Source organism: Dermacentor silvarum, chromosome 2, assembly GCF_013339745.2.
Source record: "Dermacentor silvarum isolate Dsil-2018 chromosome 2, BIME_Dsil_1.4, whole genome shotgun sequence".
In the NCBI taxonomy this organism is placed as follows: Eukaryota; Metazoa; Arthropoda; class Arachnida; order Ixodida; family Ixodidae; genus Dermacentor; species Dermacentor silvarum.
The window spans coordinates 205,842,311-205,914,399 of NC_051155.1; the positions used below are offsets into that span (position 1 = coordinate 205,842,311).

A 72,089-nucleotide genomic window follows, 5' to 3' on the forward strand; every position below is an offset into this window, starting at 1 on the left:
TCGAAGAGTGGCACGTATGTACACATTGCCACATACTCTGTGGTCCAAGTTGGTCTGATGGTTGGTTTCGAACCCTGTTACCACAGCACAGCAGCCTGATGCACTACCCATTCCACCGCAGACTATACATACCCAGTGAACCAGGTAGGTGGGAAAATGGTTAGATATAAACATGCATAGATAGATACCCCCCAGAAAGTGCATGGAGTACCCAAAAAAATGCTTAACGCATTGAAAAAGCGAAATCCGACTATCAACTACAGTCCCCCGTCTGCCAATCGCTGTTTTAAAAGAGGCCCCTCACGCCGCCGATCGCTCATATCGTGCAGCTCGTCTCAACTAAAGCCCCCTCCATCCACGCGCCACCACCGCTGCTTTTTTTTTTTTTTTTTTTTTTTTTTTTTTTAAAGCCTCAGCTATAGTATGATGCGACGGCGCTCATATTCGAAAATCAGCATGTCTTGCAAAATTTTGTCGTTATTACAGGTCAGCGCTGGCGCGGTTTACACGGTGCTTGAAGCGAACCACCAACTGTGGCCGTACGTGCCGGTGCAAATTAACAAATGCACCGCTCGGATAAATCGGTATTCAAACGCAGAAAATTGCGCGCACTCTGCTTTTCTTTGCCTCTAATATGCTAAATGTCTTGTGAGAATGAGTACAAAAATAAAAGCAAGCAGCTCGTGTAGAAATCGGCAAAAGGTCGCCGACGCGGTGAGCCGTTGTCTCGTTGCAGTGTGGCAACAAAATCGTCTGACTTGCCTGCTGATGACTCCACTCCTGCCGACACGTCCGTCGGTACGCAGGAAGTTGACAAACTCGGCGTCGTATCGGCCTAGTGCGATCGGGCCTAATCCCATCCAAACTATATTGTGTAACCACCAATGCAAGCCGACGACATCGCGATCGCAGCCTCATCTGCAGTGGCTACCCAATCAGCAGCTAGAAAAGTATAAAAGGACTTCGTTATTATACTATATTACCAATTCCATGGATGCATGCGTACGTCATGGTAGGGCCTGCTGCATGGTGATCGGCGTACAATTGAAGTCTGACATCATCGGAAGGCAGCTAGAATTTGGCAGCCATAATGATATAATACTATTATTAGTCGCGCGGTATTAGCAGAAGAAAACGTCCGAAACAGCCTAACATCGCTAAAAGGCGTAGTACTAACATGCGAAAATATTCTCTTTATACACTCTTGAATTAACGAAAGGTGTTGCGCGGGTGTTTTTATCGTAGATCGCGCACTAGAAAAACATGAAATTAAGGGTGTGTCAAGGTCGTTTTACACCAGTTTACCCGCAGGTTTGTAAATTGCTTTACATTGTATGAATAATGCAGCCGCTTCACTCTTCACACCAAATTTGAATTCTTGCGCCTGCAGGAGTTAGCGCCCCCCTCCCGATAGCTCTCCACTTTAGAGAACACACTAACCCTTCACGAAGTCCTATACTGCTCGTTTCCTGACCAACAAGTGGCAGATTTATGTCCACCAAAAGCAGAGACGTCGTGCCAAGCTATATAGCTACGCCTTGACTACAGCAAATGTAGAGTTACAGAAAGCTACACATGCATGCACGCCTCTGTAGGCGCTTCCTTTCTTTTTCCTCTTTACGAATAAGAGTAAAAACGAACGATGCGCTGTGATAGATATACCACGATCCGTTTTCCATAGCAGTGGTATACGCTATCAACGTATGTATATTTTTATCATTCCATATATGTAGTTGCAGCCAAAAGCCGGGCCCACAATGCTGTCTTGGACTCTCTAGGCTCGACAGAGAACACACTTGGTCCACGCTGCTTGCTCACAGGGGGACTTTTCGGAGCCTGACGACACGTAACACGCAACGCTTTATAGTCGTAACGGTGAACCACCGTACGACATCGAGGATACGATGTAGCAGCCGTCGTGTTTCATGTGCCGTAATTTTGTCCCTCCGCTTCATTAGTTGCAGGCGTTAGTATGGCGTCGTCTTCCCGCGAAGCGACCGACGCGTCGGGAACGACAATGCTCACGTTCACTTCCTGTGCCGCAGTAGGGGATACACCACTCGCAGGTTCCAAATGCGTGATGAAAATGGTCAAGCCGAAGCACATCAGAAGGATGAAAGCCAGCAAGGCCGCCTTCACCGCGGTGTTGAGTTCTTCGTCCTTGACGACGTCGTTGGGCAGCGTGATAGGCCCCTCCGCCGAGTCTTTGGGCGGCGCGATCGTTATCGCGCTGCTGTCGCTTCCCTGCCGGGAACTGTGTCGTCCACTCGACCGCTCTCCGCGTCTTCGGTCTGTCCAGTCACCTTCTGAGCTGTGCTTGCTTGTGTTCGACTTGGAGGAGCTTCTTGCTCGCTCCACCGAAGAGCTTGTGCTTGCAGGAAAAGCCTTCTTATCGACAGAGCTTGTGCTTCCAGGAAAATCCTTCTTATCGTCAGAGCTTGCACTTCTAGGGAAAACCTTCTTATCGTCAGAGCTTGGCGCTCGGCCCGCTGGCGCCTCTGAGGGTGCCACGTGGTCATCTTTAGACGGAGCTAGGCCCATAGCCTCTTAATTAACTTTGCAAGGGCCTTACGCAAGCGGAGACGCTCCCCGGGGCTCCTGGTTCCCGGGCGGCCGAGTGAGCTGGTCGACCAGCCCAGCCACTGCTGCTTCGTTTTCGTCGACGTCATGCATACTGCGAACGTTCTTGTTCCCAAGCAATAACGCTTATTCACTACGGTATAAATGGGACAAAACTCGGGCTGTCTTGAAGTTGTTTTAAAGCGTGAGCTTTTTATTTCATTTCTTTTATTGTTTTTATTGGAAAAGTGGCCCTTTTAGGCTCAATACAATTTATGACAGAAATACGAAATGGCGCTCGTTGCTCAGTCTTGCGCCGTTGGCACAAAGTGGTGCCACAGTGGTGGGCCGATCCTGGAGTGCAGTCTATACAGTTCCTGCGGGTATGTGCCACAGCGTGTGCACGTGTCACAGCTAGGGTCTGTGCCATTCTTCAATGAACCGTTTGGGTATTTGCCACATGGTATGTGCTAATGGATATGTGCCCCAGGGGCCACTGGGTGTGTACCGCTCTTCATTGAACATCAATGGCACCAACTCATAGAATAAAGACCAACTTGGGTTAGTCTACTTGGGTCACGCCTGGGTACGCTGCGGACTTCGCGTCGGAGCCTCTACATGTCGCCGCGTGTCCAGGGGTAAGCGCGAGAGAGGCGCGCCCGGCCACAGAACACCTGGCCCGGCTGCAGTGCATGTACGGCCATGGAGTTTTTGTCCTTCCTCCATGTTGTGTACGGCGGTCGGGTAGTTCCACCCGACCCGCTTGAACTTGTGACTTGAGGGGGGGGGGGGGGGGGGGGATGTAGCGGTCGTCATATGTCGGTTGAACAGTGGTGCCCTCTGGGCATGAGCAAGGGGGCGCGTGCGAAATAAAATACTTGGTGTTTGGTTCTGAAGGAGTGTGATTGTCGTTTCGCATGCTACGCTCCGTCGTGGCTTGCCAGCCCGGCCTGACAGGAACGCCACGCGACAATTTACAGACGACGCGTTTCGGCTATTCGCATACCCGCAGTATCGTGGAAGTTTTGACGCATGGCGTCGGCTTAGTCCTGGCGGGATCCGAAGGCGGAGCATACAGCTGGGAGAAAGACATGATGCTAGTGGCGACTGGGACGAATGATTCTGCCACAGGGAAGCCGCGGTTGCTGCGCACAGGCACCAGTTGCTGAGCAGACACATGGAGCATTAGCTGACCTCTGCTCAGACATTCCCAGTCATTCAATTATAGATGCCTCGGTTTTAGACGTCAGCTTAGGAATTTGTTTTTTTTTTTTCGATTTCGGCAAAACAATTTATTATTTGGACAACCTCACCATTTTCGCATGCCTTTCAAGCGAGGTGCGGTACGTGCTGTTACATTTTGCTCCTTCAACGAACACAGCACTTCATATATGCATTTGGTGTCGCGTTGTTCCTTTGTACGTTTCACAAATGTCCTCAGTAGCATAGAAGCAGCCAACATTGTTGGTACTGCACGAAGTCCGCAGTGACCGCTTAAAATAATACCAATTGATATATCTGTGTCAATACACTGATGGATCAGTCATGCGCTCTAGTTCGGCAGCCGCAGTGTTCGTCCCGGCTAAATCTTTTGAAATAATATTCAAGGCATTACATAGACGGCGGCTGAACTAGCAGCTGTGCGTGCAGCGCATCAATTCATTAATCAGTAAACGCCCGAGAAATGGTCCATTCGATCCTGATCGAGACAGCCTTCCAAAGTTTACTCTCTCAATTACGACGTGGACTCAGCGAAACACTTTTCGCGCGCATAAAAGAAATTTACCACCTCGCAGTTAAGAAAGGACATGACATCGTCTTTAATGCCGCGTCGTTGAGGTGTCGTTTGAAATGGCCAAGCAGATGCGACCACTCAATTATGGTGATGATGATGATGATGCAGCCGCTGCATATGACACTGCCGATTGCGTTGTTATCGCAATGTTAAGAGTGGATTTGGCGCGGGAAACCTCTGCGCGCTTGCACGATGGGAGGTAACTCTCATTTGTCGTCTATGGTTTAGAGTAGCATTCACTAATGCCTATACTTCTTTCTCATCGGAATGGCCTGAACCCAGAATGTCAAGTTCGTGGGTGCAAAAAGACGATTGCGCACCTTCTTTGCGATTGTCCTCGTTTCAGTGCACAAAGATAAGTGCTATGCACTACGCTCGATAAGGTTTACAACCATCTCCTTACGGAAAACATAATTCTTGGACCGTGTCCCCAGCTATCCGACGTCAGCACCAGTCGTTCGAAAAGCGCTAATTAATTTTTCCAGGAATCGTAACTGACTGAAAAACTATCGTCGTTAGCAGTTTCCTTCATGGTGTTTGAGCGGACAGATTCTCTTCACATCTTCCCTACCCTTACCCCAATCCCCAGTGCAGAATAGCCAACCGGACAGTTAATCTAGTTAAGCTCTCCGCATTTCATCTATTATTTTCTCTCTCTTGTCATTGTGCACCAGATACAATCCATTTTCAGTCGTTTCTCATTAACAAGCTCCTCATTTGACCGGATGTCCTGTTGTGAACGGCGTTGCACGTATCAAATAATGCATATATATATAGTAACTGGATAGGTTTATTTACCCAACAGTTTCGGTCGATGAACCGACCTTTTTCAAGGGTAATATATATATATATATATATATATATATATATATATGAGAGAGAGAGAGAAACGAGAAGGGAAAGGTAGGGAGGTTAACCAAGGGCGTGCCCGGTTGGCTACCCTACGCTTGGGGAGAGGGAAGGGGGAAGAATAGATAAAAAAAATTAAATTATGGGGTTTTACGTGCCAAAACCACTTTCTGATTATGAGGCACGCCGTAGTGGGGGACTCCGGAAATTTTGACCACCTGGGGTTCTTTAACGTGCACCTAAGAATAGATAATGAGCGAGAATATAAGAATAGATAAGGAGCGAGAATATAAAGAGTCATTCACACAGTCAGTCGCAGAGGAAGGTCCGCTGTCACAAGCGTTCACACAGTCCAGTGTCTTTCAAGAAGTGAAGAAGAGCTTTTGTGGCCTTTCGCATGCAAGAATGCGTAGGCCATGGTGCCAGAATCTTTTCCTCTGACAGCACTCTGCAATCTAACATGCTGAGTTGAGCTTGAAGAATCCGTCGTTGGGCTTCAAAAGCTGAGCAATGACACAGAAGGTGCTCTAGCGTCTCATCGCACCCGCACGAATTGCATGCCGCACTGTTAGCCATTCCTATTAGGAATGAATAGGAATTTGTAAACGTGACGCCCAACCACATGCGACACAGTAAAGTTGCTTCGCTACGGGAGAGTCCAGGTAGCAGGCGAAGTCGCAATTTAGGGTCGAGAGAATACAAGCGTGAGTTGCTGAAACCTGGTGAATTCCATCTTAGAAGTGTAATGTGGTTAGCAAGTGATTGAAGTTGCCGCGCAGCGTCCGTCCTTGAGAGTGGTATAGGCACTCGCTGATGTTTTTGATGAGCCGAGCGAGCAGCTTCATCGGCGCTGTCGTTGCCAACAATTCCGCAGTGGCTCGGCAACCACTGAAATACGATGTCGTGTCCTTTCTCGATCGCGTGGTGATGAGCTTGCCTTATTTCGTACACTAGCTGTTCGTGTAACTCGTGACGTAGGGAAAACTGCAAAATTTGTAGGCTGCTTTCAAATCGCAGAAAATGGCCCAACGATTTGGTGGTTGGAGCACGTAATGTATTGCACCTTGAAGAGCCGCAAGTTCTGCTGCTGTCGACGTGGTGATGTGAGAGTATTTAAATTGCAAAGAGATGGCGTCCGATGGAACAACCACTGCTCCGGTAGAGCTGTTGGAATTGGTGGAACCGTCCGTGTAAATATGTATTCGGTCAAGATAAGACTCGTGTAGACAAAGCAGGGACAACTGCTTCTGGGCTAAGGGTGACAGGTCTGATTTCTTAGCAATCCTAGGAACTGAGAGGAACTGTATATATGAGAAATTTCAGTATTCAATACGATTTCAGATTCTTCTCGAATACCCGCCGTGGTGGCTCAGTTAGCTAAGTCGGTGCGCTACTGAGCACGAGGTCGTGGGATCGAATACCGGTCGTGGCGGGCGCATTTTGATGGAGGCGAAATGCGAAAACGCCGTTGTGCTTGCCTTGTAGTACACGTTAAAGAACCCCAGGCGGTCAAAATTCATCCAGAGCCTTCCACTACGGCGTGCCTCATAATCAGAACTGGTTTTGGCACGTAAAACAAAATCCAGCAAGAGATTCTTCTCGAATATTCGCATTCGATACGATTTCAATATTTCACGATTCGAACACCTCTAGTGAATATCTTTGTGAAATTAAAACTTGAGATATTAAAACTTAGGCTATGCACAGAATGAGACGTAAGAAACTACAAGCATTAGATAAACTTTAACTTAGTTACTTTTAGCTATACTTCTCAAAATAAAAGAAGCCGCATTGTGCTACGTTTCGCCTTATATTTTACCCTTTGAAAGAGCCCTTTATTCTTGGTTAATCTTTTCTTTGAAATACCTGTATTTCAAACTCTTCCATGCAGTCACTGAATATGAACTACGCGTGCAGTGTCATTATTTTAGGTTTTTACAAGGAAGAAGGCGGTTCAAGTAGAAATTCAGCTTTTTTTGTGTGTGCGCGTGAGCACACCATGGACAGAATTCGGGGGTCGGAGAGCAAAATGATTAAATTGTAGTTGGAAACAGTGCTTTAGTTTATATCTTGCATTATTAAACGTGAAAAATACAACTCTTCAGGGCTCATATTTCTAGTTCAGCGTATGCTCAATGTATACCTGACTGATAGTCGCGTTGAAACTTATATTCAGATAATCCTGAAATCGTTATCGTTTGCGGTAGGCAATACCTGCCATCGCTTTTCTCGTATAGTTTTTACCTAAGCAAGGCGGCAGATCTACGGCCATAATTGTAATTAAGGTGTCGACATGCAGCCTGGTGTCGCCACTACTGCCGCCCTCCGTTAACCACACCGTCAAAGATTTCAAAATGGATGTTTAGCTGTACGACAAAGCCTGCTTACGGAATACTGCATGTCTAAAAAATTCACGTACGGCTATACGGCGGGGCCGAGTTCTTAACCTGATGGTGAGCCGCTTATTCATTATTGTCATCTGTCTTTTTTCAAGTGTTTTCTTTTTTTCCGTTGATAATCAACTTTGTCAATAACCGTAACGACGCCCTTTTGTCAAGCAGCACTCCATGATGAACAGTCCATGAAACGCCCATGAACAGTTCTGCATGCTTACCGATCGTCAACATCCGTTATTATGAAGCCTTTTCATATGTAAAAGAAAAGTAGTCTTGACATTGATTGAGCGCGCAATTTCAAAATAAATGTATTTTCACTAATAAACAGATGTTGCTTTAGTGGCTGATGTCAATCTTGTGGGCACGACGTCCGCTGTACCTGGAAACGAGAAGTGCAAAGTTGACTTATCGAAGTATGTATACATGCGGCGTTTCATTCAAAATACTGGAACCTTTCTCCATTATATGTATATTCTGCCCGAGGGCTGCTCTTTCGTATACACCGTAAGAGAGAAGGCTGCGGGAGTGAACAAGTAAGAGTTGCTCTTCATACGATACGACATCACAGGTTATTCCTCGCCTGTTCCAAGCCCTAGATACAGACTCAGGTGGCCAGAGCGCGTACACTGGTGTGACATTCAACGTGGCCCTGCGCGCAGACTCGATACATCCGCCGAGCCGCGATTAGGGGGCTATAGTGCGACAGCCTGCTTCCACCATATTAACTTTCACGACAGTCGTGGTTGCTCAAGTTGCTTCAGCGATTTCCGGAAACGTTTTCTCGAAATGTTGAGAAATACGGTGAAGCTTTAGCACCGACAGAGCATCTCTTCTTGCGCGCACACTTCTCGTCCGAGTTCTGCTTATATACAGACAACCGAAAACAATATATTCGAAACGCGAAATGTCATCGCGCAGTTTTCAAGACATAATTATGGCGATGGTAGCATTGCGGGTCATGGTAGCTAGAACGTATGCCCGATTCACTGTAAAAGGTGTCATAAGCAGTAGGTTGTGGCAATGCCTCCTAAGGACGCGTTGGTCGTGGTCATATAAGTACGCACCCGCGTCCTATAACATATGCATGGCGTTGTGGACGTTACGCCCGTGCGGATGCCGTGGGTAATCTCGGCAGCTGCCGCTCTACGGATCCGGCAGTTGACCCGTTGTGGCCAACAGTCGCTGGAATCTCCGACTCCTCGGTTAGACTGGAGTTGAGGTCCACGGTCCATTCCCGTTCCTCCAGCTTGTCGAGCCAGGCCACCTGCGCGCTCGCGTTTCGGCGTCGTGCTGCGTCCGCGTCGGCGCCCACAGCCCGCTCGCGCGCATCCGTCGCTGTTCCATCCGTGCCGCTGTTAGCACCGCGTTTCTTTTGGCTGCCGGTGACCACAGGAGGCGCGATCGCGGGCGCCTGTAGCATGAGGCCTGCGGCAGCCGCGGTTGCGCCCGGATCGGAATCATTTCCTGCGACCAGCCGCCGGCTCGTGGCGAGCACGGCAGACACGATGAGTCCGATGAAAACGCACAGCGCAAGCGTGACCAGCACCGATGTTAGGCCTTCCTTGCTGCCCCGCTGCAAGCGCTCCAGAAGGACCGTACTTGAGGCAGCGAGGTGTAGCTGATCTTCGTAATCGCGAGCGCTCCCGGTCGATCGCGACGGCGACTGCGGAGGTGGCACGCAGAACGGACGACGTGGCGGTCCGGCCGCGGCGTGGTGATAGACGCCGAGGGCGAAGCACGTCTGCTCGACCCGAGGCGGAGCCTCCAGCTGATGGAGGTTCGGCGGCGCCTCCGTAGGCGACGGCAGACCGTCGGGCCGACGAAACTGGCTGAGGGCGCCGAGACCCGCCTCGTTTCGACCATGGCTCATCATCTTCTTCTTCTCCAGGAAAAGAGCACGCGGGCAGCACGGGAAATCGGACGATGGTTGCATATATACGATTGCGATGCAGCGCGTGCGCTTGAAATTATGTCACTTCGTGCTTTCGACGCAGAAGTGCTCAGATAAAGCACGAATCTTTACAGCTACGGTGTTTGATTATTTTACCTGATGTATATAGCGTATAAATCCAAATTATATAAACAAAAAAGTGTTTTAAAACAATAAAAACAATATCATGCACCAAGATTTTAAAATATGCAAAAGCCACGTAGCTGGACAGAACCAAGGTAATGTTGTTTGCCGTCGCTTGGAGATACTCGGATGATCTTTTGCATTCCGCCTAATTACATAATTAGGCTTAATTAATAAATCAACTTCTCAAATATTACAATTAGATGGAAAGTGTCGATGAGATCATTGTAGAGCAACATGAAAAGCTCCCGATACAGCTTTCTGTTGCTCAACACGGGCTACATAAAACTGTTTTCCCGAGCGTGAAAGAAGCCCGCCAATACATCCAAAGTGTAGACTAGCCGGGTGCGCGACGAGTTCGCGTCCTCGCCGGACCTCTAATAAAGGTTATTTCACTCACTTACATCCAAAGTGCCTCGAGCGACCACTCGCGCGGCGAGTGCTGACGGCTTCGTCTGCTCTGTGTTCTCGCCGTGTATAGATCGCGTTGAAGCGAGAGGCAGCACGAAGGTGAATTCGCTCGCTGCGGCGGGCGCTATCTTGAAAGCGATAGTGAAAAGTTTGATGTGGTCTATAGCTTAGCTCACTTATGATGTTATATTAATATTTGCAAAGAATGCGCGCAGCGTTCCGCTATGCAGTACAAATGCTTCATGGCTTCGGACTCTCACATGGAAATGGTTATGCATTTCAACCACAATGGCAAGTGGAAGTCCTCAGTATCGTTGTACATTAAACCACCAACTTAGCCTTCTTTTTCTTTTTTTTCAGAACAATCTAGCAGTCGAACCGCTTGTCAGCAATTGTGCTTGTAATTCCCTGTAACGACGAGTTTTATCTTTCTTTAAAAATGATTGACTTTACATAACTATAATGTATCAATGCTGCAATTTATGTATGCTCAGCAAAGTTTAGCAGCTCTACACTTCTCTGTTCCTGTGTTGTTCTTTTTCCCTATTTTTCAATAGTACGAAGTTGATCTTTCCCGCCAATGCCAACTTCGCATTCCGACTGTTTCTGTTCTGACTGTTTTGATCCGCTGAGAAATGAACGCGTGCATCGATCATGCTTCTGTGTGTGCCACATGCGAATGATCGGTTGGCGCGCTCAAGGTTTGCGCATTCCGAGTGGTTATGCGCCGTGGTTGCTTAGTGGCTTTTGCGTTACACTGCTAACCACGAGGTTGCGGGATCGCATCCAGGCCGCGGCGGCCGCATTTCGATGGGGGCGAATTGGCGACCCCAATCTTTGACTTAGGTGTCTCTTAGTGGCACTCGCACCTCGGCGTTAATTCTAATTAATTATAATTATTCCATGCACTTCAGTAACTCAACTTGTTACTAACCTTATGCTCTGATATCATATCTATAAAGAAACCCATGAATTTTGTGCTGTACTATTTTTTTTCTATATTTTCTGATTTTTATTGAATTTCGTCCCCGGTCGTCTCAGTAGGTGAACCGGAACTTAAGTACTTCTAATTATCACAGACAATTCAGTAACTCAATCTGCAAGTAAACGTGTGCTATAATATCATATCTATAATGAAACCCATGAATTTTGTACTCTATATGTACTATTTTTTTTCCTGATTTATTTTGAATTTCGTCCCCGGTAATCAGTGATTTCTAATAAATTCTAATCATTCCAGACACTTCAGTAACTGAACTTGTAACTAAACTTATGCTCTGATATCATATCTATAATGAAACCCATGAATTTTCTACTGTACAATTGTTTCTCTATTTTTTTTTATTTACTTTGAATTTTGTCCCCGGCCGTCTCAGGAGGTGAACCGGAAATGCTGCGCAAAAAGCAAGAGTGTCACTCGATGCTCGGGCCACTAAAGACGCTCTTGTACCGTGCATTGGGTACACGTAGAAGACCATTGGGTGGTCAGAATTAATTCGGAGTCCCCCACTAACGGCGTGCCTCATAATCAGATCGTGATTTTAGCACGTAAAACCCCAGAAATTATTGTTATATTATTCAGTGGTTGTTCTTCTGTAAGTTCGTACGTTTTCGATTGACTTTTTTTTTTCTTTTCGATGGCTATTCTTTTATCGTCCGCAACTTGTGTTATGTGAAAACTTGTACTGTTTCGCAACAAATCTTACCCGCAACACATGGACACGCTTCTTGGCCGATCCCCCGTTGTGGGGAATCGATAAAATAAGATAATTAGTTTAAAACTTAATCAATATTTTTTCTTTATTAGTCTATTATGCATTAAAATTTTTGTGCAAGTAATGTCCGCCTCTTCGAGTAGACCAGCTCATGAACTAGAATTGTGCTATGTGCCACAGGCAATTTCTTTTAAAAATTTGTCGCACATTCACCCGAAAGTGAAGCATCAATTGCGATAGCAAATTAGTAGAGAGCTATACGGAGTAAGGATAGTAGTTTTATCATCTGTATAAACTTGGACATGCAGCAGCACCAGCAACACGCAGAACTGTTGTCTACGCCGTCGGCGTTTTGCCCGCGTTCGCACCGAACGCGCGCGGCGTTGGTGACTGTTGCCGGTGCCTCTGGGGGCGGCTCGGAGGTTTTCGACGCGATCAGAATGGGACCAACGCCTCTTTTTAGGAGGCGTTGATGGGACACTCGTCGAGCAGCGTCGGAAATCTTACCCACCTTCTCGCCTCGCAACGTTTTTATATAAATATGCATTTGGTGCCGCAGCTAAACGTCGCCTCCCCCTCCCTCCCTCCCGTCCCCCACGGCCTTTTGCGCGAAGGAAGAAGTCGCGTTTGCTCTCTATATATGGTAATTGTAAAGGAGGAAAAAGACGCTTAATTCTGCAGCCCTTCAGGGAGCACGGCGCAGAACGCGCGTTTGCTCTCCGACGTGCGTTCGCTCCCCCTGAAAGCGCGCGCGTCCCTCGCGCCCTTTCACACACACAGCGTCCGGAACGCGGCGACGATTTCATCGCCGTTGACGTCATACGGAACCTCACGGCGACGGCGACGACGACGCCGACGGCAGAAATCCGCTTTGGAGGGTCCATATAATTGCTATTGCAATAAAGAATTAAAGTGTTCGCTGAAACACCCGGTATATAACGGCCGCTTCTTGGCCAATCCCCCGTCAAACGCGGACTGTACAAATCATGGCAACGCCAACTACGGTACCAATCTAGCCACCGTAACGCCAACTATAACGCTTTAACTATAACACTTTGAGATGATAGCGGCTGAGCACGAGGTCGCGGGAGTGAATCCCGGCCACGGCGGCTGCATTTCGATGGGGGCGAAATGCGAAAACACCCGTGTACTTAGATTTAGGTGCACGTTAAAGAACCCCAGGTGGTCGAAATTTCCGGAGTCCCCCACTACGGCGTGCCTGATAATCAGAACTGGTTTTGGCACGTAAAACCCCATAATTTAATTTTATTACGATAGCAATTATATGGACACTCCAAAGCAGATTTCTGCCATCAGCGTCGCCGTCGCCGTCGCCGTGAGGTTCCGTATGACGTCAACGGCGATGAAATCGTCGCCGCGCTCCGGACGCTGTATGTGCAAGTGAAAGGGCGCGAAGGACGCGCGCTTTCACGGGGAGCGAACGCACGTCGGAGAGCAAACGCGCGTTCTGCGCCGTGCTCCCTGAAGGGCTGCAGAATTAAGCGTCTCTTTCCTCATTTCCATATTTAGAGAGCAAACGCAACTTTTTCCGTCGCGCGGAAGGCTGTGGGGGACGGGAGGGAGGGAGGGAGGGGAGGCGACGTTTAGCTGCGGCACCAAATACGTATTTATATAAAAATGCCGCGCTCGTTCGGTGCGAACGCGGGCAAAACGCCGAGTTCTGCGCGTTGCTGGTGCTGCTGCATGTCTGCTGCATACAGCTTATAAAACTACTATCCTTACTCCGTATAGCTCTCTACTAATTTGCTATCGCAATTGGTGCTTCGCCTTTCCGATGAAACTGCGATTTTTTTTTTTAGATGATAGCGGCCGCTACAGCCTGGTCAAGTAGCCTGCCACAGAATATATATAACCAGAATCCTTCCTTCCAGCATGGACGGACTCTGCTATAACGTTGTACACAGTTTGGCAGTTTGGCATACGTGATTCAATTCACTCTGTCCGGTTTTACCTTTAAAGTGGCCGAACCGTTAGGATAAATAAATGAATAAAATCAATGAATAATGAAAAGATCTGGGTGAAATATTCAGTCTACGCGTAGGTATACCAATCGACCATGTCTTAGCGCTGCTTTGTCACGTATAATAATCTTTTCGCATCTGGTTGCATGGCATGGTCGTGCTTTCTTGTTCAGCTTTATAACTCGATTTTACGACACTCGTCTTTACACACCGCCAGGTATTCCCTGTCGGTCCCTACGTGGGAGACGCCCGCTACGCGCTAAGCGCGTCCTGCAGGACCTAAATAAAGTTTTTCCAGTCCAGTCTTTAGCTTTAACTTCCACTTTAATTTTCCACCCCAGCTGCGATCCCTTGGACACAAAGGGACGCGTAATTTGCTTTGCTATATATTTCCGCAGAAGAGTCGCACGTGCGGCGGTGTGCTGGCTGAACGAGAAAACATGGAGAAGAAGACAAAGTCTGCTACGTAAAGGCGCGCGGTCACGTAACGGTTTGGCGCGAGGGCGGGTGACAGCAGAAGAAGAATAGCCAGCGGTCGCAACGGTCGTCAGAGCTGAGACAGGTAAGCGCCCGCCGGCACCGCTAAGCCTTACGCTGCCTTCGCCCGGTCATGTTGCCCTTTTGACACCGGCATCATTAGGCCATAGAGCGTCGTCCTATTTCTCTAGTTAGTCGCATTTCACTTCAGAAACCAGCGTGTTCCAACTATTTGTTTTGGTGCAATTGTTTCGCAGTTGCAATGGCGCCGCCGCAAGACGGAATCTCCCTCCAAGACGCGGACGCGAAATACAAGGTCGCACGCGAGCGCCTTTCCGTCGGAGTGAGTGCTGCGCAGTTTTTGCATATATTCCTTCATCTAATTTGGCTTAACTTTATTTCTTCCGTGCATGTCACCTGTATCCACACTGTAGTGCTTTGAAGAGTTAACATGGTGCTTATGACGAAGCGCACAGCGGTGTATCACTTTAAGAAGGAGGAAAGGGGGTATTGAATTAAGTTACCCTTGTAGGGGAGGAACTGATTTGCCACAACCATTCCTCCCTTTAAGGGGTAAGTGAGAGGGGATGAACTGTTACTCACTATATGCGGTTACTCCTTCGCGGACTACTGGCGCTGAGCCGTGCTCCCTCAAGGGCTGCAGAAGATAGCGCCAACCTTTCCCTTTCCCTCAAGAACCACTTATCATCATCGGACTAAGAGTTGCTCTTTTCCGATTCTCCTCAATGGAGTAACGGTTATTCTTTCCCATGCTCCTCGAAGATGGAATTAATGAAATTAGCCCTTTATACACTGATAAAAAAATGGCTGGGCTGAAAAAAAAAAACGCGCCCGCAAGTAGGATTCCAACTCACGTCCTCTCGCTCACAAGTCGGGTACCCTAACCACTTCATGGCAGCTCGGTTGACAAGTCAGGTTACCGAGATGAGGTTAACCACCTTCACGCAGGTGCGGCGATTAGGAAGACTCGGCATTTGGTGAATGCTATGCTGGGAGAGTCTAACGTTGCGCATACTTACAAATATAAGCGACTACATAAAGAAAGCTGCCCGATTATTCTTACGGTAATTTAAACTGAGACATGGCGTGATCTTTCTGTAGCGAGCGCAAACGGGGCACGCAAGACGACAGAGAAGGACAACTTCTCTATCGCTTATTAGCTTGCCCCTTTTGAGCTACACATCGCTTCAGTTAAGTTTATAATCTCCTTGGAACGAAAGGAACTCCTTAGGTACTATTGGCCAAGAAAATCTGGCAATCCATTTATGACTTGCGCGCTTAATGTATATCGTTCACTTATTGTGTGCACGCACACGAAGTGCACGGCTCTTCAGATACCACCTTTTAAATTTCAGGCAATTTTCTCACGAAGATGCAAAGTGCTGCTTTACATCGAGTTCAGTAGACAGTACACAACTATTCATGATATATAGACAATACTGCGTTCGCCGCATCACTCCACGAGGCGGACGAAAACAGCAGAGTGCATGGGGAGTAACTGTTGCAGTTCGTCCTCGCCGTTGCTTTCTTTCGGACCAGGGATCATACACTTACTCTCCAAAATTTTCACACGCCACGCGTACTCATGCAGTTACTCCCTTGAGGGACGAAAGTGCCCTTTTTTGGACTAACTGTGCAGTTACTCCCGTTTTCCCCAGCGTACCTCTTAGAGTGTATATTCGTGTAATCGTTCGTAACGCCAGATGTACGCTACGTAATTGATGCACAGCCTCCTTAGAAAAGATACGCCAAGAGGAATGCCTCGGTGCCATGTTGATACGATTGCGTATGGCTCAGTGAATGTGAACCATGTTGGCCCGCGAAGCGCAGCCACCGAACAAACAAGCCAAGCACGCCTAGTAGTTGGCCCGTTAAGCGCAGCCCCACTGAAGGAAATCCAACCCAATACCTACCAACCCTATACCACACTACGTGGGAGTGCACGCTACACAACATAGAACACCATGACACGAACACCACGAGGGAGCAATGGGAGGCACTGCTGTCCAGCTCGGCTCTCGACGACCAGCTCAAGCTGATCCAGAGAGCAGAGAAGATGGCAAGAGCCAATGGAGCCCTGGACTAGGGGCCCCGACCATTAGCCATGCCCCATTGGGGCAAGACAAAACTATCTTTGGATTAAAGTTTATCTATCTAGCCACTCAAGGAACAGGTCAAGCACGCCTAGTCTTGATGACTCACATGTTTATTGCGTCTGAACGCCGACTACCGCGGCCACTTATCACTTGCCCGCTAGGCATGGCGCAGCAGCAACACAAAAAGGCAGCGCTGCTTGGGGGCGCTGCATTCCGGCAACTTAAACATTGTATCACATGTGCTGACATCAGATGCGTGGTAGTAAATGCGCAGATATTGTTGACATTTTCGTCGCAGTTTTCACTGAATCAGTTCGAATTATTGATGCGAAAGGGTCATTTGACCCATTCAGCTATAAAGCTGGCGTCTGTCGTCTGTAGCAGCGAAACTACAGGTAAATTCCCATTGGCTGCGGCGCCACGCCACGAGCGCGCCTCGACGGAGCAGAGCGGGCGTAAGCGTACACCTGCTGCGGCGATAGCGCACCAAGTGTTGCGTGAATGGAGAGGTATTCGCCGCGACGCCACGTCACTCTCGATCTCGAAAGCCGGCGCACGGTCCGTATCTCTCTCTCACACACCCCCACTGGGCCTATAGCTGCTGCGTGCGCCTGCCGTCGTAGCGCAGGACGTCGGTGGCATGCGGCGTTGACACCGCAGGCTGCTGCAGCTTACTGGCTCGGGCAGCACGTACCGCTATGGTACATTACTCGCAGCGCAAAACTAGAAGGACCGCTCAGCGGCGTTCGATTGTACATCAATGCTTTCGCATTCACGACTCATAAGAAGTGCTTAGGCATCCTTGGATCTTTTATTACATTATCGTGCAAGCAAGTTAAACATACACTACATTAAATATCATACTATGGTTAACTGTGTCAAATATCTTAGTAAAATCTAGAAACAAATAACCGACAAAACATCCAAAAATTTTTACACCATGAAAGAATAGCCAAGTTCCGTGGAGCAGCCAGGTCTAAATTCTTATGTAGTGACCTTATCGGAATACGAGTAGTCCAGACTTGCAACAACAATGCGGTAAGGGTTTGCCAGGAAGTTAAGCCGTTACGAGCCAGCAGTTCCAGAAATTTGCGTTTAAATTGTAGGGATTTAGAGGCCCCTGCGCATGCACGTGCGACCATGCAAAATGTAAGACTACAATAAGGGGTTGATGTTAAAGGCTCACCAAATCAAAATATAATTTGAATAGTTACTGGTAAGTAACCCTTCAACAGTACCAAAGAAAACCACTTTTATCGTGAGGAGGCTTGCTATATGCCAGAAAAGATGCAAAAACGAAAGACTGGCGGTGACACCGCTTCTAAATTTCTGCACCAGCACGTCGATACGTCATGAATTCTGACGGTGCCTGCTTGGGCCCTATAGTTAACATTTTATCGACAAAAGATGGACTACATTTTATACTAAAAGCCACCTTAGCCACGAGAGGCCAAGGTTGCTTTTCCTTTCATAATGTATAGATGGCAGTAGCCGAGAAGAATGGTCGCTTGATGCGTGCCGTTTTCCCGCGCTTCCACTGTTGGAAGTCACGTGACCAAGAGCGCGTCAGGGGAGGAGAGCGCACGTCTCCACCTCCGCTCGGTCGTGGCGCCGTATTTTGGAAGTTATCTGCGGCGGGTGCAAGGATTTACGGCGAACCGAGATGGCTGGTGGCTTTGTGCGCGCCGTCTTCCCGCGCACCTAGTCTTGTAGATCGCGCAATGTGTTTCGAAAACGCGGTGAAGCGAGCGGAGAGCACGAAGCGTTTGCTCCCTGCGGCCGGCGCTCTTAATCACGCCAGTCTTGCGACAGCGAGCGCTCGCGGCCATCGAGTGAGATAATCAGTAAGCAATTATGGTACTGCAAGTTACAAGGCCGATAAAACTACGTGCATTACTTGTTGTAATTGTCTAACACTTTGCTGTCGCCGTCAATGAGTCGCCTTACGGGCGAAACTGCGACTTTTATAACTGAGCCACAATGACCCAATTAAAAAAAATGCGTTTAAATCCGTGACATCACACTGACGTACGGGCGCTGGGGTGTATAACGCAAAATTATAAAAAATGAAACTGCTCTTATAATAGACCTATCACCGTGGATTAACAGGATTTTAAAGAATATTTATCAATCTAAGCTGTTTTAGAGTATCTCTTTAGTGTCCCTTTAAGTCAGTCCGTGTTCGTGGCCACTATGTATGTATATATACAGGGTGTCCCAGCTATCACGCAGCACGATTGAAGAAAACAGGAAATGCCTTACGCGAAGCAAACCTAGTGCGTATTGTTTCCAGTACAGTGGAGTAACCGTCACTAATTTTTTGGTTACTGAGATTTAATTAGCTAATTGTAATTAATTATCTAACTCGAGAGGTACTGTCCTAATTATCAAAGTGTCAATGAGAAGATTGTAGAGCAACATGAAATACTCCCGATACAGCTTTCTGTTGCTCAATACCTGCTACATAAATGTGTTTTTCCGAGCGTGCGGAGCGACTGGCCGCTCGAGGCATTTTGCGTGTATTCGCAAGCTTCTTTCACGGTCGGAAAAACGCATTTATGTAGCAGGCATTGAGCAACAGAAAGCTGTATCGGGAGTATTTCATGTTGCTCTACAATCTTCTCATTGACACTTTGATAATTAGGACAGTACCTCTCGAGTTAGATAATTAATTACAATTAACTAATTAAATCTCAGTAACTAAAAAATTACTAGCGGCTACTCCACTGTACTGGAAACAATATGCACTAGGTTTGCTTCGCGTAACGCGTTTCCTGTTTTCTTCAATCGTGCTGCGTGATAGCTCGGACACCCTGTATATATGAGTAGGTCAATCGATTGGGTGGATGTCTCATTTTCCCTTTAATTACTTCTCTCCACCTAGCGGGCTTTCGCTGAACTATTACGTCATATATATAACATACGCTTCCTATACTGCGCCCTCGCTACCATTCGTCGTCGCACGCTTTCACCTGGGTAGCGAGGACTTCCTTCCTTCCATACGTCCTCAAGCTGAGTGAATAAATAGTTAAACAGGCCAGTCGTTGTTGTATTACTGTACGTATGACGCTTACTTCGCGTATTATAGTATTCACACCGTCATTTATTCTAACCACCCTTTTCCTCTTCTGCAGCAAGGGACCGTCGCACTCAAGTTCGGCTCGATGTACCTCACAATCCCGACCGTCAGAGTAAGCATAGCGGCTGGTTGCCTTTTTCCGTCTTGACGCCTTTTTGTAACGCTTAACATCTTAAGGGATCTGGACGACCTCAGTTCGTCACGATCAGTTCGCACATTTTGGCTTATGGCAAGCTCACCTCGTCATGGGTATTTCATCCACTTTCTGAATGGCTCCTGATAAAAAGAGGCCCATTGCCTCCGAGATCGCACAGCTCTCATAACGGGTATAGCATTATCATCGTCAAAGGGCAGAACATTGCATTCGCAAAAAAAAAAATTGCAGGACGCTTAAGCTTCGCCTTTAAGAGTGGAACGCGATAGCGTTATCGGGACGCGTTCGCATAGCATTTTTCTTTGAGTAGGTTTCACTGCAAAACAGAACGTGGGAAAGCCAGCTTACAAAGACCAAGCTTACACCGAACCTTTAAGGTCGGCTTAGCTTTCGAACAGAAATGCTTTGCTGGGAAGACGTTTCTCCAGGGGCAATATAAGTCGTCTTATATTAAAATGTGAAGGCCCTATGACCTTTTTTTTCATTTTTTATTAATTGTTTGCTTTTGCCCCGACGCGCGCGCGTGTCCAAAACGCATTAGGCAGGTGAAGTCCCAATTTGACCTGCCGACGATGCGAGCGCCAGGATTTTCGCAAGTAGCATACCCGAGCGCGCCGGTGTTGGTATGGTAGAAATGCTAGCAAAAGGGGTTTGTGTTTGAGTTTCCTCGTAGCAGAATTATGCTTTCTTGTACATTCGAATAACAGTCCGACGCTACCATGTCTGTAGGCTGTGGTTAAGTCGTACTTTACCATTTTTCTAACGGATTTCACTGTGAGAAATTAAATTTTTGTTCACTAACACCTTGCACCACACGGAGGGCCTGCGTGGTCGGGATGGTTCGGAATGATTTTCTCCTGCACTAACACATACTTTGCACCACGCGAGGGCCTGCGCGGTCAGGGTCGTTCGACATGATTTTCTCCGCCACGGACGCCGACGTCCACACCGACGGGGGATTTTCTGCGACACGAGGCCCTAAACGCTATCGCGTTAAAACAGGATCGCGATGGTTTAGGGGGGGAGGGGCATCGATGGTGCGGACTGCCGTGTTTTAAGCACTGTCATACTGCTGGTAGTCTGCGCTAGTCTACCCAACTTCAGTGAAGGAACACCATAGTACAAACAATATCTTCAAGAAAAAAAAAAAGAGCGAATTGGGCGGTTCATATATAGCTTACAATGGGGTGTGCGAATATTCGAAACTTTCGAATAACTAATCGAATAGTCCTATTCGATTCAATCATCGAATCGAAAAGTCACTATTTGAAAGCACGACTATTTTTCGAATATTTTACGTCGCCGACTGTACACAATCAAACATGAAATTGAAGCAAACATTTTATGTTTCGTTCTATGCTCAGTGGACATAACCAAGACATAACGGTCACTTTTTCGGCTAAACACGATCACCCGCAATAAAATGTTTATACACGGCATTTGGCAGTGGGCATTGTTTGATGCTATTTATAGATGCAGCTCCTGTGTCCTCTGATCGGATTAAATCAGATGATGATGCACTGTTGCACATGGAGGTTCCGTTGTGTTTGACCTGTAGAGCCTCTCAAGATGAGTTACGCATTCCTTGAGGTCTGTGACAGGCTGGCCTGTTACATCTGTTATCTGCACAGAGGACTCGTTCTGTCTGTCCAAGGACCGGACATATTGCCAGAAACACTGCGCAGTTGATTTGCCATCAGCCCGGAGGCTCTGCATTTGGCGCATGTTCGCCTCCACAAGTTTCACCTGCACCAGAATACGTTTCGTTGCAGTACCATCTGCCGGGACAATTCGAACTAGCGAAAAAGTGATTTTTTTTTTTTTTTTACTCTGCCGTCGCCGCGTAGAAGACACTAGTATCTGGTCGCGACAGTATATAGATTTTCGTCCACACGTGTACCTAATAAGCTTTATATTATAATGCATGACCGCGTATTTACTGTGAGCCTTGAGTTTTAAAACAATCTGCTTAGTTTTTCCTAATGCTCCGATTGTGCTGCTACTTGTCACATAGTCCTGCTTGGTCTTCGGACTGCAGTATGTACTAAACAAAATAATCAAGCACGCTTTATAATGCGCAGCATAATCACAAGAAATTTATCTTGTTGGGAACATCAGGATGTTAAAACTGTTTGATAATAATAGGGAGGAGGCTGAACACTATATTCGCAAACTATTCGAAAAATATTTTATATCGTCGCCTAGTTAGTACAGCTAACACAGTTCACAAGCGAAAGATTGGCAAAAAAACGTCTGCCTTCAGCAATGGCTGGTCCTCGGAGAGCGCGCGCGAAACCATGAACTTCGAATGTCGTTCTCGCCTCAAGGGGCCAGTGTTAACACGTGCCAACTTGTTTCACGTCAATATTTGATTCGATTCGGTCACAAAGACTGCTTTTATTGCGATAGCAATTATATGGACACTTGAACCGGATTTCTGCCGTCGCCGTCGCCGTCGCCGTGAGGTTCCCTATAGATAAAATCTTCGCCGCGCGCCGTATGCCCGAGAGGAAGCGTGCGGAGACGCGCGCTATCACGGAGAGCGAACGCACTCAATCTCCCACGCGCAAGCAAGGAAGCAGGAAGCCAGCGCCGGAGGGAGCAAGGGGGGGGGGGGGGGGGGGGGGCGCACTTCTCTGCCAACAACCGCGCTCGTCGCTCGCTCGCACCGTCTCCTATCTCGCTCTGACCTTTAAGTGCATTCGCCGCTCAGTTTCCGTTGAAGCGATAGACCGCACATACCTTCGCCCGCTGCGGCGTATGCTTGCTGCCAGCGTTTTGACAGTCGTTGTCTGCTGTCATTCAGTGTGATCTCTTCGTGTTTGTGCGCGCTCACACCACGCTTGTTCATTCAGTTCGTAATAGTCGGGCCACATTTTCCAACGCACGCTACACACTCAATGCTGCCCGGATCGGCAGTGCAGCGCTACAGGTGTGTCCCTTCGCACGCGCTGCCCACGGGAAGCGCTTCTCAACACCACCGTTTCACACGCGCCTTCTCGTGGTCATCGAGTCTCTCTTCATGTCGGTCTACTTACGCCGCAGCACACCTGCTTACTTAATCAGCTCATGTTTACTACAATTCATATTGCTACCAAAGCCGCTCACCTTACTTCGTATGACATTGCTGTGTTGCTATCGCATTCATTGCTTCGCCCTTAGGGCGAAACTGTGACATTTTTTGCGTACCCCTAGTTAATAAACAATTATCCTGTGCTGTACAATGTTTCCAAGTTTTAATGAACCATATTGGCACCGTTTTTCGAAGAAAGAAAATCCTTTAACGGGTGAACACTGCCCATTTGTAAAAAGAAATGCTCATAAAATTAATTCAGGGCAACACGTAAAAAAAAGCATTAAGAAACGAAGCGCTCGTAAATTTTTATTCTAAATGAATAAACTTGATTGAGTGGCGAGGAGATTAAAAAAAAAAAAAGAGGAAAAAAAAAAAAAAAAACTCCCCGTCGGGGAATCGAACCCCGGTCTCCCGCGTGACAGGCGGGGATACTGACCACTATACTAACGAGGAGCGGCGTTCGTGATCCTATTAGATTTCGTGTTGTGAACGCCTCCAACTTCGCGTAAAGCTTTTTTTGTGGTGCCCGACACACATGCCTTATTTTTTATGGCAGCTGCGTACGCAATCTACGCGCAACGTCTCCCTTCAACTCATCGGAGTATTACCAGGAGGAGATGCCTCTCGAAATCTAGAAAAGCAACATTCTCGGGAGTATCGCTCTCGGGCAGGCCGCGCGCGATCTGCTCGTTTGTTGCTGATAAGGGGACACACGTGGTCCGTCCTAGCAACGCTTACGTTCTCTTGGAGTGAAGGAGCGACCTTGGTCTGCCATCTGCGCTTTTGCCGCGGCTCATACAGGCAATTCAACAAAAACAGCGCCTTTTGTTTTCTCTTTAACTTTAAGCTGAAGTACTCGATACATTAACAGCTTTTTTTTTTTCTTTTCTTTTTTCGTGATCGACGCACGTACACGCAGGCAGAAGGATAATGGTGAGAGACAGACTATGCAGCTATTTTACGAAAATTTCGTATGGTTCAAAGGCCAATTGTAAATCGAGAAACCGCATATTGACCTTCAAGGGGGTTTTAAAGAAGCCTCTTGGATATGTGCAGCTTGCCGCCGTCACGGTCGTACTCAATGTCGCACTGTAACCTCTGATTTGCCCGTACTCTGTGATGAGGAGTGCGGGTGCGCAGCAAGGCTCAGAAGCCATCCGAAATGCGGGAAATTCAGCGATAAAGAGGCGCCAAATTTGAACACGTATGTCACTTTCTGCACCTTTGTCAGCAATCTCATGAGGTCAGAGTGCGAATTGTAGATTGAGAGCCATACTACGTAAGTTAAGCGTGGCGCACCCGACATTGTAGGACAGAGCAACACACACAAACAAATACAGAAAAAAAAAAAAGAGATTATGCGCGCGTGGCGCTGTCTCTCACTCTTTTGTCCGTTCATTAAGTAGGAATGTGTGTTTTGTCTGGCTTCCTGCATTTATCGCAACTGCCATTATTGCACTGAAGTCTGAATCTGAGCCTTTAATCGTCCCTCCCGCGGCCTCTCTCCGCAGGTGATGTTCGTGTTCACCAAAGAGGACGCGCAGTACGGCGCGCTCAAGTGGGCCGCCGAGAAGATGCACTACGCGTGCAGCCTGAGTTCGACGGCCGAAGAGGCCGTCGAGAATTTCTTCAGCGAGCGCCCGCACCTGGTGTTCATCGACGCGCGGGGCAAGGGCGGCATGGACCCCACCGCTCTGTGCAGGTCCGGCGCATCACGTTATATCATGCATGATCCTTGCGGGGCGCTTGCCTCTAAGCGACAACCCCATGCTGCAATTGGGCTAGAGTGAGCTAGAATACTCTAGTTGGGCGACGCCAGTTTTCGGCCGCCATTGCGAGGGATAGACATGGACAATATGTATACCGTATAGACTCGTGTAAGGGCCGCAATATTTTCCACAATTTTGACTAGGTGCGGCCTTACCCGGCGGCCCTTACACGGCCGCCGGGTGCTTGTACGTGTAGTGCTATGCAGTGCTGTGTGTTTCTGGGGCATTATAACGTGCCAAAACCATATCATTGTGAGGCACGCCGTATTGGAAACTCCAAAATAATCTTTAGTTCCTGGGGTTCTTTAACGTACACCTAAATCAAAGTAGACGGCCGTTTTTGCATTTTGCCTCCATTGAAATGCGTCCGCCGCGGCCGGGATACAACCCTCGAGCTCAGCAACGTACCGCCGTGGCACATGGGCTACCGCGACGGGTCTGCTATTTCTCGAGCTTTCCTTCACTGAAATTCGACATTCCGGTCTACTGCTGCATGTCGCTATGTGAGTAGTGTGTCATTGTGGGCAGTTCCGGCCGCATAAGTTACGTATATGTGCGCGAATTTCCATACGGCGTTGAGTGCGACAACTTCACATATGAACTCTGCGATGCATGGCCATGCTGACCGTTCGTCCGCATTTCACACCAATTGGAACCGTTAAAAGGAAGGTTTAGCTTGGGCGCTCCTATTTAAATACATGAAAACGGCGAAATTGTTTTTATAGGCAGCCACTGCACCGGTTTTGATAAAGTGTGTTGCATTTAAAAGAAAAATTTTAAGTTTACTGACTGTGGGAAGCGCGTTATTGATTGAAGCTGTCAATCTACAAACATTGCTGCAAATTGCACGATTGAAAAAAGTACTCAAGTATCAAGCTTACAACTCTGGAACTCAGCAATAGAAAGCGATATATCAAAATTCTGTAAACTGCACCTAATAATACATCTAAAGCAGACACAATTGACGTATTATGTACACACCGCCATGAAACATACCACTTACCTGCTTGCAGAACCTTTGCAAAAGCATTGTAAACATTTCACCTAAGCTGTAAGTTTATCAATCAAATTGGTCCGCTCTAGATGCTCTAAAGGATGCAGAATCTCTGTATCTGTTTTTGAGCAGATCTACAGATGATTACCAAATTTAGGCAATTTTTCTAAGTATAGTTCGAGGTTTTGATGCAAAATTCTTCTAGAGTCACTCAAATGTTTTGCGAGGCTACACATCGGCTGTAGTAATAGGCGTGCAGGATCGCAAACAGTACATAAGATATCGCGGCATGCCGTGCTCGTTGGTTTGCTTCCCTCTCTTTCTCGTATAGTTTGCTCTGACGCAATTCTGCATGACGTAATACTCGACAAAGAAGTTGTAGCTCCTGCAGTAAAGGTCACTTCCCGTCGCCGCCAGTTTATTTATTTTATTTTGTTATACATCAAGGGTCCCTTACACTTTGTAGTAGCCACTTTGTAGTAGCCTTAGTACCACTTAGTACCCTTAATAGCCACTTTGTAGTAGCCTAATTCACTTTGTAGTAGCCAACAAGGCGTTAGTGGTGCAAGCCGTGGGAAAATGCCAATATATTTCATCAATACCGTTGCGGTGAACCAATTAAGCTTGGCGTTCGCAGGGCCATATTGTTATTCGGCAAGCACGCTATGTGTATGTCACAATGCGACAGCAAACTCAATGAAATCTCAACAGAGCGCGCACGGTCTACGAACGCGCACCCTATAAGCTGCGCTCGCGCGCACGTCTTTCCGTCACGATGGTGGCGGAAACCCCATGTTGACTGATGTGCGCACAGGCTTGTTAGCATTATAGGAAAGGTCCAACCACCAGGCGCCGGCGCAGATTGTAGCGCGCTTGCCATTGACAGGAAAGCATTTTCATCAAATGCAGATGTTCTGATTTGTTTTGTTTTTTTCGAGCTGGTGTGTTCGACAGTAACCAGAACGCATATAGGTCACGAGAACGAATTAGTCGCGAGAAATTTACTGCACCATTGGCTAACCTTGTACAATGATTCGACAATGTACTATTCTTTTACGAAACACAGCACTGCATCGGTGCAGCTCTTTTTGTTTGAAATCGTATTGCTGATTAAACCAGTTCTAGATTTCCACTTCTAAACACCAACCTCCCGCCCTTCCGTAAAACTGAAATAATGTACGACCTTGACTATCGTAGCTGTGCGTGTCATTGGGCATATGTAAGCAGTACGTATTAAGGTTTGCAAACTTCTCTACGAGCGTTAAGGTGACGAATAAACTTCCTACTGAACGAACCCGAGGCTTAGTTGTTTTTTCGTCATCTCCGAGAGAGTTCCTGTTTTGTGCCAGCCGAACCCATCTTATGCTTGATGATTTTATAATCTCGCCACCCCGTGCAATAGTTCTTGCTTAGGTACTTGCTATAATTTTATCTGGCCCGCATGTTTTTATCCCTCTCTGACAGGACTATGCGAGGCAACAGAGGCAGCCAGTTCTCGTGCATCGTCGCTGTCGTTAAGAGAGGGTGAGTGGATTGACGAATTGCGCTCGGTGATTGCTCCACAAGCGACCACCCTGCAACGTTTCCCGCTTGTTCAAAACCGATACGAAATGTAAGACGTCGTGGTTTTTTTTTTTTTTTTTTTACTATATACATGTTTTTCTTTTCTTTTTAGAGCGATAGCTCTACTACTAAAAGTACAAACCCAGAAAACGCCTGGTTCCGTAACTCTGACCTTCAAGCTCAGCCAAGGTCAAACAGGGACTTAGACTGCCACTATACCGGCGGCTGCTGCGTACGCCGCGTGAAAGCGACCTGCTTGAAAGCGACCTTGAAGGCGGATCTTGAAAGCGACCTGCCATGTGGACAAAGTGCGCGGTCGCGCGGGCCTCATCTTCAAAGCGATCTGCGATGTGTACAAAGTGCGCCGAGTGCTGGTAGCTTCGTATGCGCTGTGCTTTCGACGCTTGGTTCTAGTTGAAGCGAGATTCAGCGTGAAGGTCAAGTCGCTCGCTGCTGGTGCCGCGCCGACCAGAGTCTGTGTGTTGTCTTGTAGTGCAATTGTAGATGCGGTAGTTGCTGATGGTACCGAGCAGCATCTGTATCATTTCCCAAATTTGGCAAGCAAAACCATGCTATCGCTCGCCAAACTTGGTTCGGCCGCGTTCAACCAGGGCCAAATTTTTCCTTTATCTCCATAAAACCACATCATCTATCATTTTTGATACCTGAATTTGATACGTCAAAATTATGATTTAAGCGCTGGAAACTTCACGCAAAGCCCGTAGTAGCGTTTTTGATGCTATAGGTGGTGTTTTAGTTGTCGGTAGTTCAGCAAACCAATTACTAATTAATTATTGCAGTAAACCATTTTTGTTCAAATACTGATTTTTTTTTTGTACGCATGTTCTCGTATAGGCCAGAAATGTGAGAAAGCTGTTTATTTAAATAGAATGGTGTTCATGCTTTCTTCTGTTAATGGTCCGGCAGAGGGAGCTCGTGGTAGTCTGCGTCACTTAAATCGTGTTGAAGAGCACCAAGAAGAAAAACATTAAAAGTGACATGGAGTTTTTCTGCCATTTCAGGTCAGCGTGCTTCTGACTTCATCAACGGTAGACATGTGCAGTGGTTCATTATTTTGGCCCTAGTTACGCAATCATCATCCCCACGCTATGCCATTCTGCGTGATAACCACAGTGAAATGCACTATAGACGAGCAGACGCGTGAATCCGTCAAGTTTTCTTCAATTGCATATTTTATGCTTGACTGGAACAAGTGACATTGCAGACATAACACGTGATCACACCGTCTGTTCTTTACTTTGCAGGCTGGCCGACAAGGAAGACGCAGCCATCGTACCACTGCTCAAATACGGTTTCAGCAGGGTAATTTATCCTGATTGCACATATTTTTAGAAGAAAGTCTGACATCTTGCCCTAACACCCTCTTATTGATGCGCACACGTATATGACGTATTCGTGCGCACGCAAGCACGTATCCATCGTTAAGCAGGTCCTGCTGCTTCTGCAGAAACCATTGCACAGCCATATTATAGAAAACTAGTTACATGAAACGTTGTCAGGCCAGGCCAAGGTATAATAGTAAAAATAGGCTGATTGAACGACAATCCAGATAGCATACCAATATTTACACAGATTACATTTATGTGAAGGAAAACAATGCTTACAGATATTTAAACATTTCTTTAGTATATGAAACAACACATCTGGCAGTTTGATCTAGTTTACTTCTTATATCAGTTGAACAAGTGAGATCGAGGCCCCGTTCGGGAGTACGGAGACGCATATTCCTGCATACTCGCATACTACGCCAGGACATCAGCAGAATTTTATTTATGTTTAGGAAACAATGCCCGAAAAGTTCATTTTCGGTCAAAATTAGCAGCCAAAGCGTTTTCTTTTTTTTTTTCACTGTACGTTGACATATCTTAGTTTGCCAATTGCTTACGGCTGCAGTGGCTCACAGAAACCTGCTCCCACGGCGTTTGCCTGAACGAGATGATACAAATCGAGCACAACGACCTCGTCAACCTGCGGAAGTTAGAGGCGTCCGAGGCGCTGTTCACGGCACTGCACTTCACCCGTGACGGCATCTTCGTCACCGGACCTTCGCACGAAATACAGGTCGGCCTGCCTTTACGTACGGCTTGTCCTTATCCCGACGTGCATGTTTCGATGGTGCGCTCAACACCAGCTGCCAGCAGGTGTGAGCAAAGTGCCGGACGTCGTTAGACGGCCATCGCTACCTTATGGACCTCAATAAAGGTGGTGAAGAAGGAACGAAAACACCAATCTGGGCAAAATCGCGGCTGCCTACGTACGAGACCATTCGCCATCTTCGTACTATTGTCATCTTTAACTGCCGTGACAGATTGCGGAATTTTTTTAGACCTGCATATTTCGCCCCCCCCCCCTTTTTTTTCCCCTAAAAGTTGTGGTACCAGAAATGCCTATTGCATTTTTACTGGTCTTGTTGAAAAAGACGTGGCAGAAGTCATTGTGTATTATTTATTTGTCGAAATTAGAAGAACCTGCACATATACTTCACACATGTCCGAAAATTGCGGAAGGTTCATGGCGTGTGAACTCGTCGTCAGCACCAGAGAACGCTAGTTGTGATGACGACGTCATCAGCAGTTAAGGTACACCAGTTAAAGGGTTAAAGGGGACACGCGAGCGCGTGGCAAATAAGCCTGGTCAGCCACACGTCGCGCGGCATCGCGCCGACTGATTGCGTATGAAACGTATGATTGCGGTACCGTTCCTTCCACTGCCTACACACCTTCTTGCACATTGCCTTTTTAACGCGAGAGCGTTAAGGGCCCCGTGTCGGTGTCGGCGTGAATGTCGGCGTCCGTGGCGGAGAAAATTAACTCGAACTAATCCGACCGCGCAGGCCCTCCGCGTGGCGCAAGGTGTTAGCGAACAAAAATTGAATTTCTCACAGTGAAATCCGTCAGAAAAATGGTACATTACGACTTAACCACAACCTACAGACATGGTGGCGTCGGACTGTTATTTGAATGTACGAGAAAACATAATTCTGTTACGAGGAAATTCAAACACAAACCCATTTTCCAGCATTTCTGCCATATCAACAGCGGCGCGCTCGGGTAGGCTACTTGCGAAAATCTTATCCAGGTGGCGCTCGCATCCTCGGCAGGTCAAATTGAGACTTGGCCTGCCTAATGCGTTTTGGACACGCGCGCGCGTCGGGGCAATAGCAAACAATTAATAAAACAATAAAAAAAGGTCCTAGGGCCTTCACATTTTGATATAAGACGACTTGTATTGCCCCTGGAAAAACGTCTTCCCAGCAATGCATTTCTCTTTAAAAGTGAAGCCGACTTAAGGGGATCGGTGTAAGCTTGGTATTTGTAAGCTGACTTTCCCACGTTCTATATTGCAGTGAAGCCTACTCAAAGAGAAATGTGATACGAACGGGGCCCGATAACGCTATCGTGTTCCAATCTTAAAGTCGAGCTTAAGCGTCCTCCATTTTTCTATATTTTAACGCTGTTGGAACCAAATTACGAACCAAATTACACTCAGACACAACGATAGGTGCGCGCGCAGCGTCAGTCGTCGAAATCTGTGCCCGTATTCACACAAAGCTCTTACGCATAGCAGTGTTCGTAAGAGCAAATTCCAGCCAATGCTGATGCTGCGTATATCATTAGCGGAGGCGGCCTGCCAATGGCAAAAGAGCGCTTACGAACGAAAAGCTTTGTGAATTCGGCGCCTGATCTGCGGGTCAAGTGTGTCGGCTTTATTTTTATACATGACTCGCCAAAGATTCCAGCGTTTTCGTTGGTGCTTGCGTACGTTCTAGAATGTACGACGCTAATTGCGTCGCGCACTAATTCTGATTACACAAGGTTCGGCGACAACTTATAGACAACAGATAGAATCGGCGATAACATTCGAAAAAGTTCCGATACAAGAATGCGCGTGTTGCGCTGAGCGACATCTTTTTAACATTTGTTAACCGTTGATAAACGGTCACCGAAAAAAGACAAGTACGCGTGTCAATATTGATACTATACTCGCGAACTGAGAACGGGAGAATCCGATACATGGCTATCATGCTACTTGCAGTGGCGTAGCCAGGGATTGGAACTGGGCACGTGCACCCCCCCCCCCCCCCCCACCCTCCGATAAATATTTCTTTGTTAATATGGGGACTGTCCAGTCCCCTCCTCCCATTCCCCGGTCAGGTGTGCCCCCCCCCCCCCCCCCCTCGGCAAAAATTTCTGGCTGCGCCACTGGCTACTTGTCATACTAGGGTGTACTAGTCATACTCAACATTTACTGCGATTGCTTCCATAGCTGCGGTAGATGCAGTGCGTCCATATCAAATTCGAACGAAACTGGCCTTGTTCACTCGTGAAGACAGTAAAGAAGGAACGGTGCCCCATCGCCATATTGTTTTCGCATTTCGCGGTGGCGCCGCGCAACACGTGACCGACGAGGCTAATTGCCACGAGCTCGCATGGTCCCTATCATAGAGATGACTCTAGTAAATTGCAGGCAATAAGTGGCAGAGCGAAATCTTTGGGCAAACTTTAGGAGGATAAGATTGCCTCTGAATGGGCACATGCAGGTTGTCGTCTGCACTCGCGGCCCTTCGATAGCCGGAGACGGTACCATCGGCATACCATGCATATGCATGGCATCACCATAATAAATTGAAACGTGAACAGGAATGATCATTACACCTATTACATGTAGTTATATAAAAATGCGACGTGTAATCGCTATGTGGCTGGTTTCTAAGCATGGAGTTAGCCCCAAGTGTAAGTTTTGGAGTCTGGATTAGGCCACTGTTAAACGGTACCATCGTCATACCACGGTATCACCATCATAAATTGAAACGCGAACAGGAATGATCAGTACACCTATTACGTGTAATTACATAAAAATGCCATGTGTAATCGCTCTGTGGCCGGTTCCTAAGCATGGAGTTAGCCACAAGTGTAAGTTTTGGAGTCTGGATTATAGGCCACTAGCTGTTAAAAGTGCAGGTGAACCTAGATATATGGGGTGCGTTCGTCGCTTAAATACTCTGCGATTTTTCTTATCGTGATACGCCGTTACATCTTGCGGGCTCGTCAAATCTTTGCTTACGCAGATTCCCATAGTGCGTGAAATCAGCATGATCTTTTTAGTTCACACATAGGAGAGCTCTCGTATAACGAATCGCCTTATACTAGGTAGCCCCATCTGTACCCTTGCAGATTTTATTCGAGTGGCCGGCTCTGTTCTCCACGGAATTTTGCAATGAAACAACGGTACCTGTAAATATCTTTAGTGCTACAAATATGCGCCTTCAAGCGCATGATTCCCTTTTAAAGCTAAGCCTTCCTACTAGAGATTTTGCGCTAGAATAACGAAAGGACAGACTGTAGTGAGTACACACTCACAGGACATCGTACCTCGTTCCATGCCTCGTTTCCCGGGGTTTGGCGCGTCAGTTCGCCAGCATAGAATGTTCTAATTAAAGCCCGTGTTTCTGCGCAGTTCGTGAACCACGCAGGCGAGAGGCTGGTGGGCTACTCGGCGGAAGAGCTGCTGGGCGAGAACGCCCGAGATCTGCACCGCATCGGGTCCCTGAAGGCAGAAGTGGCCGAGCGCATCAGCACCGAGCTTCGGAAAGGCCACCAGTGGCAGGGCACACTATTCCAGCGCCGCAAGTCCGGCGAATGCGTTCCCGTCTTGAGCAAGATCGTGCCGGTCGACCTCACTAGTCCAGGGTATTCAATGTAGTCACACTAGGTTCTTCCACCTAACTGAAGTCAAATAGGGGTTCGAACTCAGTGACGTGATTCCCTTGTTCTTTTTTGTAGACAATATGCCACCCGGGTTGGGCTGGAATCTTGCATAGCTGGGAGATACACGTATATATAATGGCTCTCCTGGTTAAACCGCGAATTGTTATGGCTAAATATTCCCATTAAGGCAGCAGTTGGAGGTGTTGATTGCTCGATGCTTACGTGCCTGCAACATATGACCTACGTGTGTGTGGCGATGTCTGATCAAAAAGAAAAAGTATGAACTAAACTGACGAAAATTTTCCTTCGTAAGTGCTGCTTGCTATTGGCCTGTTACCTTCGTTAATATTATGTCCAGCATCGTAATTGACTGTAACGTTCTCTTACAAATAGTTCTAGCGTAGGGAACATTTTTTTTTTTTTGCTTGGGTGCGTATGCTGTCCCAGATTCCCAGTTGAAGCGGGAACCTGGCTGTAGTGGTGGCGACTACATCTGTTAGGAAGGCGAAGTGGTTCCGCCTTGAGTCGTCCAGCTATACGAGAAGCATTACACTCTCTTGGGACAAGTGAGTGGAATGATCGCTTCACTGTTCTCTGAAATTCAAATGTTAATATAGACTCGTATTCCTTCTGGACAAAATAGGCAAGCACGTGCCTGCTGCAACCTTAGGATAATTTTTAAAACTGGCCTGAATATATTTATCTTGCCTTTAACCAACACCCCAACCACTCTATTTTGTCGTGTGCAACCACGGCACGCAGTAGGAATAGCAAGTCAGCGTTTTTCCAACACCGAGATTGACAGCAGCGTCGCCGCGCCTTCATGACCTCAAGTTAGGCTGTTTGCCTCTTTTGTTGGGTTGACCCTGTCATGGATAAGACTCGTCAACCCTTTCTTCCCCCACTGTCGTGTACGTGCAGGAAGTTGGACCACGTTGTGTACGTCAAGGAGAGTCCTTTTCTCATGGAAAGGCCCTTCTCTCCTGACACTGGTAAGCTTTGCTGTAATATATCTGGGAACAAGGCGCCGCTCCTCAATTATCCACAACACTTCTTTATTTGGTTCTTTGTTTACATTGGACGTATTGTTTATTTCGTACTTGACAGTATAGTCAGGCCGGGTCAAGGAATGATGAATCATTCAGATAGTTTGCAACTTTATCGAGGTTTACTAAATGCGTGTATCATCGCACGAGTGTACTGCTGTCGTTTATATTGAATGACCCAGATTCGAATGAACCGAACGAACGGTGAAATTTCTTGCTAATATGTCAATTATTTGCGTTAAGAAAGACATGATCATTGCCACAATGCCTTTGTAAGCGTTACCAATACCGCTTTATGTCCAAAGCAATGCCTTTATGCCCTGGTGTGTGTTTCTTTTTGGCTTCCCTCTCACTGTTTACATCGCATAACTTGTTTCGTCTGATGCTGCGTTGTAACATCATGCGCTCTTGTCTCTTAAAATCTTGAACTTGGACACGTCTACTTAGCGATGTGAGTTTTTCAAGTACGACGATGATGTCTACACCAATGGTCGCATCCGTATCCTAGCTTGTTTCTACGGTTACCGCTTCTCTCCTAAAAGCAGCTGCAGCAGACTCGCACCATCTCACGGCACGTCTTCGCCTAATACGTGAATATGGCAATGACTATTACTTACAATGACGACACGCTGTGTGTGTATGCGGGACTACTGCTGAAGAAATGCAGCGTTGATTCTTTATTACATTTTGTGTATCTCCCACCCACAAACAGCCGGCTCTAACAAGCGACAGGCGTACGCTGCCAAGTACCACGCAATGACGATCGAAGGTCCCATAACAAAGGTACGCCTCCGAATACCGCGCCAGATAAAATGGCGTGAAGCGGCATGCCCGGCCACCAAAGTTGGTCGCTGACGTTAAGCCTAACTCAACCTCCGCAGTTACCGCAGTGCCCGTGTTAATGTTGCCACGCAGGCAAGGATGCAAAGCAATTTCAATGCGAACTGCTTATCGACAATAAACGTTTGGTTTGGTCAAGTTGGCTCATTTGGTGAATATGATCAGGGCAGTGCGCGCAAAAAACATGGGACAGAAAGGCGAGTCAACAACCGTTGACATCAAAGAAAGACAAGGCCTTATTGGGCGCAGTAGTGGACTACGTGGTTCGTTGTTTAGACTGCACTACCCTCGGGATCGGCATACATTTTCAAACTGCATTATCTCCAGTATTGGCCCATATTTTTCGTTGAGCAAAGCCACAACTTCTGGCTACGGTTTTAGGCGACCGCAGTTTGAACGAGCACATCTCGGTTTTATTTCGGCCGCTAATTACGAATTTTTACTGCTCTGTACATAGCTCTACGCTAACTTGGCGAGTCTCTTTCATCCCAAGCTTCATTTTGAAGGGCATTTTTTTTTTTGCTGTTTTACGTGCACTAGAAGGCTCAAATCGTCTAATTTGACTAGACAAAAGCGGCCAGATACCCCGATTCCACTGAAATCGATCCGAAGTCTACAAAGAAGACCTTGTATTCAAAAACGTCCTTATTTTACATGTCGCTTATTCGTCCATGTGGTAATGCGCTGCCTTGCTGCTTATACTTATCGGACCAACTTGCGCCCAGAAAAACGAAAACAACCTCGCATAGGTAATAATGTTGCCACGATCGTCGCATCGTATGTATGATTTTTTGCGATCCAGGGCCCGGAAAAACAGCACTTAAGTGAAAACTGTAAGAGCAGTTGGCAGCCTACTGCAATGCAGGGCGTATTATCAGCGAAGGCGGCTGCTTAATGGCGAAAGAACTTAAAAAAGAAAAGCTTTGTGAATTCGGCCCCAAAATGATAATTTACATAAGTTTTTTTTTTTTTTCGTAAGAACGTTTAGTCACTGGCTGGCCACCTTTGCTTATATGTTTGGCCGGTGTCCGTTATTACAAACCATTTGACAGCGTACGACGTGTTTTGTGAATACGGACCCACAATTGTAGCGCATCATCACGCTGTACAAGCCGTGACTATCGTGCAAAAATTACAGAACTGAATACAAGCATCAAAGATTAGCACATATCCTCTCGTAGGTGACAGGCTGATTTTCTTATAGACGCTGCTAGAACAATCGCTACGGAATATTTGATATGGTGAGTGCGTTTTTTGCAACATCTAAAACAAGAGGTTAATGCAAAAGGCGCCAAGTACAACACACCACTAAGGACTCGTTCTTTGGTGATGTACTCCGAATGGCCACGGGGCGGGCAGCTAATTTATTCACTTCTCCGGCTGTCATTAGTGAAACATTTGCAAAGCACGGCAGTAGCCATGGTAATATAGCATCGAATTTGCAAGCGGCTCTCCAGCTCTCTATTTGGTGCGAAGGCATATGGGGATTTGTGTAACTTTCACGTGCCACGTTGAAAAACCAATGTATTCGTAGCATATTTTGGAGACCAAACTGCAAGGATCATTTCGGCATTACTTTTCCCCAAATATTAACTTAAGCACTTATTACTGGCTTCAATTTCACAATTACTTGTACACTAAGCTTGTTCAATAAAAATATAATTCAAGATCGCATACATAATTTCACAAGTTACAGGCAACTTATGTCCTGCAATCACCCTTCACCCCCTCCCTCCCCCTAAAAAAAGTGAAGGCAACACATCTTTACCGCCACGGTGTTCTTAAGATTACATTAAAATAAAATTCGCTAGAACTTTTCGTATACGCTATATCGCACATCAGTGTCATGCGCTTTCCTAAAGCGCATTATCTCTGTTTATTTTTTATCATTATTTATACGTGCTATGAACCACTTCAGCGGTCCAAGCAGGAGGGGCCTTGAGCCGCACAAAAGAGAACAAGAACAAAAGACAATCAAACATTCAAAAGAAATGCAGGAAGTAAATAACATATACTTGGACAGTATATCTAACTGCTGCAAAAGTGACACTTCAGTTCGTGCACAAAATCATTATCATCAGATACTTTCAGGTAATTCGTTGCGCTCAGATACAGTTTCAGAAAAGAAACTCTACCTAAATGTACTTGTCCTTGTGAAAATTGACCCATAAGGAACGAAAGTGCTTAGACCAGAGTTTTTTTTCAGCTGTCGCACATCCTTTGACCCCCTGACCGGTCGTTCAGGGACGACTTGAAAGATCTCCCCACCCTCAGTTTTCTTGCAATTATATGGACACCAAGCGAATTCTCGCTTGGTGTCATCGCCGTGGCACTCCGCATTTATTTAGGTATGTGTATGCTATATACTAATCCATGCCGTATATGCGGGTTATATTGCTATACTATTCAATCACTAAAGTTGCTCATATTAGATCTTACGTTCCTGACTAAATGATTACTCAGAATTTTGAGGATGGCAGCTCACAGACAAATGTCATGATACATGACATTCACCGCGCATGCCTTTTATATATCTTCTCAGACTGTTAACATAAGTGCTAAACAATATCAGTGCTCAAACCTGAAAGTGATGTAATCTTACTGGCAAGGCTATTTACGCGCTGCGCAGTGGCCTTTGCGATGTCATTACAGGCCCTACACTGGCGTGAAGCTTTTAAGGGTACCAGAAATTTTTGTTCAACCGCGTATGTCGCGTCCGCATTAGTCATACCCCGTATACACCGTCCGAGAAGGTCAAGTGCAACGCCATAAACCTAGCTATCGCAGTCATTGCTTCGCCCTTCGGGCGAAACTGCCAATTTTTTTTTATCTCTAAAGCAAAGTTTTGCACTCCAGACGTCGTGCTGACTGAAAAACCGAGATCATTTCGTATGCACTTCACTGCGCAAGAGTGGTTAACAGTGGTTTACAACAAGGAACGTCGCTGGAGCCAACGTTTCGGCAAGGAGACTTGTCTTAACGTTACCTCCAGCGACGTTCCTTGTTCGACCGCTGTTAGTCACTTCAGTCTCGTTCAGATTACTTTGTAAGAATTATGTCACTTACAATGTACCAATAAGAAAACTAGATTCATGTATTTAGATTCTAAGAAACGAAGCCACTTTCCAGGAACTGGGAGCCTAGAAAAATGATGTGATCCTCTGCTCTTTTTATGCCCAACTAACGTGTCCACAGGTCGTCAACATGCTGATGGCGACGAAAGAGAACAGCCAGATCTCCGTGGCCCAGTCGCTGGACCGCGTCATCGACATCCTGCGCTCTACCGAACTGTACAACCCGCAACTGGGCGCCTCCCTGGCAAAGGCCGAGGACCAGATGACCTCGGACCTTGTCGCGGGACTCTGCTCTGTACGTTAACATATTCGTTAATTTTGAGTTCCGTTCTCGCAGTTTAGACCTCACTATTCTTAGATGTAGAATCTCTATTCGACAGGTAACGTGAGGACCACGTTGTGTTTTGTAACAACGTGACGCTACACAATGTAACGCTTGAGAGAAGCTCGATGATTGTCTTCCTTCAGTTCTAAACGAGATGACTGTGTGCCGCGCTGACTGTTTTTGCGGCCAGTTTTTATTGTACTGTTAAGTCTAAGATTGTGAGGGCGATTACCTAGCTATCGTGGTAGTAGAGCTAACGTAGGGATGTAACGAAAACGTTTTCTGTGTACAGACATTTGGGTGCACGTTCACTCACCCTAAATGGCTGAAATTTGTCCGGCGCTCACCGCTACGGCGTCCGTCTCAGCCGATGCGTGAGCTTTGGCCAAGTGATATGAGTAGCTCGGAAAGCTTACCGGCACCCTATTCCATCCTGTGTACTAGGCGGACTTCAGCTTATCTGCAGCTCGCATTGAGCACGACTTATGGAAGGTGATAAAGGCACAAGCAACACCATCTAAATCTTATACAACTGAGTTATATCTATTCGACTAAGCTAAAATGACAAGTGCGGTATCATTTGTCGTTGTCTTGAATACAGATAGAACCACGCCCACGCTGTAAGAATGAGCAGGTGTAGTGTTACATATTTGGGGAAATAAACTAGAAATAAAATGCATGTCACTGTCACTATGGGCCACGAATTCGACCCAAGCGCGCTAAATGAAATCCTAAGGATTACTGACTATATGAGTATTCCTAGAAGGATATCCTGGAAGAATATATATTCTTCCAGGATAGGCGAGCAAGGCAAGCGTCGTAACCACTAGGCTATCCAGCCACGCTTGCAGAACATGTATGTATGCGAACCATATGATTGCGTTCGAGCGTCATCGTCTTCGTCCACAGCTGGCGCGTTCGCACGCTCGTGCTCTGCGAGGTGAAGAGGTTTTGCGCGCTATGAGAGCGAGAGAGAGAGAGAGAGAATTTTATTGCGATAGCAATTATATGGACACTTCAACCGGATTTCTGCCGTCGCCGTCGCCGTCGCCGTGAGGTTCCCTATAGATAAAATCTTCGCCGCGCGCCGTATGCCCGAGCGGAAGCGTGCGGGGACGCGCGCTATCACGGAGAGCGAACGCACTCAATCTCCCACGCGCAAGCAAGGAAGCGGGAAGCCAGCGCCGGAGGGAGCGGGGGGGGGGGGGGGGGGGCGTACTTCTACTCTGCCAACAACCGCGCTCGTCGCTCGTCCGCACCGTCTCTTATCTACACACGGCTCTGACCTTTATGCGTCGTGCATTCGCCGCTCAGTTTCCGTTGAAGCGATAGACCGCACGTACCTTCGCCTGCTGCTGCGGCGTATGCGCTTGCTGCCAGCGTTTTGACGGTCGTTGTCTGCAGTCATTCAGTGTGATATATTTATGTTTGCTTGTGCGCGCTCACACCACGCTTGTTCATTCAGTTAGTAATAGTCGGGCCACATTTTTCCAACGCACGCTACACATGCAATGCAGCCCGGATCGGCAGTGCAGCACTACAGGTGTGTACCTTCACACGCGCTGCCCACAGGAGGCGCTTCTCATCAACACCACCGTTTCACACGCGCCTTCTCGTGGTCATCGAGTCTCTCTTAAGGTCTACTTACGCCGCAGCACACCTGCTTACTTAATCAGCTCATGTTTACTACAATTCATATTGCTACCAAAGCCGCTCACCTTACTTCGTATGACATTGCTGTGTTGCTATCGCATTCATTGCTTCGCCCTTAGGGCGAAACTGACATTTTTTGTTTGCGGCGTCTGCTCTGGCTCAGACACAGGGATGTTTACTCCGCAGTTCAGGAATTTCCTAAGGACTCCAACCGAGTGCCCAGTTCAATTCATATTATTTCCTTTTTCTGTGTGTGCTTTTCAGTTAATAATTTGCCTACAATTATTGCTTTAATTTTAAGATGTCCTTTCAACCTTCAACATCACTTACTAAATATAAGTCCTAAATGTTTCTTTTTGTTAACAACTTGTAACGATCCGCCTATTTAATGGCGAATACCCCATAGGGGGTATGAGCCATGAGTTGGATATATGCGACAGCAACGACTTCTCTAACGATGTTCAGGCAGACGCGGGTGCAACATATCGGCGCGGCGCAGAACGCGCGACGCCCAGTCAGCTACGAAGCGTTATCTTGCACCCGGGAGATTTTTAAGGGTGCCCTATTCCGTCTAGTGAGGCAAGCGTCCGTGGACTAATGGTTAAAGCATAGGGCTTCTGTGGTAGAGGTCTGCTGTTCGGATCCGGTCGTGGGACTACTTTATATATATATATATATATATATATATATATATATATATATATATATATATATATATATATATATGGTAGAGGTCGGTCCACCGACCGAAACTGTTGGGAAATAATAAACCTAAGATAACCGTGAAGTTGTGCTTCTTATTTTCCTAAATACGCTTGGCCCATTGAAAAATCCAGTTACTACTATATATATATATATATATATATATATATATATATATATATATATATATATATATATAATATGCGGAACATCACCGCGACATCGAAAATTCGTCTTGAGTGTCTTACATAATTGCTATCGCAATAAAACTTCACAGCTGAAAAATTTAACCGTGTTAGGGGTGGCCTAACCTGACGATCGCCGCCAGACCGGGGCAGTCGTTATGCGAAGTGACTTCTTGGCAGAGGTATGGCAGAGTATTCAACTCCAAGCAGAGCCGGAAGCTGAAACGATTATAAAACAGATACACTGCGCAGATCCGCAAGGTGAAAGTACATTTATGAAAGGAAGACTGGCCGTTCACCTCGGCAGTACATAGCAATGTCCTGAATTAATGTCCCTTCTGAGAAACGCGCATGCGTTTTCCTTGTTTGTCATTCTCGTAAACGAGGTGGATGTGAAGACGTTTTCCTTTCATAAGCAATGTTATTGGCTGGCGCATTGGTGCTCGTCTCGTTGGTTGTCACAACTGGCCGGCACTCGTTCTCATGAATAGTTTTTTTTTCTTTTTTTTGTCAACGAGAAGCACAGTGTGACACCCTGATGTTACTAAAATGCAGTGCGCAATCGGGGCACGGTAATTGGTGAAAACGCTCGCCCCTTGACAGTTGTGAAGTACTATATGCTTCTGCGGAAGACCGCCAGCTGACTCTTATTGGCTTCCCTGGTCCAATTAAAGGTCACCGTACTCGATATTATACGAAAACGAGGGCTTGGTGCGCAGCAGTGTGTCCGGAGAACATCGGGTGCGGCCGTTTTGACGCACAGCGCGACGACGCTTTCTTGCTTCTCGCTCGCAGACGGGCCAGAGACCAACGGGTGTCCGGCGACTTTCTCACGAGACCGCGCTGATGAAAGGTATTGTGCTGCTGCGTCCATATAGGACACCGGTCCGCAACGGTCACGTAGCCGTACCAAGTCCTTATGTGCGGGGCCTGCGTCCCGCTTGGTGGATGCAGTGAACGTGGTGAAGGCGACAACGGTGCATGCCTGCCTCCCGCCCACCCTAGGCGCAGCGCCTTCCAAGATCGAAGAGCTGCTCGAGAACGACGTCAAGTGGGATTTCGACATCATCGAGCTGGAATCCCACACAGCACGCCGGTGCGTGCACACATTTCATGTCCTCGACTTCTGCATGAGAACCTTGAGGTTTTGGAAACGAAAGGAATGCGCATTGCGCTGTTGGTTCACGTTTTTAGTAAATGCGCTTTTCTTGCACGTTCTTTTTGCGTTTTTGCCATGCATAGTATGCATATATCATCATAATCAATGCGCGGACATAGTTTTTGGTCGATCCACCTTGTGGGTATGTGCCATAGTATGGAAATCACCATAATCAACACGTATAGCGACCATCTGAAAAAGCTAGTTGGTGTTGGCATAAGAGAGGTGTACGTGTGATTGTGGCCTAGTGGTTGGAGTATTAGGCTGCTGCGCAGGTGGGGTAGAGGTTCCAATCCCGCCGCCAGAAGCACTTCCTCTTTATTTTCACGCCACGTGTGCATATAATCGTCTGAAAATTTGAGTTCTTATAGTTCGTGCTCTGTGGAGTGTGTGTCCCATTCCGTTGTGAAGCTCTTGGTACTATGCAAAAACAGTGCGCTTGTTAAAAATAGTGTGTAACCGACTGGCCCACATTACAGCGTTACAAGTTTTCGTCGTAACGTTGGCCGTGGCTAACCGGCATACGCGTTGTCAGCGTGACATAACATTCTTGACAGAAAATTAGAGAGCACAGTTTTAATGCGATTAACATTCCTATAGCCTACTGCGGTCACTTTGTGTCTATTTGGCCTCTTTACGCCGAACATGCGTAACACGGGTTCATCAAGCACAGTGCTGCGCCACAAATGCCTCGCGCTGAGCGAGGGATTATTTCTCAGCACACGCTGGCGTGCCACCGGCACAATCTCGAAGGGCATGCAAAAGGAAGCGAGACGTCGCGCGCGCGCCGCTAGATGGCGCAGCATCCAGAGATATAAGCGCCAGATAGTAGGAGCCCCGCTGCAGTGCACGGCTCACAAATGATGCGTTTCGGCGGTGGCAATACGGTATGTTTGCTTGAATGCTTATCGCATTAATGACGGCACTCATCATGAGATTGGTTCAGTCGGAATTTTTGTTTTCTGGAAAGGAAACGCAAGCAGGACAGATGATTATTATTTGGGGACAAGTTGCACTACAAATTTGGTAAACGTTTTTTAGAGAACTTGTTGCCATCGTGCATCAGAAAGGAACAGAATGACGTACCTGGTTCGCCAAGAATAATGGCGATATGTGGCCAAATTTAGCAACGACTCGCTTCCGTCAATTATAATATACATTGCTCGTCACCCGCAGCGCCGAGTGGTCGATCCCGGCGATATAATGACATCGTGCCAGCCGAATGATAAAGGCCAAAAAGAAAGATGAAAAGTGTCCTTGCAAAAATCTGCAAATTCTGGTGTAAGAGCGAATTACAGCAAATGCTGATGCTGGACGTATTATTAGCGTAAACGGCCGGGCATTGGCAGAGATAATTTACGAATGAAATGCTTGTATTCACAGAAAAGTCCATCCGCCATAAATCTTATGAACAAATGCGATGTCGTGATGTCGGACATATAGCGAAAGTGGCCGGCCGCTTGTGAACGAAAAGCACTATGAATTCGGCCCTTGGGCCAGATAAGCATGCGAATAGACCTGCACGGGGTTCTACGCAGGCCGCTCACCTGGCTGGGTCTGTCAGTATTTGCCAAGTTCAGCGTGCACACCAGCCTGGAGTGCGATGACACCATCATCAGTAACTGGTTGCAGCTCATCGAGTCGCACTACCAGGACAACCCGTACCACAACTCAACGCACGCGGCAGACGTTATGCAAGCTACGGCGTACTTCCTGCTCAGACTGAGAAACAAGGTATGGTGCATGGTGCGCGTGACCTGCTGTAGTTGCTTCAGCGCGAATTCCGATGCTCTCAAAAGGTGACTGTATTTGCCACTAGGAAAAACAAAAGGTGGAACGTAAGATCTCGCACAAGTGTGCGCTGTGCCGAGTACGAAGTCGCCGGGTCTCTTGCTGAGCATGGCGGGCCATAGGTGGGCCCACAGAGTGCTTTTGTTATGCCTGCACTATCATTGTCTTCAGTTAACTGTCGCTGTTCCCAAGCAACGTTCATGGGTAGCTGCGAAACATGTTGCATAGGATCACTTCTGGTCTCAGCGGGCAATCAATTTCAGTGGTTGACAGCATCTTCCATGCGCCTGAATAACGTAACCCGTTGAATATTATAAGCGTTTGGGTTCTTCGAATACAATAAAAAAAATGGCCGGCTCTCTGCAGTACATTGGGAATGAAGTGCAGGGACGATGGCCCTGATGGTGCATTCGCTATCATTATTCATTTATTTCTTCATGCTGCCAACCCTTTGACAGGTTTATTACAGGTGTGGGGTTTTGAAAATAGAATACACGTAAACAACAATAATTGGCACGAGTAAGAATAGAGTTGGCCGAAGTCCAAACAATAAAGAAGGAAGAGAAGGCGTGCATATTGCTGGTGTAAGCGTAGTTGTTCGCATAATACAAAACATAAACAACTTTCTAAATTAGACAATAAATACAATATAGTGAGCACATATACAATAATGAGACGAGCGTCATTAAGAGAAAACACATTTACAAGGAGAGGGTATAAATACGATACGCTTACAAGCTCATCAGTGCGTATAAACTAAACTGTTCTTTTTACCACTTCTGGAAAATCGTCTATCGTATGCTGTTGTACTATAAGCCGGTCGAGACCATTCCATTCTCGTATGGATCTAGGAGAAAAAGAATAATAAAATGTGTTATTGTTGTCACGAATATTCTTGAAGTGTGAAATCATGTAAGTCACGTGTTCGTCTTGTTTTCTTAGTTTCAACGTATCCTGTGTGGTATCTTTAACCAGTTGTGGAGTAACATGCATAAAACTTTAGGCGATGAAGTTTAGCCCGACTTTGGAATGTAGGTAATCCTGCATGGGGACATAAAAATTCTGTCGGGGAACCCAGGCGTCAATAGTGGTGAAAAATAAATCAAATTGCCTTCCGCTGCACGTTTTCAAGCGTGTTGATACCACTACTTGTGAATGGGAACCAGATTACGATATAATTCTGTTGGAGAATCCAGGCGTCAATAGCGGTTAAACATAAATCAAACTGCTTTCCGCTGCACGCTTTCAAGCGTGTTGATACCTAACACGCTACTTGTGAATGGGAACCAGATTATATTACCCTATTCTAGAAGCGGTCTCACAAGTGTGATCTATACTAAAAGCTTAGTGTCATGGTTGGCGTGGCGTAGCATCCACTTGAGGAAAAACAATTTCATTATGGCTTTCGCGGCTATGGTTTCCACGTGCGCTGTCTAGCTGAGATTGAATGAGATTATAACGCCAAGATATTTGTGCTGGTTTACGTTATGGAGCTTGATGTTGAAACCGTAAGAAAAGGCTAAGCTTGTTTTCTTTTTTTTTTTGTCATTGACATCGTGACTGTTTTATCTGGATTAACCACCATCTGCCAATTAGAACACCAGCGTGACACTTTGTTCAGTGCATTATTGAGTTCAATTTGGTCACTTCAGTCTTTAACCTCACTATACGATACACAGTCGTCTGCAAACAGCCTAATGTTTGCATTAATATCGGTGGTCAGATCATTTATAAACAACAAAAATAATATCGGTGCCGAGACGGATCCCTGAGGCACGCCGGATGTGACGTTTAATGTGTCAGAAACATGATCACTGCATTGTACAAACTGCTGACGGCTGGACAAATAGCTACTAGTCAAACGAGTCACTTCCCCATCCCCAAGTTTGCGAACCAGCTGAAAAACTAACTTTTCATGGGAAATCCGGTCGAACGCGTTTGAAAAGTCCATAAAAATTTTATCTACTTGAGTGTTCATTAATACCTTGAGCAAAGTATCCAACAAGTTGCGTCACGGTAGATAGGCCCCTCCGGAATCCATGCTGGTTTTGGTGCCGCAAACCATTGTCCTCGACAAACTTTGTAATGAATTTGAGAATAATATGCTTGGAAAGTTTGCAGCTGGTGCAAGTTAAGGAAATAGGCCTGTAGTTTGATGGAATTGTCTTATCACCAGACTTCTTATCACCAGGCATCTGTGAATCGCGGATAGATTTTGTAAATATGAGGCAAAGATCCTTAATAACTTGCTCTGCATACCGTTTGGGAAAAGTGTTCGCTATCCCATCTGGGCCACAGCTCTTTTTTTTTTCCATCGAGGTTTAACAGCAGGCACAGCATAACACTGTTATTTCTAGAGTTCCTAACAATTTATTTCTGCTAGATGAGACGATCGGCGAATGCTGCCATTGTGAACACCGACTGGAAGTAGCGATTCAATTGGTCCGCCTTGTCATTTGTTTCCAATGAAGGGGAAGCCTTTTGGCCATTATATTTACAACTTACATAGCGCCAAAACTTAGCTGGTACGCGAAGCTTTAATGAAGTTTGCTAGAGGGGTACCAATAAAGTGCATTTTTGAAGAGCGTATTTTGCTGTTCAGTATTTTGGATAAGGCGGATATCTGGCCAGTATAATTAATGGCTATATAAGCAGGACTTTCTAGCTTTCCTTAACCTTTAGACTTTATTTTTCACATGAATTATAAGGGCGACCGCTTTCGTTCTAACCAAACTGAAACCAAGTATCCCAACGTAGCTTCCGATCCTGATCAGGTTGAGAAGTCGCCTAGATGGCCTTTGGGATTAACTATTCTGCACTTCCACTTTCACGTAAAATGAAGTTGCCTTCTTTATAGGAGGAACCTAAGTCTAGAAAGTTCGGCACGCTGCCGATCATCTTTGAAAGCTCTGTGACGGTAAAACGGCTTACATAGTTATTAGTAACCATTTTAAACATTTCAAAAGTTACAGCAGCTTTGTCAGTTGACCACTCCGTCAAAAGAGGGCGAGGGTTTTTAGCTGCGGCACGCTGGTGGTTTTCGTCGCAACAGCAGTCACTGGCGTTGCCATTGACGTTGCGAAAAAAAAATTTCGCAACGTCAGTCGCAACGCCAGTTGGAAAGACTTTAGTGAGAAGAAAGTTTCAAGTGTTCAGCGCTCTTGATGAAATGATTTGAACTATCGGCTTAGGAATTATTTACAACTGCCACCGCTCAAGTTCAAGTGGGATTGGAATTTTGATACTTCAAGCTTTCACGATTATTGCAACACTATTTCTTTGACTGTGCTGTTCTCGGCTGCAGGACATATTCGATCCACTGGACGAGGCCATTTGCCTCGTGTCGGCCGTGATCCACGACGTCGACCATCCCGGGAGGTCAACACCATTTCTCTGCAACTCCAACCACGAGCTGGCAATTCTTTACAACGATTGGTGCGTGCTCAAGCCTAGCGCGCCTTCTCTAAATCATTCAACGGCAGCCTCTACACCATGCAATCACTCAACACAAACAATATTTGTCGTGGAAAAGCGACATGTCCACTCGAGTGTGCTGAGATGGCTTTGAAATTGCTACTCATCTATCTCTAGCACTGCGGAAGGAATCGTTGTCATTTTTCGTCATCCTTGAAAGTTCCTCTAAAGAAAGTGCGGGTACAGAAGACAGGTAAAGAGATAACTAACTCTGCAAAAAGTGCAGTATAAACGGAATCACAATGAAGGGGAGATATATGCGGCAAGTACATGTCTCCTTGAATTCTGTTCATAGCGCGATTTTGCAAATTTTATTTACCCGGCTTCGATCGGTACCAACACGCCGAAATTCGCAACCTGTTAAAAGAAATATTTCGCCTGGACCGTGCGAGTGTATAATTATATATGCAAAATTTATACTTTACCAGCGGAGTTTGAACCCCTGCAATTTTTTTTCTGCACACTTGTCATCTGCTGAGGGTGCAGCAGTTTCATAAGAACTGTCGCTTTTGTAAAGCGTGCTGATTGTTATAACGAAAAAGGAACGAAGGATATATGCGGACGCTCGACTCTCTTGCGCCCCTTTATGTTGTTTTCCTCTCATGGCTCTCGCATTTCCTGCATTCCGGCTTCGCACGTAGCTAAGCGCCGCCTGCAGTCGGTCTAGTTGCAGAAAAGCCGGCAGATCCCACGCCCTGTGGGAATCGATGTTATGCGAAGCAGTGTGCGGGGAGCCTACCAAGTTAACGAAACGACCATGAGAGCACCAAGACGTAGGCGGCTCTTTTATGACATACATGACACGCATTTCATGACATTCATGTCATGAGTCCTCAAGAGTCCCTTTAGCTGCACCTAAAGGACATTAAGGTGAAAGCCATGGTCATGGTCATGACTATGACTTCGACCATCATCGTTTAGCCTTTTTCTTCACTTAGCACCACATCCAAACCCATTCCACTGTTTTCGAGTGTTAATTTTTTTTCGCTGAGTCATTCTCATTTTTGCTTAGTCATGCTCATGACTATGACTTCTACCAGCATCCTTTAGTGTTTCCTTCACTTAGTACCCACGTCCGAACCCATTTGAGTGGTTTTTGAGTGTTAATCTTTTTCGCTGAGTCATTGTCATGCCCTACATGACGTGCATGTCATGACCTATCACTTATGTTCGTCATAACACTCCTAGCTGTCATACTATGCCAATTTTAGTACCTACCAAGTTAACGAAACGACTATGAGAGCACCAGGACGTAGGCGGCTGTTTCATGACCTACATGACACGCATGTCATGACATATCATTTATGTTCGTCATATACTCTTGTCATAGTACGCCAATTTTGGTACATACCAAGTTAACGAAATTACCATGAGAGCATGAAGACGTAGGCGGCTAGATAGATAGATAGATAGATAGATAGATAGATAGATAGATAGATAGATAGATAGATAGATAGATAGATAGATAGATAGATAGATAGATAGATAGATAGATAGATAGATAGATAGATAGATAGATAGATAGATAGATAGATAGATAGATAGATAGATAGATACTGTCAAAATAGCAAATGTTCGCCAAGAAATGCTTCACATAATAGTACGAGAGATGCCGCGATGATGATGATTAATTGGCATCCCCTTTGAAACAAGGCGGTGACAGTCACTTAGCCAGTTTCAGTTAATCAGGAATGCTATAGATGCTTTTCACTCTAGCATTTTATTGCGACAGCAATTATATGGACATTCCAAGTGCATTTCTGTCGTCGTCGTGATGTTCAGTATAAAGTCCAAACGCGATAACATCGTCGCCGCGCGTCGTACGCTGTATGTGCGAGTGAAAGCTTGCGAGGGTCAGCCAACGATTGCGGCTCAATCTTGCGCGCGAGAGAGAGGAATGCCTGACGGAAGCCCGCACGAGGGGGACGTTATACTTTGGCGGCTGCTGCTGACGGCAGAGTCGCGCGGGCGCCGTATCTTGAAAGCGATCTGCGATGTAGACGAAGTGCGCGAACGCGCAGGTGTCATCTTCAAAGCGATCTGCGATTTAGACAAAGTACATACGCTGAGTGCTGGTAGCAGTGGGTGAATACGCTGTGCTTTCGAAGTTTGGTTCGCGTTGAAGTGAGGGACAGCACGAAGGTCAATTCGCTCGCTGCTGCAGCCGAGCTTTCTCACTCCAGCGTTTTGATAGCGAGTTTCCGCGGTCATCGAGCGAGATGTGTTACTGTTTACCTATGCGCGCGTGACAGTGCTTGTTCACTTAGTTAGTAAGCGAATGTTTACAACTTTATACAGCCGATAAAACTACTATTCTTACTTCGTATAGCTGTCTACTAATTTGCTATCGCAATCGTTGCTTCGCCTTTCGGGCGAAACTGTAGCATTTTTTTGCACTCATCTCCCTTAATCGTTTTTTCTCTTTTTCAAAACTTCTCTATCTACTTTGTACATCTACCTATACCTGTAACGGATCCGGTCATATTGATATCTTCCCTGCTTTTCTTTTTTCAACAATACTCTAAATTTCAGCAATACCTCTAAAATTCAGCAATACCTCTCTTTCTTATCTCGACTGCTGACCGGTTGATGCTTCCGTATCTTCAATAAAATCGCTACTACTACTTTATGGAAGGTGTACCTTACCTACGGGTCTCAGTGGGTGAATACCTTCGCATGCCATTATGATGTGCTGAGCGGTCACCGGATTTTTGCTGCAGCATACACGTCTCATCTTGTTGTGAGTATTTGCTCCGGTATGTTTTTGTCCTTAGGCAATCGGCTCGAGCTTCAAATAGCAAGGCACTGTCCTTTGTGTTATCGTGCAGTTTTTCCCTTTCTCCATGGTCTTCTTTGTTTCCATTTTTTGCATCCTTTTCACGGTCTCTGTGTCTCTCACTTTCTTTTTGATGACTCTTGGTTCGTCTTCAATGACCCGTTGCCAACGTTCTTGACCTCTTCCTCCATTCTGTGTCCGCGCTTTTCAGGTACAGATAATTATGTACTTATTGAGCGAAAATATTCGCTCGATATACAGGGTGTTTCATTTTAGCTGCACCAATTTTTTAATTGCCTGTGGCAGATAGCACAATTATAATCTTTGATCTAAACTATTCGATGAGGCGGCCACTACTTCCATGAGAAATAAAAACGCCTAATTGAATAATTAACTTAATTACGCTTATTAAATTTTAATTAATTATTTTACGGCACATCTTTCAATCTACGAATTATAGCCGCTGAGTTCGCAAGGCGTATCCACTTGGAACAAATTCTCAGGACTGAACCAGTTTCGAGATATTCAATTTCAAAGTGTCCGACAAAATGCATTGGTGTTCCAGTTACTTTTGTGCTTCAATGCATAAAACAGCGTTATCCTCAAAAAGGTGACTGGAACGCCCATGCACTTCGTCGTACACTTTGAAAATGAATATCTCGAAACTGGTTCAGTCCTGAGAATTCGTTCTAAGTGGATACGCCTTGCGAACTCAGCGGCTATAATTCGTAGATTGAAAGATGTGTTGCAAAATAATTAATTAAAAAGTTAATTAACGTGATTGTGTTAATTATTCAATTAGGTGTTTTTATTTCTCTTGGAAGTAATGGCCGCCACATCGAGTAGTTAAGATCATGGATTATAATTGTGCTATCTGCCACAGGCAATTTTTAAAAATTTGGTGCAGTAAAATGAAACACCCTGTATTGTCGCGGTGAGTCGGACGTCCTCGATTCTAGCGCCCATCGGTGTGTTCTGTTGAGTCATTCGGCGGGCTAGATTTGTGTATAATAAAAGGCACATTAAATGCCCTTTTGATTGTTTGCAATACTGTGTTGCACATGGTTCTTTTGTCCCAAGAACACGTTTGAAACCCCACAATGCCAAAGTATCCATAAAGAAAACGAAGAAACTTGGCTGCGACTTGCACGCAAGCATGAAGCAAGCTCAATTGGTGTGTCACTGGAACACTGCTTTCTGCACCCGTGAAAAACATTGATATGATGAAAACTACTCAAGGGGCCTGTAAATGTGGTGTGCTGGGGATATCGGGCAACTAAGGAAGGCAACCCTGCAGCCGTGTGCAAAGAACCAAAGAAGGCGAGCAATCGAAGTTATCGACTGAGCCAACTACTGAGCTGATGTCGCACGGCTGAAAGGAAGCCAATGGTTCCCTAATCATCCTCGAGTACTTTCGATGTGTTTTTGTAACCGAATGTCGATTACAGACATTCGGTTTGTAAAGTTTATTATTAGTTTATTAGTTTTAATTGTATTCGCTATATTCAGCACGAATGCAACTACGAAAAATGGCCGACTGAAAATGAAACAGACAATGCCCCATCGCTGACCTGGGCGAGGATATGTGGCGTGGATGGCGAAGTATAGACGTCAGTGCCAAATGAACACTGAGGTAGGCACGAAAGGATCAAAGAGCATGATCGCGCGTTGGAACATGGTAGAGAATGACAGTTTCGTTCTCTGCGCGCGCGACCGCATGAGGTGGGAACAAGCAGACGAAACGGAAGTACACCTGTCTTGCGATGGTACGAAGTAATACAATGACAAGCAGACATTCGGTTTGTAAAGTTTATTATTTCTCTAAACTTTAATTCGTCTGTTGAAACAATAGATCAAGCAGATAGCTGCTGTTGCCTTGAATAATTCTCAAAGCCACGTGCTACTGTGAGTGACGTCACAGCACTTCGAACTATGTAGGCTACACTATAATGTAGGCGCAATTGTGCGGATGACGTCAACTCTCCGGCTGGGCGCACGACGCCCACGAGGGGAAGGGCACACGACGTGTGGTTTGAAATTTCGGCTGTTATCGCGGCGCGTAGCGATGTAGTACTTTGCAGACACGATCGTTAGCACGCATTGTATGCACTGCGCTTGTCAGCTCGAAATGGCCAGAGCTGGTGAGGGGCCCTTTAAAAGAAGAACAGGCAAAAAGTGTTTACAGGCCTGTATTTGCGCGCCCTTGCTATTTGGCGCTGCTATTCTGCGCCGCACTCGCAAAGGGTATTGCCAAGAATTTTTGCCACTTGGGGCCACAGCCATGTAAGCCTACCAAGGTTTCTGTCATAGCGAACAGTACCACAGCTGATAGGTTATACCGCATGAGTGGCACAGTGCAACAAGTCTAGAAAATCGCTGCTGTAATGTAGAAAGCCCACGACCTCACGAGTCCTTTCCCGTGCAGTTCGGTGCTGGAGACCCACCACGCAGCATTCGGGTTCAAACTGACGCTGTCGGACGAGAAAGTCAACATCTTCCAGAACATGGAGCGCGACGTCTACCGCTCGGTGCGAGCTTCCATCATCGACATGGTGCTGGCCACCGAGATGACCAAGCATTTCGAGCACTTGTCCAAATTCCTCAACGCCTTTCAGAAACCCTCCCAAGACGACGAAGCATTTGGACCAGAGGTGACTGGCAGTGAAAGCATTAACTGGAACCCTCTTATAATAATTTCCAAATTTGTACATTTAGCAAGCCCCTACAAATGTCTATCGAATGTTCACCAGCCCTGGTTGCTCAGTGGTTATGGTGTTGGGCTGCTGAGCACAAGGTCGCGGAATTGAATTCCGGCCACGGCGGCCGCATTTCGATGGGGGTGAAATGCAGAAAACACCCGTGTACCTAGATTTAGGTGCACGTTAAAGAACCCCAGCTGGTCCAAATTAATCCGGAGTCCTCCACTACGGCGTGCCTCATAATCATATGGTGATTTTATCACATAATTTAACTATCGAATATATACTACAGTTCAGCGCGGTACAGTTGCGCTAATGAGGTCAAAACCACGGATCAGTCTAAACCTACTACACTCGCCAGTTCTCTACGGAGAAATAAAAACTGTTCTTGCTCTTCGCCCGTGAGAAATTAAAAATGGCTACTAGCAGTGGTGTGCAAAATTTTTACAAACAACGTGCTTCATTTTCTCCACGTATCAGCCTTTAAAACAAGTAGGGTGGCTGATGAGGCGTTTTAGCAAAGATTGTATCTGACAAAGATTTGACGTAAAGATGATACATGACGTGGCTGAATCTGGTCTTCCGTAACAGCCTTAGGGTTAGTAGTACTCTTAAACCTTTTTCACATGCTGCTCTGGACACTTGCAGGGCACGCAAGACCAAGGGGAGTTTGGATCGCTTCGCTCGCCTGAAAGCGTGGTGCTTATCAAGAGGATGCTCATCAAGTGCGCTGACGTCTCCAACCCAGCCAGGCCTATCGAGCTGTGCATACAGTGGGCGCAGAGAATCGCCGAAGAGTACTGCTCCCAGGTAGGTATACGCAGCAGTCGTCCTTTCCATTTCACATTTATTCATGTTTTGTTCATCGCAATAGATGATAAAGTGCCACAAGCCGAATCTTCGTTTAACAGAAAGTTCACACTGGCCAGTCCGTAGCACGAAGCTACGAATGAAACCAAACAGGGTTTTGGTCCGGGCATTGAACCCTGACCAACAGCTTTTCGAACACAACTTACTAAGGCAACAGTGAACAACCTTTAGAGTAGCGAGAACATTCGACTTGACTAGCAGTTTTGAAAAATAGTAATAAACTTTCGCCTGTAACAAGCCTTGGCCGATTCTTTTGAAGCAGCTTGTGTCATTATGGTTTATCTTGGCTACATCTAATGTCATCCGACGATTGCGCTGTTTACTCCAAAACACCGTTTTATCGGCTTTGTTACACGCATTTCGTCACGAAGACTGATGAGGAGAAGCGTCGTGGACTTCCCGTGATGATGCCTGCCTTCGACCGGGCCACTTGTAGCATCGCCAAGTCCCAAACCGGGTTTATCTCCTACTTCGTGCGCGACATGTTCAAGGCATGGTCAGGCAAGTTGACGTCACTGCCGTGTTTTTTTTTTCTCTGCACTGTCACGTGCGCGTGTTGGCGTAAATGGAGGCACGGCGGAAAGAAGAACATAGGACAGGCCTTGACTGACAGCTGACATGACACTGTTGTAGGTCGGGTGGTTGTAGTCCTTCTCTTGAGTGAGCAGTTCTGTGACATCTAGGCATTGCAGTCAGAGGGCAGGTGAAATCGTGGAAGCGTACCACATCAGGAAAAAGTCCGATAATTGCGTATCAGTACAATCGTTGTTCGATTGCGAAATAGATGTGCTCTAAGGTGTTGTTGGTTGAGTGCATGCGATCACTGGTGGGCCTTTTTTTTTTCTAATAAAAATGGGAGTTGTCAGTCGGCGCCTTCCCGTCTATTTCGTTCCGTTTGCGCTGTCTTAACAATGAACGGTAATCAACTCGCCCACCTGTCTAATTTGCGACAATACTGTCATGTGCGGAAAGGTGATGTGCAGAAGGTCAGTGTCGGGAGACTTGTCACATATCCGACATTTCTAGCTGCCAGTCGCATGACCACAAGGACTCTGGACTATTAAAAAATGGGGTAACTTCAAACTCATGTGCGCGCACTCGAAATTGTAACGACAAGGATAGGCTTAATAAACTTGGCCGGACAACATAGCGCTAGGCCAGTAACTGCTGTCCCCCCGCCCACCCCCTGCACCACTGCCGCCGTGTCCATGCCACGATCTTCACTGGGAACAGCAACTGGAGTTTGCGGCGCCTCCGTGAATGCCCTGAACAGGACAAAAAAGTGGCCGGTCAGCTTGTCATGGCACTCCGCTGTAATCCGTCTCTGTATACAATGCTCTGGCATAAAAAGCGCTTCAGAACAAGCGTAAGCCATAATCCGACTGCTGCAGAGGTGCAGTGCAGAGCGCAACAATTGTTTTAATACGATAGTAGCTTGGTTTTTATTCGCCTATGTTATTCTCCGACTTCTTTGCTGAAATCTGAATTAAAGGGAACGCCATTATTGTTGTGTGCTTGATAATCTCACGAGCTTACTCATCTTCCTCCACGCACGCAGACTTCGGCGAGTTCCCCGAGATCGTGGACATCATAGAGAAGAACTTCATTTATTGGAAGGACAAGGAGCCGTCAGTATCTCAGTAAGCGAGTCACACATGCTCCCTCCGTGGCCGGCTAACCGAAGCAGCTCGGGAGACTGCACTCAAGTGGACAAAAGCGGCGAACACCCGTTCACGTCCCATCGAGTCTCCGCTGTCACCACAGACTGTGAAGCTGCCTCACGTGGCCGTTGCATCAGGACTGAAGCAGTGCCGAGATGTGCGCGAGCAAGACGACCGAATCGCCACAGCTGCGTGACACTTGGCGTGCCCATCACCAGCCTCGCGCGCCGCTTTTGACGTGGTTTGCAATAATAAGGTGTGCTGTGCGCAGCATTTTTGCACCTGCATTTCGCTTGGGGACCATATTTGTATTCCCCTTGTCTCTTGAATCTTTAAATGTCAGTGACAGGTCAAGAGGGCTGGCGATGTCTGTCCTCCATTCCCATGAGCATCGCGCATACTAGCAGACAGGCTGTTGTGGGGACGAAGTCAAAAGTTCACATGCACAAATGCTCGCATGCCCAATACCCGAAGACGTTGAGAGCTGGTTATGTGAGGGATTATTCTAACCACCACGGTAAATATTTGCTCATTGTTCTTACAAAAATTCACGGTTATTTTGGATGCACATTTTGCCGTAAATTTTACGGGCAACAAGTTTACACATTTGTACTGTAATATTTACAGTGTATATACAGTAAAAATCGGAAGGTGCTGTTATGCAGTTTTACAGTACAGGATTATTCCATTTAATGTTATATGTAAAGCATACACTCTGTGGTATTTTTTTAAATTTACACCATGAAGGCAGGGCTTCCGTAGAAATTTGTTCTGTTAATTTTACGCGTATTTTTGTAACTGCGTAAATTTCACGGAGTATCCTAGTTTCATAATTCTGTGTTATGTACTGTGCATCTTACTGCCACCAATTAGCAATTTTCTTAGATTTCTCAACAGGTTCGAATTCGGCAGCCTTCAGACGGTACAATATTCCAAGCTTTCTCTGGTATAGGAAGTGTTCTGTATGGTCTTTTTTTATTTTATTTTCTTACAACATTCTCATCGTCATGCAGTTACATTTTTTCACACTGAAATGTTTGCTATATCGCGCATGATATTACGCAGGGTCACCTTTATAATTATACCTAGTATTCGCCTCGCAACAACAACAACAAAAAAATGTATTTCCACAGAAATTGCGTCGGACTTCCCCACACGTTTGGTTCAAGCTACGCATATCTATTAATATTACAGACACGGTGTGTCATGCATAAGTGTACATGCAAAAATTTGGTGTAAATAAGGTCACTGCACACGTAGGCGCACATGAACTCTGAACAGGGTCACGTCGAGCAGAACATGGAACGACAGAAACACAGCGCCGAGGAGGGTGCGCTTCCACGGGATGAATAAACTTCCTCCGCCGCGCTTGCAGTCAGACAAGCAACATGGACCGCGCCCCAGTCTACGCCACTTGTTGTGGGAATGTCCCGGCCTCGAAGAGACAAGAAGCAGCACAGATGGCCCACCATCGACAGTTTGGATTATTAGGCCGGCCGCTCATACTGACGTCCGACTTGCGTTCTTTTGTACTTCTTTGGGGCTCTTTTGTGAGCCCTGGTTGTTTGCGCCCCCTAACATTGCTTACACAAAATTAGGGCACGGTCCGGAGCAGACCAATATTAAAGCGAAGCTTTCTATGTCTCACTGATTCGTCCGTGAGCGCCGAAAACGCACTGCAGGAAAACAAACTTGCACAATGGAACTATCTGCGCATCTGCGCACACAATAGAAAAACAGCGCACGACATACGTATCGTAGAACACTACAGTTTACATACACAGTTGTACCGATAAGAACAATGAGAACTGCAACGCCACGCTACCCAAACGAACTGTATACAGGGTGTCCCAGCTATCACGCAGCAAGATTTAAAAGAGCAACGGCGTTACGCGAAGCAAACCTAGTGTGCATACTGGAAACAATACACTAGGTACTGGAAACTAGGTACTAGTTTCCAGTACAGTGTAGTAGCCGCCAGTAATTTTTTCTGATATTTAATTATTAATTTTAATTATCTAACTCGAGAAGTACTTTCCTAATTATCAAAGTGTCAACGTTTGTAGGCAAACACGTGGGGCATCTATAACTGCGGTATTTTCAGCGCCGTACTAATTGCGTACTCGTTTTTTCCAAGTGATAAAGAAACCTCGCGAAATATAATAAAATACCATGTGACGACGCTCCCACCCGCATCATAAAGCAGCGCCCTCAAGCAAGCTGATTGAAAGCAACGGCTTTTGCCTGTTCGCACCGCCCAAGAAACAACGCATCACCTTGACAATGGTATGGATGGATCCGCAACAGCAAGTTTCGTGGCATAGCAAGCGATTTCTTCCTGTCAATTATACGTCACGCTTCTTATCTGTCTCTAACGGCTGAGTGAGCCACTTGATAAAAATGGTCCTTGATAACGCGGTCGAAGCCATGCTCTGATCACGGGCGAAACGCAATAAGCAATGACATAGACATAGAATATTTCAAAATACCAGCTCTGCTCGCACCGCATCGAAGGAGTGCATGCGCAGCTATACTTCGCGCCAGAAGCTTGCTTCGGACCAAAGCCAAATTAAAGTGAGGGCGTTATTTTTCATGAGTACGTGATTCCAAAACAGGTTCATGGCAAAAAGTAAATGTAAAATAAACGCACTCGAAAGTGACCCACGTGTAGAGAAAAGACAAAGCCGATGCGTTCAATTAAGTAATGTTGCACTGCCTAATGTTCCGATTTGGCAATCGGGACGTGAGCGAAAAACAAAGGAAAAAGTCAGATCTCAGTGTTGCTTTATTATCGGTGCATTCGTAAGCGCCGTTGAACACTAGCTACCGCTTATAGGACGTGTTCGAATAGGTCCCCTTCTGCAGCCACGCAGTACTGAGCCCGCTTTATCACATCTTCAGTGGCTTTTTTGATGACCGAGGGTGCGATGCTGATGCAGACATCCGTTATCCTTGCCTTGAGCTCATCTGACGTCTTCGTCTCGGTCACGTAAACACGATCTTTTACGTAACCGCACAGAAAGAAATCGAGTGGAGAGAGACCAGGTGACCTAGCCGGCCAATGAACAGGCCCGTGCCTTCCAATCCATTGTGTGTGAAAAGTCGCATTCAGCCAGTTTCGTGCTCGGCTGCTGCTGTGTGCTGGCGCCCCATCTTGCTGATACCACAGAAGTGGAAGACATGATAGCGGGACTTCGCTGCAAAAACCATCCACCGTCCCTTCAAGGATTTCGTCCACGTAACGCTGTCCAGTCACTGTCTGATCAAGAATATGGGCGCAATTATACCGCCGTCGTAAATTACGCACCACACATTGAACGACCACTGGTACTGGTGCCGAGTGCGCTTTACCCAGTGTGGATTGGAGTCACTCCAATAGTGTGCATTGTGCAGATTTACCTGGCCATTTCTACAAAAATTGGCTTCATCTGTCCAGATGACGTTGCTCAGAAAGGTCGGTGATTCATCGGATTTTGTGAGGATCCAATTCGAAAAATCTAGACGATTCTGCAAGTCCCTCGCTTCCAAGCATTGGAGCAGGTTAACGTGGTACGGGTGAAAGGCCGAGTCATTTAAAGTCCTCCAAACTGACGACTTGGAAATTGGTGCCTGGGCGGCCACGTCTCGCACGCTAGCTTGAGGGTTTGAGGCCATAAATGCCAGAACATCCGCGCGTATGTTAGGACTCAAAGATGAAGTCCTCTGCCGCTGTTTCTTGAAGCTGCCGGTTTCTCACAGGTTTTCATAATTTCTGATGATTGTCGATGCGTTGGGTCTACCGCCACACTTCCATGACGATAAATCTTTGCGGCCTCTCTTGTGTTGCCATTTGCAGCTCCCAAGGCAAGCATCATGTTCGCCTTCTGCTCATTAGAATAATACATGGCGACTGGGGCGATACAAAACACATCTTTAAACCTTTGCGCGGATTTCATCGATAAGCTTCTGCGGTGACAAGTTCTGCGCAGAAAAAAAAAAGCCACCCATGCACACTATCTATGCTAAGACAACAGCTATCGCAGCTCGTTTCCAACTATAGACCAAACGCGATGTGCTCCTTTGGTGGGGGTAAAGCACAAACTCAGTCACCATTTTTCTTTTTTTTTTTTTCGTTTATTTCATTCTGGCTAACTCAGAGGGAGCTTGTTCGAGGGCGCTGCTTTATTATGCGGGTTGGAGCGTCGTCACGTGGTACTTTTTTATATGTCGTGGGGTTTCTTATCACTTGGAAAAAAATGAGTACGCAAGTTAGTACGGCGCTGAAAATACCGGCAGTGAGGATGCCCCACGAGCTTGCCTACAAACGCATCATTACACTTTGATAATTAGGACAGTACTTCTCGAGTTAGATAACTAATTACAATTAATTAATTAAATATCAGTAACGAAAAATTACTGCCGTACTACACTGTACTGGAAACAATACGAACTAGGTTTTTTCGCGTAACGCCGTTGCTCTTTTTTTAAATCGTGCTGCGTGGTAGCTGGGACACCCTGTATAAACGAATACATTAGACAAACGAGCTCTGACATAGTGAATATTCAATTCAATTCAATTCATTTTTATTGATAAGTAAATTAGTACATAGACTAGTATCTAGTCTATGTACTAATTACTAGACTAGTATGAAACGAAACTAACACTGCATAGGTGAAAAATTAACAAGCACAATAAAGACAATATAATTACAGTAATATCATGCATAATCATATACTAAAAAAAACCAAGTTACAAAATGAAAGCTGTACAAAAATACAAAAGAAACCGGCAACAACATAACAACAAAAAAAGAAAAGATAATAATACCATGGTATAACATGTCAGCACAATAAATTTGAAAAAGTGGAATAATACGAAGGCAATAGCATGTTAATTAGAACAGTTATTTTTTTATTCAAATAGGTAGTCCTTTAAGTAAGATTTAAATTTGGAAAGGGAGTTACATTATTAAGATGAAGATTTTAAGAAAAAAATGATATCAATAGTTTATCCAAACATATAACAAAGGAGAGAAAGATACCAGGTGCCAGTAGTACTTACGCATTTCGTGAACATGTCTCGAATGTTTGGAGGAATCACGTTCCCTAATCTTGCTCAGCACCTACTTTGTGTAATAGTTCAGCGGAAACCGCTAGTGGAGATAAGTAATTAAAGGAAACTGAGACATCCACCCAAATGAGCAATTGCTACAATGGAAACCCAACCGTTCCTCGAAGAGCCTCGCAGAAAGAAAATTCGTGGGACTCGAACCCGGATTTCCAGCCCGCTCTACATCTGAGGCTAACCAGCGGCTAGCAGATGGCAGGGCGAAGTCAATTTGTCGACAACTCGAAGCAACAAGTGTAATAGTTCAGCGAATTGCTAGCTGGAGATAGGTAATTAAGAACCTGAGACATCCACCCAAATGTAGCAATGCTCAATGGAAACCCAACCGTTCCTCGAAAGAAAGCCTCGCAGTTAAAGAAAAATTCGTCCTGGTCCGGGACTCGAACCCGGGACCACCGCCTTTCCGGGGCAGCCGCTCTACCATCTGAGCTAACCAGGCGGCTAGCAGATGGCAGGGCGAAGTCGAATTTGTCGACAACTCGAAGCAAAGGCAAGTGTTTGATGTAATAGTTCAGCGGAAATCAGCTAGCTGGAGATAGGTAATTAAAGGGAAACTGAGACATCCACCCAAATGTAGCAATTTGCTACAAATGGAAACCCAACCGGGTTCCTCGAAAGAAAGCCTCGCAGTTGAATCTGCTAGCCGCCTGGTTAGCTCAGATGGTAGAGCGGCTGCCCCGGAAAGGCGGTGGTCCCGGGTTCGAGTCCCGGACCAGGACGAATTTTTCTTCAACTGCGAGGCTTTCTATATATGGTGGTTGCTCTCTATATATGGTGATGGGAAAGGAGGAAAGAGACGCTTAATTATGCAGCCCTTCAGGGAGCACGGTGCAGAACGCGCGTTTGTTCTCCGCCGTGCGTTCGCTTCCCGTGAAAGCGCGCGTTCCTCGCGCCCTTTCACTCGCACATACAGCGTCCGGCGCGCGGCGACGATTTCATCGCCGCTGACGTCATACGGAACCTCACGGCGACGCCGACGGCTTAAATCATCTTTGAGTGTCCATATAATTGCTATCGCAATAAAAAAAACTTGGAGTACGCTTAAGCTTCACCTTTAAGAGTGAAACGTGATAGCGTTATTGGATGCCGTTGACGCCGACACCGTATTTTCTGCGAGATGGGGCCCGATCAAAAGTTAGAAAGGTTTGGTTTTCAACATTCCCTTCTATGGTGCCTAGAACCAAAGTACAGCGAAACACCATCAGAATTGGAGGACGCTTAAGCTTCGCCTTTAAGAGTGGAACGCGATAGCATTCAAAGATTCCTGGCTGCTTAGGAGGCTTTTTTTCTCGTATATTCAAATTACAATCCGACGCTATCCACGTCAGTAGGTTGTGGTTAAGTCGTACTTTACGATTTCTTAGACGGATTTTAATTTGAGAAATTCAATTTTTGTTCACTAACGCCTTGCGCCACGCGAAGGGCCCGCCCGGTCGGGGTGGTTCGGGATAATGTGGTTCGGCACGATTATTTCCGCCAGACACCGTTGCTTACACCAACTCCGACGGCGGATTTTCTGCGACACGGGGCTCTTAACGACTCGTGCTGAAATTCACACTCATTTCACAGGTGTGAGAGCGTTAGTGAGTGCCGAAGGGTGAGTCCACGTCAGTATGGACAGTAGTGAGTGTGAGTGTGAACTAAAGTCAGGGACGGTGATTTTGAGTGGACGTGAGTTGGACGTGAGTTGAACGTGAGTGACTGTCGCCGAGTGTGTGTAGACGTTACTACTCACACATAAGTGGGTGTCGGTAGGTGTTAATGTTCGTTGGTGAGTATAAGCAGGCGTCAGTAGGAACCAAAGTGATTCTCAATGAGTGTGAGTGCACATGACCGAGTGTGAGTGAGTACAGAGTGGCGTTCGAAAATATTGGTGTGTGAATATAGGTTAGTGTCCGAGTAATCTGCAGACGTATGCTGCGAAGCCTCAGAGCGGCCTGTAAATATTTACTATAATAGCTTTTTCTACGAACAAGCCTCCGTTTTGTATTCCGGGAGTATAGTGAACTAGATTGGTAGTTCACTATATCCGGGAGGTGGGTTTGTCGTGACCTCATGAAACAGAAGGTGGTCACGTGAGAGCAGATAATCGTTACGTTTTGGCATTCGCTCAAGCTTGCTCGGTAGTCGGGCCGCGCAACAAGTCGCTGCATTGCAGACGATTGAGTTACGATGCATGAAACAACTTTATTTGACACAGTATCTCACGCTAGACTTTTGTTTAAATTGGAATGTCTGGGAGTCCCATCCGGAATTGTTCATTGGATTAAAGCATATCTGCATAACAGAACTCAGTTTGTTGAGGTGCGTGGATGCTTCTCCGATGTGTTGCGAGTTACATCTGGTGTTCCACAGGGCAGTGTGGTAGGGCCGCTGTTGTTTTTAATTTATATTAATGATTTAGTTCAAGTAATTTCAAAAGAAGTCTGTGTCAGATTGTTTGCGGACGATTGTGTAGTTTTTAAAGAAATATACTCTAGAACCGACCAATTTTTGCTTCAGGAGACTTTGTAGTCAATAGATCAATGGTGCCAGGAGTGGGGCATGCAGCTAAACATTGAGAAAACAGTACTCTATCGTATAACAAGAAAGAAGTTACGTACCACATTTTCATATAGTCTTCGTAATAATTCAGTTTGCCAAATTAACAACTACATATATCTCGGTGTCATTCTAACCGATAAACTTACATAGTCTAGTCACATTTCAAGCATTTGTACATCTGCGCTCAGGCAACTTTGGACTCTGAAGAGAAGACTAAAATGCTCCTATAAGTACAAATTTCTAGCTTACAATGAATGGTTGCGTAGGTCGAAGGTCGAATACGCGGCGGTCATTTTTCATCCTCACACTAAAAAAGATATTGCAAAATTGGAAAGAATTCAAAGGAAAGCAATTAAGATTCATTTTTGGAAAGTGTAAAAGGTATGATTCGCCATCTTCACTCATGCAACAACATAGTATTTCAACACTGGAATCCCGTCGAAAAGTTGCTCGCCTAGCCTTTTTGCACAAAATAATTTCAGGAAAGGTAAATGTTAATTTGCCTGATTGTGTTAAGCCAGCCGCTAGAACGAAAACAAGGTGATTTCACCCACACTTACTAGCTACAATATTTGCCCGCACTAAAGGATTTAAGCATAGTTTTTTCCCAGAACTGTTGCTGATTGGAATTTGTTGCCAATTGAAGTGTTTGATTCAGATAATTCTATCAGGGAAATAGAAAAAAACATTTTTTGTAGTCCTCTCCAATGTACAATACTGCTGCTGCTTGTTATGTTCGACTTGTTTGGGAATGTTGATGTATTTATTCGTTTTCAGAGTACATTACTTTGATGCTTTCGCGACGCAGATTTAATATGTTTACCTGTTTGGATTAAGAAGCTCTATTAATATGTTCTGTTGGCACTTTCGTAGAGAAACCTGCCCTTGCGTTGTATATAGTCCCCTCCTGCTTGGGCCAGAGTTATGCTCGCAGTATTTCTAAATAAATAAAATAAAAAATAAATAAAATTTATTTAAATAAGAAAAGCAACGCATGCGTCACACAGGGCGCGGCACCTTGAGCTGGCAGCATCCACGTGCTTCTCTCTACCACCCCCCCCCCCCCCCCATTGCACTTTAGGAGCGCAACCTTGTCAAGACAAAATAATAATAACAATAATAATAGTAATAATAATAATAAGCGTCAATCGCAGGAAATCGATACCTGCCCATTAGTGGAAACTCGCAACAGCAGTCACGCATATAGCGTAAAATATCTTACATAGGTTGTTTGCGGATGACTGCATTCTGTACAAAGAATCAATACTCTTGATGACCACATCACCTTAACAACCACGTTAGAGACAGTTTCAATGTGGTGCAGAGATTGGCAAATGCATATCAATGAAAGAAAGTCCGACACTGTTATCCATAACTAGAAAAAAACATTCATCCGACTTAATTATACCATTAATTCAACCACCCTGTCTAAAGTTAAGGAGCATAAATACTAGGCGTCATATTGTCACAAGACTACGATGGGATTCTCATATTCAATACATCACATCATCTGCACTAAAAAGACTGGCTTTTTCTAAAAGACGATTGCAGCTAGCACCACCCGACACAAAGTTACTGGTCCTACAATACACTTATCAGACCCATCCTGGAATACGCAAACACTGCTTTGTTTCCGTACACAAAAAAAAAAAGCTAACCAACAAGCTCGAAGGAGTTCAAAGAAAAAGCGCCTAGAGTCATCTTTAACAAATTTAACCGAACAGATTCGCCTACATAACTACTTAAGAAGCCGGATTACTAACAATAAAAAACCGGGCGAAATTGGCACGCTTAAAGGTAATGTAGCACACTGTTACACAACCACCTAAATATAGACAAGTCCCGTTATATTAAGCAATCCGAAGCAAGAACTACCCGCCAGAAACACTTTCATACACTGCTTCTTACGGATTCCACACAGATGCCCTCACATTCTCGTTTTTTCCCCTGGCGATCAGAGAATGGAATAACCTGACCCCCTCCATTACCAGTAGCACATCCTTAGCCCATTTCTCTAAACTAATCGAAAGCGATTTGCTAGTGTCACAATTTAAAACAGTTTATAGTGTTGCCTTTGTTCTCATTTACCTCAAGTGCCAGTCTTTTTTGTCATTTTGTCTGTACAATTTACCTTTGTAGAACTTGCGGTATAACTTGCACCTGTAGACTGGACGACGTCTAGTTGCACCATGTCTGCTTGTTGTTGTTTTTTTTTTTTTGTTGTTGTTTTGCCTTATACTAAATCCCTGTCTCCTTTCCCCTCTGTTATAATCCCTATTGGGATTGACAGTATGTATAAATAAATAAATAAATAAATAAATAAATAAATAAATAAATAAATAAATAACTAATAAATAATAAATAAATAATAAATAAATGGTGACGGCTTTGCATTGGTCAGAGCAGGGGAACGATGTCACATTGGCACGCTTCATCATCACAATTGACGTGTACACAATAGGCCGTGGCATGCCAGTGGCTTGACTCTGGTCAACGCCCCGTTTGTCTTTTTTGGTATTATTTGTGATAGTTATTCGAAGTATGAAGGTCTGCTTGGAGTTCGGAATAGTGCCGAAATGTAATGCAGTTGTCCGCACCTGCTGGTGAAACGTTTCCTTCCGCGTTTCTTTCTACTGTTCCAGAAAAGCACCGAGTGCGCTGCGTGGTGGCTGTTTGTCACTTTTCAAGCACGATAGTCATAAACGGTAAGCACTGAGTAACACATCAAACGGAAAGGTTCGTGTGCGACACTAACAATCGTAGCACATCAGTGTTTGAGACAATACAGTGTGAAGGTAAAGATATCATGAAAAAAACAACAATTACATTAGGAACAATTCATGCGTAATCCTGCATTTGAAAATTGTACTATCTTTGCAGCATGTTCAACTCTAGAGCAACGACTTGGGGCGAAGCCAAGCTGTTCTTTATGGCTGCATTAAACGTTCAGAGCAGATTTTAGACAAGGTACGGCAATACTATGTTGGGTGACTTTAAAATGCCCTCATTTCAAGTTGAGAAGAAGCTTTACACTGTTAAGCACATAAGCCTACGGACACAGTTTCATTAAATATAGCAAGTTAGCTTTCACGCACACCAAAAGTCCTTTGGCAACACACGTGTGACATTTAGACCGCCTCCTCGCTTGCAATGAACCTTAAAGAAACTGTCCGTAAACGGTAAACCTGAACAGAATACCGGAACACTGGAAACCATCTACGTTCCACGTCTGTGATCGATGATGCTGATGATGATGATTTATTGGTATCCCCTTTGAAACGGGGCGGCGACAATAGTCACCTAGCCTGCTTGATTTAATCAGGTATACTATACATGTTCTTATCTAGAATTTTGTATACCTCTGGCAGTGGCGCTGGTAGCACCACCTTGTGACGGATTTCTCAACTTACAGCGCGTTAGAACAAAGGTGGAAGCTTGGGTGAATTGCTAGTATTCATGGCGGTGTTTTGGGGCGGATTGCACGAATCAATGTGAGCGTTAGGCACGTATTTGTTTCCGTCCATCGTTTTCGCAGAAGGGAGAAAAACTCCATTATACGTTCATGATTGTCGCTGTATACCCGCTGTCTTTGTGCGAGCAGATGTAATGTAAAGCGCAGAGCTGTAGTTCACGCTCCGCCTGCGCTCGCATGATACGGATTTGTCCACTGCGTTTTGGTATTCCGCAACTGTAATGCGTTTATGGACGGCTAGTACTCTCGATTTCGGGCTCACCCACTTGTGGAGATGAGCTAACTGTGCTATACATTTACTCCCCCCCCCCCCCCCGCGCCTTTCCTCAGAAGCAGGGGCAGAGCACTGAAGAAATGAATAAGAGAGGGCAGTGGACGCACGTTTTGCTACCCTACTCATGAGGAAGGAAGGAGACAAAACAATAGGTACCCTGTCTTACAGTACAGCTCTTGCTTTTGTGACTCGGCCGTCACGTCTGTTCCTGTGACTCGGCCCTTCCAACGGAAAAAATGAGAAGCAACATTTTTTCAAACTTGTTTGGACAGGATACCAGCGTATGTAATGCAGTCTTATACAAGGCTTGGTCCAGAGACCGCATTTTCTTAAGACTAGGGTGAATAAACCTCGATCCTTAAATCAAAGACTCGTCCCTGTCCCCCTGGCGGCAACCCGCCGTGGTTGCAACTCGCCTGCGACACCGCGGTCAGGTTCACAGCTCGACTGTTAGGGCTGCTGCTGCTGCCTAAGTGCTAACGAGCGACTGCCGCTCCTCTGTGACGGTGAGATCCAGAGAAGGGTAAGATGCGCCCGCGCGCCCCTATAATTGTTAGAAGTGTACAGAAGCGTTTAGCTCTCGCAACGATGCCCAGGATTTTTCTCGCAGTTTACGTTTCGTTCTCGCGCCCATTCTCGTCTTGAGTGCCCGGATAACAGCTCTGGATTTTCGCTCAAGGTCTCTTGAAAGTTGCCCACAATGGGAGCGAAAACCATTCGATGCTTAAAATGGGGGAAACGTGCCGTTTCGCAGCGCTAGATTTAGCTCGAGGTTTACTGTTCTTTCCGCCCAGACCAGTGCATGCCCTACGTGAGCACACAGCTGCTCATATAGGAATGCTAATGGGCGTGCACGCAACGCTCACGGCAGCAGTGGAAGCCAGAACGCGGCCTTGGCTCCGGCAGAGCAGACTGAGCGGAGCCGCGAGGTGAATCATTTTTTACACAGTGCGGAACAAGATGGAACACCAGATGACCCGTCTCTTACCTTGGCTTGGATGTTTCTTTTTTTTTTTTTTTTTGCAGCTAAACGTACTGCGCGTGTCTATGGTGTACCACTTCTACAATTATAGAAGTATTACTCAAGTTCGCACCTGACCCTTCTCTGGATCGCACCGCGCCAGCGGAGTGGCAGTCGCTCGCTAGCACTTTCACAGCAGCAGCAGCCCTAACAGTCAGAGCTGTCACCCCTAACATGCGGTGGAGAACAGGTGGGCCGCATGGTCCGCCGGGTCTCGACAAGCGGAGGGGTCTCAAAAGCAAGGATGCGCTTCGTCTCGCACAAGCTTTTTGTCACGAGTCGCATCGTGTATGCGACTCCGTACCTGCACTTACGGAAACACGATGAAGATTTTTGGAGGTCACCCTCCGCAATATCATCAAGCGAGCCATCTCCACCTCCAATGCGAGACTTCTTGCCTCGGGGGTGGTCGACACCTACCGGGAGCTTCGGGAGGCTCACTTGACGATATCATACACCCGCCTGGCGCAGACCCCGTCAGGCAGACGACTCCTAGGTCGCCTACACATTAAGCATGAATTCTACACATAGGAGCGGGTACCGAGTGCCCGAACACTGGAGTACGCGATCCATGCTCGACCCTTCCTCCACCAATATGTCCGTGGTCACACACTGGTCGCCGGGAGGCGCGAGCTCTTGCCCTCCGGCGCCACTACGGCTCCAACAAAGCGTATTTTACACGGACATCGCCTGCCCTTACCACGGTGGTTGGTATACGGCCGACCGTAGTCCACCCAAGACAGGCAGGTGGGTGGTCTCTCCTTCCGTGCACCCAATGCTACCCATGCTGAAGTAGGTGGCCATAGCCCTAGCTATCTCACATTGACAATTCTAAAACCATCATATCTGACTCCAGAGGAGCCTGCCGAAATTTCGAACTGGAATTGGATCTCACCCTAACTGCCAAGTTCTTCGACCTTGTCCGCGGGTAGGTGACCCCTCTCCTCCACTCACTAATCTGGACCCCCGGCCACCAGGAACTCACAGGCAATGACGCAGCCCACGCTGCCACCCGCGCACTCATTCCCCGGGCAACTGCTTCGCCCACCGATGACCACTCTGATCCAGAAGACAATCCTCCTCTTTTCACTTTTAAAGACACAAGTACCCATTATCGGGACTCCCACCGCCGCTTTCCTGCGCCCTGAAAAGGGCTGAAAAAGGCGGACGAGAGAATTCTTCAACTATTCACTAATACACTACTGTGCCCGGCAGTGGTCAAACACTTTGCCTCTTCCTTTTCCGGCCTCTGCCAGTACTGTGAGGAGGTGGCTGACACTACCACATGGTATGGGCTTGCCAACTCAATCCTTATCTAACCGCCACCCAACCCGAGAGGACTGGGAGGCGGCCCTGCTGGCTGCCTGGACCTTCCGGCCCAACAGGCCATGGTTCGACGTGTCAGGACAGCAGCCACGATCAATGGGATCCCTGAATAGGGACTCCACCTAGTATTCTAAGGAAGCTGGCCCACTAAGGGCTGGTTTTCCGAACAACCACTCTGTAATAATACTCTAATAAATATTTTCCACCACCACCACCTGACCCACGGTTCGCAGCGAGTGCGACCACCGGGGTTGGGGGGGGGGGGGGTCCGGCTATTGGCAGGACGGACATTTGGCTTAAGGGGCAAATAGGCAAATTAAAAGAAATGACTTTTTTCTTTGCAATTTGGGAAGTGTCCCTCTTTCTGTACATTTTCATATTCGCGCTTTTCTTAAAAAGTCTTATTTCTGGCTGAAAATGTTTTTAGAAAGCAAGTAGTGAGTTAACACGCCCCCTTTTCGAATGCGCTCCGTGCTTACCATTAATTTTTCTAACAAAAACTTCCGTACGTAAATCAAGACGCTTGTCTGGAATCATCCATATATAAGAAAGTGTCTGGCAACTATTACATAGCTGTGCACGTTTTTTCCGTGTTTGTACTTGCAGCGCGTCTGTTCGAACGTCGTTCGTTCCCGCTGCATTACAGCTTGCGTCTGTGTGCCGTGCCTGTCGATAAGTTGAGAGGCCGAGGGCCAAGAACGTCTTCAGCAAGCGTAAATGTCGCGGCAACCCATACAGCACTCTTGCAAACTCAAATGGATGCTGGCTACGTATACTGAGACGCCGAACGATGAACCAGCAAGCTCTTCAACGTTGAAGCTTTCAGCTTTTTTCCGCGTCCTTCGAGGAAGAGAATCGCCAGCAGACTGACAACGGGTATGCTCTAATGGACATGGGTGTTATTTGTGATGTAATTAGACAGAACTGTGCGTGCAAACTGTGCGGTGGAAGCGTTGAAGTCATCGAAATATCATCGCAGCGGGTAGGTGTTGCCAGTGTATACAGTTTCAACTGCGAGGCACGTAACGTTGCAAAACGATTTCAGACGTCAAGAAAAACGACTTCTGGCCTCTACGAAGCCAACCTCGGGCTAGTTTATGGCTTGAGGTGCATTGGCGAGGGAGCGGCTGCAGCTAGGGAATGTATTATGTACCATGCTGAATCTCCCAAAGCCACCGACAAAGTTTGCAAGGTACAATACCGTACTCCTAAGCCACATTGAGGCTGCAGCTGCCAAAGACTCAATGAAATGGCTGCTGAAGAGGCATTTGAGCTAAATGACGGTGACAGGGACATCGCAGTTGGCCTTGGCAGATGTTCGCAAAAGCGTGGCCACACATCCAATAATGGCATAGTCTCGGCGACCAGCGTAGACTACGGAAAAGTGTTGGATATTGAGCTTCTGTCAAAGAGCTGTCCAAACTGTTGCACCAATGACTCTGGGCACAAACAGGTGTGCCAGAGCAACTACCAAGGCACCAGTGGCGGAATGGAGTATCAGGAGCACTAAACATTTTCTGCAGGAGTGAGGAGCTTCACGGTGCGCGATACGTCAAATACCTCGGATACGGGGACAGTAAGGCTTTTTTGGCGGTGAAGGCTGTGGAGATATCGAAGCTGTGGTGCATAGGACACGTCCAGCAAAGGATGGGTACGAGGCTGCGAAATCTAAAGACAACAAAGCAGGAAAGCTATCCGATGGAAAGGGCCTTTCTGGCCGAGGCCGGCTGACTGATGGAGTTATAAACTCCAGACATATTTTGGTTTGGCTACCAGAAGGAATGTGAGAAACCTTGAAGAAATCTGAAAGGCCTGTTTGGGAAACCTACTTCCATTTATTTTACACAGACAGCGACCCTTGCCATGGACTTTGCCCTAATCGATATGTGGTGTGCCTACACAGAAGTCCGTCGGAATGCACCGTTTACCCACAAAGAAACTTGCCTGCGCCTCTCCTATTGGCAATAAAACCTATATATAGCCAGCAATCGCAGGTTGAGCTGCTGGAGAAGTGCCTTCAAGGGCGAACCCAAACGCAAATGAGTCGTTCAACCATGTTGTTTGCGAACGCGCGCCCAAAAATGTGTTTGTTGTGCTTCACGCTCTAAGATTTGCGACATTGGATGCAGTTCTTTCATTCAATGATGGTAGTATCGCACGTGCCAACATTTTGAAGGCGTGAAGATTGAAGCAGGGCCGCAACACAGTTAATGGCTGAAAGAAGTGGACCACAATCGACGATACCTTGCGGGCAGAGCTGCACGACAGCTCACAAAACAGGCAAGGCAAACATGACGACAGGCTGAAAAGCGAAAAAATAACGTCGACGATGATTACCAAGCTGGTGGCTACTAAAGAAATGACTTGACCGGTGTTTGTGGCAATAAATCTTTGTTTTACAGCTGTTTTCTTACTTGAAACTAAACTATATATCTCAAAACATGCTTTTTATTACATAAGTACCATTATTTCCTGTGTCTGCCAGGATACCTAGTTGATTTTTCCCCCTGTCATCTGTTTAAGTGTAGACAACTACTGTGCTACAATTGACAATTGCACTTCACGATTTCTGTGTTACTAATTTTGAAATATGCAAGGAAAGCCAAATTTACATACTATTGGGGACAATTTCACCTAAAAAGTAATTTTAGTCAGATTTGAATAAGTCTAGTACATTTAAAAGAGCGCGAAATTTGGACGAAAATGGTAACCTCCTTCACTTACTGAGAAAACTGTTCCTCAACATTGTCAAAAATGCATGGGAAGTATAGGGCTTACCCTGTGCCCTATACTAAGTTTATTCACCTTAGTCATACCAACAATGGCAACGACAGACAAACACAAACAAAACCACAGCGGCGGATAGCGTTCCGCGCGGCTGAGGCGAAAACCGCAAAATGGAGAAAGAAACACGAAGTTGATAATGGCGGAGCTCACCTAGCGGGGATCCGCGCTCGGACGCTGAGGCGGTCAATCGCTCACGAAGGCCGGGCGCTACAAGCGGACGGCGTGCGGCGTTCTCCGCGGCTGAGTTGAGTTGCGGCCAGACGCAAGATCGTCAGCCGAAAGACAAAGAAGTCGATGCGAGGCGAGGAACCGAGGGCGATAGAAAATTAGTAGATAGCTATGCGAAGTAAGATAGTAGTTTTATCGGCCGTGTGAACTCGTAAACGTTCGCTTACCAGCTAAATTATAAACATGCATCGGGCGCGCAAAGGCAAACAAGCACATCTCCATCCATGAGCGCGGACATTCGCTGTCAGTACGCTGGTGTGAGGAAGAGCGGCAGCAGCATTGAGTGAATTGGCCTGCGTGCTGCCTCTTGCTTGAATGCGAACTAGGCGGCGAGAA

The 72,089-nt window shown here is 46.4% G+C and overlaps 2 protein-coding genes and 1 non-coding gene across 3 annotated transcripts; 1 reads left to right on the forward strand and 2 right to left on the reverse strand.

Annotated features, from left to right (window-relative positions):
* Window positions 1-7,889: 7,889 nt before the first annotated feature.
* LOC125943576 (uncharacterized) lies at window positions 7,890-9,532 on the reverse strand. The gene is made up of 2 exons (XM_049663009.1): window positions 8,664-9,532; window positions 7,890-7,978 (listed from the first exon to the last, which is right to left on the reverse strand). Exon 1 carries the CDS (start codon window positions 9,530-9,532, stop codon window positions 8,699-8,701), a length of 834 nt encoding a protein of 277 aa, XP_049518966.1. The 3' UTR covers window positions 7,890-7,978; window positions 8,664-8,698.
* A 4,702-nt stretch (window positions 9,533-14,234) lies between these two features.
* LOC119442466 (high affinity cAMP-specific and IBMX-insensitive 3',5'-cyclic phosphodiesterase 8B) lies at window positions 14,235-55,337 on the forward strand. Its single transcript, XM_037707362.2, has 19 exons — window positions 14,235-14,343; window positions 14,516-14,601; window positions 19,510-19,566; window positions 24,196-24,386; window positions 26,912-26,971; window positions 28,276-28,333; window positions 28,925-29,092; window positions 32,489-32,721; window positions 33,661-33,731; window positions 34,498-34,568; window positions 37,821-37,994; window positions 41,360-41,417; window positions 41,519-41,660; window positions 43,262-43,457; window positions 46,819-46,949; window positions 52,190-52,415; window positions 53,112-53,273; window positions 53,705-53,834; window positions 54,892-55,337. The coding sequence occupies exons 2-19, from the start codon at window positions 14,521-14,523 to the stop codon at window positions 54,975-54,977; spliced, it is 2,295 nt and encodes a 764-aa protein (XP_037563290.1). The 5' UTR covers window positions 14,235-14,343; window positions 14,516-14,520; the 3' UTR covers window positions 54,978-55,337.
* On the reverse strand, window positions 23,066-23,137 carry Trnad-guc (transfer RNA aspartic acid (anticodon GUC)). Its single transcript has one exon. It is a non-coding gene; the product is annotated as a tRNA-Asp (tRNA).
* Window positions 55,338-72,089: the final 16,752 nt, after the last annotated feature.

Bases quoted from the DNA above. Each gene is read 5' to 3' on its own strand.
- LOC125943576 (XM_049663009.1), bottom strand. From the start codon at position 9,532: ATGCAACCATCGTCCGATTTCCCGTGCTGCCCGCGTGCTCTTTTCCTG.
- LOC119442466 (XM_037707362.2), top strand. From the start codon at position 14,521: ATGGCGCCGCCGCAAGACGGAATCTCCCTCCAAGACGCGGACGCGAAA. The intron at 14,602-19,509 runs GTGAGTGCTGCG...CCTCTTCTGCAG, and splicing joins GCGAGCGCCTTTCCGTCGGA to CAAGGGACCGTCGCACTCAA. The intron at 33,732-34,497 runs GTAAGCTTTGCT...ACCCACAAACAG, and splicing joins GCCCTTCTCTCCTGACACTG to CCGGCTCTAACAAGCGACAG.